This window comes from Columba livia, chromosome 12 (genome assembly GCF_036013475.1).
Source record: "Columba livia isolate bColLiv1 breed racing homer chromosome 12, bColLiv1.pat.W.v2, whole genome shotgun sequence".
Classification (NCBI taxonomy): domain Eukaryota; kingdom Metazoa; phylum Chordata; class Aves; order Columbiformes; family Columbidae; genus Columba; species Columba livia.
In genome coordinates this window covers 6,000,885-6,072,212 of record NC_088613.1, presented here as the reverse complement: position 1 = coordinate 6,072,212, position 71,328 = coordinate 6,000,885, and the positions used below count along the sequence as shown (strand labels likewise).

Genomic DNA, 71,328 nt, shown 5'->3' with positions numbered 1-71,328 from the left:
GGTGGGATTCCTTGTGGAATCCCCCAAGGGACAGAAAAATTCATCAAGGGTAGAAAAGTCACTCTTCATTCTGACCCATACATAGGAGACAGCAAGGACTTGCCTACAAATAGCCCTTGATGTTAATATGGATGGAATGAGGGGCTAGAGCCCAGGGCTGGCACAGTGTTGTCCTGGTCACTTACAGGGTGAAGAAATCCTACCAGTGCCCAACTGGAATATATTGCTGAACACTGAATTGACCTGGGAGGACTTGTCTGATCAGGACGAAGTAGTTAAGAGCTGGCTCCTGTGTATTTCAACTTGAGCTACCAGTGTATTTTAACTATGAAATAATTCCATCTCCTCTTGTTCTTCATAAGGGACATCTGGGCTTTGAGAAAGTGGTTTGGTTTGTGTGTGTGTTTGTTTTTGTTTTGTGTGGGTTTTTTTGGTGACTCGCTCTGTGACTATGTCTTACATTAGGTAGGTAAATGCTCAGGTCAAGAGCTGTCTTTTCCTGGATGAGTGCATCACTATTTAGTGCATAATAGCTCCAGTTTCTGATTGACACCTCTCTAGGCTTTACTGTACCATGAGTAAAAAGTAATGAGCTTGGCCAGAAATAAAAAAGACCCAGGAATTTTGATTTTTCTACCAGACTGAGCTGCATAGAGCCCCCCATCCCTTGAAGACTGGCGTGGGTGGGAGTATTTCCATAGCTAGTGGGGTGGCTGAGCAGCAACTGCATGGTGAGCCTTTGCAGAATGAGGGTTTAACTCCTCCATGACCTGACAGCTAACCCTGTGTTTGGCACTTGAACAAACTGACTGCTGCTATAACCAGTGCGATGCTTCAACCATGCTAAACCAAACATGGCACCACTTTCTCAGGCTCAGCTGATCCTACTGATGATGCTTTGCCCATGTGCCCCTGATATGCCAGCTGCTCATTCTGCTGGGGCTACCAGATTTTGTCAAAGGAACCTAAAATCAACATGTCTATCCCTGTGGATGGTTGGTGGCTATTGGTATTTGTAAGCTCCTAGTCTGAAAACCTTCCTTGACTTCTTACATTCCTTTCTCCTTTCCAATTGCAGTGATGCTTTATTCTCAGGAGGCTGCATTCATCCTTTTATTTGTCCTGTCCTGTTAAATGCTGCTTTGTCACTCTCTGACATTTACCCCTCTGTTAAGCTGTTTCTGTCTTGTCTCTGTGTTTCATGGCCAGATGGCAGGGATAAGTTCTGTCTCTGGAAGACACTTGGGGACACCAAAGAACAGGGTTCTTAATTTTTGACTGGTTAATACTTGATTTATCTTCTTCCTGTCACTGCTATTTTGTTGTATTTTTTTTTTCATGTCTGCTTTCTTCAAAAACAAATGTTGCGGGAGGGTCTGGTTCTGAGTTAGATCCCAGTGCTGTGACATTATGTGACTGTTGCAGATTCCTGAGCCCAGTGTTGGGTTCTTTACCTCCTGGAGTCTTTTGCAGTGCCCCATGCTCTAGGTTATTCTTACTTAGCTTGGTAGTCCTGCCTGTGCTAGGTTTGTGTTCCCTCAAATGTGGTGTGGGGAAAGTGGGAAGGAGTGAGATGCTGTGGGCAGTGATATGCAGAGCTCAGGGGGAAGGGGTAAGCTCACATGGGGTGTCTCTGTTCTTAATCTGAAGATTTTTACATATTGGCTTTCTGGAGCTGGGAGATGGTCTGGGGAGGGAGGGATCTGCAGGCAAAGCCCCGTGTCTTCCCAAGGAGGCCTGCTCGGCTGCTGTCTTAGGGGAGCTCTGGGAGTTTCAGAGCAGCTGTGTGGGTGGAGAAGAGGGATTTGTGGTTGAGCTTCTGGGAATTAAAAAAGGTTGAAATCTTGCCAGCCAAAAACGAGATACCTTTAAAACTAGGGTGAAATTCAGGCATCACTTAAGTCAGTGGCAGTTTTGTTCTGGACTTCAGTAGTATCAATATTTTATTCCAGCTGTGTGGGGAAAGAGCTGGAGTTGTGTCCACCACAGTGTTTGCTACGGAAGCTCTATGGCATGAAGACCTTTACAGAAAATAATTGCCAGAGCACTAAAACTTATATGTGCATGTTCAGGCCACAGAGGAAGAGCCTGTGGGGATGTTTGTGGGGTTAAACTGCCTATGGTCCTTTTTATAGTCAAAGGATTGAGAGTGCTCCAACATGGACCATTCTCTGACTTCAAATGTGGCTTTTTCTCTGGAAGGAAGAATCTGTTTCATCTCCCCAGGGCTGTGTGACCTGCCTGATCTGTTGGTGCAGCGAATGGTATAAATACTTGTCACCCATACAGGGAAATCAAATCATTAAAAGGACTTAACTAAAAAGGCGTTATTTCTATTAGAACAACAAGCACTTGCAGAAGTCTCTGTGAGGGGTTGATAGATGAGCACAGACCAAAAAAAGGTATATTGATTTAATTGTCTTTTTTATTCTGTAACGTATGATTTTTATTTGGGTACTTTGGTCAGGAGATGGTGCTGTAAATATGCCCAGTCTTTTAGACTTTAAACATCCCTAGTGCTATGTAATAGTGAACTCTGAAAGTGGATTGCCCTAGAGATCTGCTCTGCTGTGAGATCTGCCCTGTGTAGCTCTGAGAAGACAAATGAATTACATGGTTGAGGAGCTGAGTAGCAGTTTTGTACCTCAGATGTGGTCTCCTGGCAATCTACTATTACCTGATATTCCTTATCCATGAAGGTTTGTCCTGTCCTTTGCCTTTACTCCCCAAAATGTGTGCTATTTGGGCAAAACCCGAGCAACTGATATCAAGTGAAAAGTTATTGCACCATCTGAAACAGAGCTACAGCAAAGCTCCCTTTAGTAGTGTGAATTTCTGCTGACCTTAGCAGTAATATCTTATGTCTTGTGTGCTTGAAGTGGTTTGGATAAGTACCCAGTAGGGAAAGCTGCCTGTAGACATGTCTTCACAAAAGTTTTTGTCTCAAATCTGAGACTCAAATAAAGAATCTAATGGGATTGGGTGTGTCTTGTAATGATTCTTGGAGGATTGCTAGAGAGGCAACAAACCATTAATGGGATGCTTTTTAATTGTCTCCAATTTGTATAGTCCTCACTTAATAGATTTATTTGTGTGTTGGCTTAACAGTAAGATAAAAACATTATGCAATTGAAATACATGGCGAGAAAAATAAGCTCCAAAAGAAGCTGCAGCTAAATGATAATGCATATGTGATGGTACATAAAATACATAGACTAATAGACCACTGCCACACCATGCAATATTTCCGCCTTGTAATGCCAAGAAATAGATAATGGCTTGGAGTAAAGTGTTCTGTCTTGTTGTTATATTTTTTTTTTTTCAGGTTGCTAAAGCTGAGCATGACCAGGGTCTGACTCTTGCTGTCTCACCACACAGTGCTAATGGCATGGGCTAAATTAACATAGTGTTGTATATGGCAGCCCAGTGACTGGGAAACCTGTCCTGGCTTAGCTGTCTGACCAGTTTACAGTGCTAGAGTGCTGCTTGTGTATATGGGCTGTGGACTGAAAACCTGCTTCTTGCTGGCAAGGGACAACAAGCTGACAGTGGCCTGCCCTCTGACAGCAGTGCTGGAGCTCAGATTTTGGTGGCATGTTTAAAAGCATTGCTGCCTGGGCTTGTGCCTTTTGTAGAAGATATAGTTTTGCTTAGCAATTCTGGTGACACCTTTTTGCAAATAAAGAGTTAATGACTAGAGTGGAAAATATTTTAAATTCTTTTTGATGACTTCAAAAATGTTTTCGGTAGCAGTGGAGTTGTCAGAAAATATTTACATAAGTGCATCTGTGAACCTCGCAACAATATCTTAAGATCTGCAGTAGCTTTGTCACTTCCTTACAAATAGCTGTGAGCGATCTATTATGTAAAAAGGTTCAATTTAATTTACAGGAAGCCTTACATTTTTTCACCAAGTATTATGTTTATCCTTTAAAAAACAAACAAACAAACCACTTTGGCTTTTTTTTAATGCTTCTCTACAAAAATCTGAATGATTTGCAGGGAAGCATAATACCTTTTTATTAGGCTGGCTGACTTGGGGAGGGAGGAGAGAAGTGAGCAATCCTTGTGTAGGTGAGCTGTTCTCAAAGCCTCCCTTGGCACTCCTGGACCAACAACTGAGGTGATGCTGGCAGTTGGTTAACTCAAAGTTCCAACTTCTCCTGTTGATGAGTTCTGGGGTGATACCAGCACCAGTGAAGCCCAGAGAGGTGCAGGCTTCACCTCGCTGTGTAACCCTTTGGGGCTGGCAATGGCAGGTCCTGCTCAACACCTGGTACAGGCACTTCTGGCTACTCTACTGGAAACACCAACAACCTGGCAAATCCCTGCTGACTTCAGGGCAGCTTTTGGAGGTTTATATTATCCCCAAACTTTTGCATCTTTGTACAGTGACTTTTGAAAAAAAAAAAGTAACACACAGTATATTTTTTTCAAAGGCCTGTTGTTTGTGCCAGTTTAATGCTGTTTTCTAAAACTGCTGTTACTGCTTGAAGTCTGTGTGTTTGATTCTGAAACAAATGGCTGACGTTAATGTAAATTGAGTATTTACATTAGTTAAACTGACTTTTAATCTCTCCCCTGCTCTTTTAACTTGAAAGATAAAGCTGTCCCTTGGTTGAACTTGTCCGAAACAACGAAATTGTCTTAAACTTGCACCTTACATTGTTCTGAATGCAAGTTTTATATAGACTTAAACCTTTCGATATCTTTAATTGCATTATGTAAATTTGATCTCCCCAAGTTGAAAAGCTTCCCTGAACAACCAGAGGCTTGTTGGCATATGTCCTTAATCAGCTGAAAACAATCAGGGACACTTCCCGAGGTTGCTTTGTTCTTCTCCACTGTAATGTGTATTGTGTGTGGTCACGTTCTCTAAGTGTGTGAAGACTTACTCACACTGTGGGAATTTCTTTATCTGCATTGCTGATGTAACCAGCTATTCAGACATATTTCTCCCTTAAGTGTAAAGCTAGAGACAATTATAATAATGGGACCAATTATTTTTTCTTGTGTAGTGTCCCAGATCTGACTTCTCCTGAGAGAATACAATGTTTCTCTCTTTTATTTTTTCTTCCAAACACTAGATGATAAACTACCAAGGAGAAGATTGAGAGAGATGAGTGATCTTCCTCTCAAACTTAGTAATATTGAAAGAATTACATGCTGCTATCCAGATTACTGAAATAACATAGCAATGAAGGGAGACTTTGAGCTGGTGTAGCATTCCCTGAAGGAAGGGAATGTACTGGCAGAAATTTGTTAATTTTCATGTGTACTTCCACTCAGTGAAGGATTAACATCACTAGATGGAGGTGCTGATACTGGATAGAAGTTTGCATAGGAAGAGTGAGGTTTCCAGATATACTCTGTAGAATTACTTGAAATTTCTCAGAAAAATATTTACTAGTCTTGGAAGCAATTAACAAGAAAATGTTCTATTCTTGAGGAGAAAACAAACCTATATTAGTTTTTTTGTTTGCTTTTTAATTTTAAAAGGGGCCTGTCCCCAGCAACTCTGCCTCTTTCTTGAGGTAGTGTTTGAAAATATTTGTTTCAGGCTTTCTTGCTGAAAAGCCAGAAAGCTCAGAACTGACCAAGTTCAAATGTCAAACAAGAATATTTTCCTGTACAACTTCAGTAAACCAACATAGTTTTACTTTTCCCAATTTGCCAAATACAGTGTCCAGCACCATTATGTATTACTATATTTTTTTCTTCCTAAAAATGAGGAAATATATGTACTGTTTCAAGACAGGAAAGTCCATAGGAGTAAACAGAGCTCAGTGGTTTTAAAACTCAGTGATCACAACTGGGCCAGGAGAATGGCTTAATGGCACTGGTGAAAAGAGCAGTAGGCTTGTGTGCGCTTTCAAAATGCTCAGTGTAATCTCAGTTTCTGGTGTTTTATTTGGCTCTTACTCCACTCAGTCCCAAGAGCTGCAGTGGGAGGCACTTCCCAGTCTCTGCTCCCAAGGGATGAACAAGAATCAGATCTCTAAAGAGTTGAATCCAGCATTTTCTCAAACATGGTTAGCTTTTTGCTGATCACTCTGGTGACCTCCAGGTTAATTCAGTAACAGTCCTGTCTGCTGGGAGAACCCTGCTCCTATACTTCTGACCCTTTATGCCTAGTTCTCTTAAAACATGGCCAAACTCAAATCTCTGATCACATATTGAGAACAAATCAAATTTGATTGCTGTTTCATGAAGGTATGTAAAGCCCATTGGACAAGAGTAGAATTCAATCTGCAAGTATTTTCTTTAAAATTATTGGAAGAACTAGCTGCAATTCAGGCAACACTTGGATTGCGAGAGAGGCCGTTTTCCAGCCTAGTAGAGCCATCCAGTTTGGCGAGACTGTATCACTCTCCCCCGTCCCAAAGTGTCTGAACTTCATTATGAGTTTTCATTTTCTTTGTCCTGCACAAACTTCACGATTCCCCAGGGTGCAGCTGCCTGTCTCGCCTTCTTGCTGTGCAAATATCTTCTTCCACCTCAGTTTTTCTATTAGGCCCAGGGTTAACTCTTCTCAAGGCTGCAGTTTCACAGTGTGCATCTCCTCAGCTGCTCTACATTAGTGAATTTGCTCTCACATTATTTTTAAGTTTAGAAATTCTAATATCATTCTGTGTACCCCTAAAGAATTAGTATCTCTCCTCACTCTGTTTTAAGTCTTGGAATACTTTTTTTTCCTCTGATTTGTCAAGAGAACAAAATGTTTTCAAGACTTGTGAAATATTGATTTGGGTTCAGATACTAAAAGGATGAATCTAGGTAGCTTAAGTGTGTGATTTCACAACTTGTTTTACACTGTGAAATGAAGCAGGCATTCGAAGCTACTGGCTGGGATAGCCTAGGTTTGTTTAGGTATAGGGTTTTGTTTGTTTGGGTTTTTTTTAGGTACCAAACTTACACTGCCTTGATTTTTCAGGAAGTTTTGAACAACTAATTTCTTAATGTTGTGCTCCTGGATAACAATAGTTGCTGCTGTTCTGTTTCAAATGGCTGTAATAATTTGGAAGTTGTGACCACCTGTGAAGCATAATACTGCTGCTGCTTGTGTTTGCATGTAATTTTTTTAAAGTGCTTATTTAAAGAGAGATGTCAGTGCTTTCTGAATTTGAATGTGTAAACAATTTGCTTTTAGTAGGCCAGTACTTTTGGCTCATCTTTCTCTCTAGCAAAGCCTCCTTTTTTGGGCACTTTCATTTCTTGGTGCATCAAGTGGTTTGTAGTCCCAGTCCAGTTCTATGTGCATCACCAGCATTTGTGCTTGTACTCAGTACTCAAATGCTTCAGAACTCTTCTGCCTTATGTAACTTTTCAAATAGAAACACAGGAACAGAAGCCTTTGTGTTCCTTCACTGCGGCTGTCCTGTGACCCATCGTAGTCCATTATTCTTCACAAGTTAGACTTTCGTTTGGGCTCTTTTGGAGAGGGATTCTTTCCCCACTTGGCAAGAGTTACATAGTAATGCACGATTAAACTGGGGCTTATGGAACGTAAATTACCAACAAAACTTTCCAAATACCTGTGTCCTTGCTTCTCATGCCCTGCACAGCTCAGACCAGCCCTGTCCTGCTCTACTCTTCCTCCTGAAGTTGCTGTTGACTGCCCTTTGGGTCTTTCCATCTTCTTTCTCCTCGGCCTCTATACCTCCTGCAGCAACTTCCCTTCCTCTGCCTATCAAACACCTTCAGATTGCTGTTTTGCATAGTTTTTTAGTGTGTGATATTTCTAAGCCTTCTCTTCTCTTTCTGTGCCTCTTCACTTAGAGTCTCTTGCAGTGTCTTACAATCATGTCCAATGTTTAGAAACAACCTAATTTTTTTTCAAATTAATCCTTTGTTCTGGCCTACAAAATTGAATACAAAGGTAAAGCTAAAGTGTTCTAAACTGATCCTGTGCATCAAAGGAATTCACTATGAAGTAAATACGAAGATTTATTTGTGGCCGTGCAATGTCTTTTGGACATATCATTAAAAAATTACTCTTTTACAGGAATCTAAAATTAATGGGGACATTAACAGTAGATCAAGTATTTTGCTTTTTCATTAAATAAGTAGAAATAAACGTGGGTGTCAATTTGTAGCTTAGATGTTGCTGCTTAACTGAAAGTGATTCTGAGCAATGCTGTGTGAATTAGATCATGGGAGTGAGGCTTGAACATGGGTTCAATTCCCAGATCTGCCATTTCATTGAGTAACTTGTTCAAATCAGTGACTCTTCTGGTGTCCCACTTCCCCTTTGTAAAAAGGGGACAACAATACTGCTTTTATCTTAGATTATGAGGCCTCTGGGGCAGGAACTGCCTGTTACTTTGAGCATGTGTAGTATTTAGCACAATGGGGTCCTCCTCTTGGAGATAATAACAACAACATGTGTAACATTCGTATAATGCCATTTATCTTTCATCTTCCAATGCACTGGAGTTTCCAGATTGCCATAGCATTTTCTTCTTTAGATGTAAGATTTTTTTTTTCTGTCTTATAAGAATGCAGACCTGCTTTTTGTCTTTCTATTCTGTTGCCATCTGAGAGGAGGGAGGTGTGTGGGATAAACATGATGGTATAGTGCACATTTTTTTGAAGAGTTGCCTTGAGTAGGGTGTAAACATGACTTAACCAGTTTCAGAAAATCCATCCTAGTACGGGGAAGTATTTGTGATATATAGAGAGAAATGCTCCTGAGTTCCATGTCTTATAGTGCACCAAATGCTGAAGAATAAGGCAGAAAGAATATCTTGAGCATTGCTGTACTCTGAGGTAAACTACTTTTTTTTTGCGGTGTTAGGGACTGCCTTGGAAAATAAAGGGCTTTACAATAGGGGGAAATAAATGATTGTCAAAAATCAGTCAAATCCATGAGTCCAATGTCTACAGAATGATATGGCTGTGCAGAGGTGCAATGGGGGGGAATGCCCATTTATAATAAATGGTGTCAGAAGGGCTGTCAGGAGGAAAAATTTTTCAAAAGGTGTTAAGATGTTCTGGCTATCTGTTGTGCTCTCAAGAAGTGGAAGCCTTTTGTGACTTAACTGATTTAAACAAATGTTTGGTTTTATTAATATCTAAAAGTAAAACAAAAAAAAAAAAAAAGAAGAAAATTTGGGTTAGTTAGTATCTCAAAGCAGGAAGAAGCACTGAACTAGAGGATTAAAGCCTGGGAAATCCACACAAATCACAGACCAGCATGTCTAAAGGGTGTAGATGGGCAAAACTCTTTCAGCAAATCTGTTCCTTGCACTATTAGGACTTGTGCTTTGAAACTAAACTCAGTAGACTATGAAAACACCAGTGTTGTTGTTGCTTTTTTTTTTTTCCCTGCATCTCTGCAGAATAATGTAAGATCATAAACTTCTCCTTGAGGCTGAGAAGCTGCTCTGAGCATAAGCAAGTGAACTGTTTGTAAACTCCATGTTTTGAGCTGGTTTAGCAACTTATTCCAACTAGTATTAACATAAGACACAAGTTCTTCTGAATCAGAGAAGTTTATCAAGAGTCATGGGATGACTGCAAATAAGGAAAATGCCAGTTGTGTCAGAGATTCATTTTAAAGATCTCTCAAAAGGGATCAAATAGGAAATGTTAATTGCTGTGCTAGACCAGGTTGCTAAGCTGCCACTACCCAAATGCCTTGTTTCTAGCACTGTCCATTGCAAAATGCTTCCTAAGCAAATGTGAGAGCCTCCTGAAAGATGAAAGAATACTGTCCCTATTTGAGTATCTTCTATGTTTTAAGTTGTGACAGGACAGTGTTAACTTAGAAAGGTGAGACAATTGTTTTTTCAGAATACTTGGTTATATATAGGTAGGACTACTTAACATATACATGTTGATCCATCCTGGAAAAACAGAAGCCACCATTCTGTAGAATGAGAGAATATTGTTAAATATAGTCCATGGAGGAATATCAGATATATTGCACAAATGAGCAAATTTACTTTCTCTAACTTCTCTGTTCTCAGAAATTTCTTTGACTGCACTTATTAGCTGTTCTTAAGCCATCTTCTAGATCTGTACCCTGATTGCTCACAAACAAAGCCGCTGGACTCCAAACTTCCCAAGCAGTGTGTATAAATGAAGATGCTGTGCATGCATCCTCTTTGAAAATGTAGCTGGCAGCTGTATTATTTCAGCCTGTGATGAAAAATGTGCCACCGAGGTGCAACTGCCCTGTGAGATGTGCCACGGTACAATATTACTGGAGGTGGCTGCTGCAAATAAAGGGGATGATAAAGCACCATGGCAAGGCAGTGTGGTGTTTTCATGCAGAAAGATAGATTCCATCACAATCCCAGACCGCAGTCAGCAAGCATTAGACAGTGTGTTGCTATCGGGTAGAGTCATTAAAGCCAAGATGCAAGATTTAGCAGATGTTTAGCAAAAGGTTCCATTCTTCTTGCCACAGACACATGTGGAGCTGTCAAGAGCCCACTAAAGATTTTACAAGTTTTATAAGTCATAGTTTATTGAGCTTGGGAAAGAATTTAATATGGCATTGTGATCTTGGAAGCTGCTTTTTTTTTTTTTCCCTGAAATAATATATTTTAATTTGTGGTATTGTGATGGGTTTGTTTGTTTGTTTGTTTTTAAAAAGGTAAGTTCTGTTTTTGTGATAACTAGTAAAAGAGAAGCTGAGTAGATTTTGTAAACGTTGCTTCTCTTCTTCTCGGGTGTCCTCCTGTAATATTTTCTCAGGTTACACAATTGCTTTTTTTCCTCTGAGAGATAAACTACCAGCAAGCTGAATCAGCACTTTGAAGCAGCTTAGATCTAACTTAAATTTGCTCTGGAGAAAGTTCTTTACCAAGTCTTATAATGACTATGGAATGGTACAAATAAAGGAAACACAATTTATCAACCATTGCTGGCCATAGAAAGCGATATATTTGGATTAGCAGTTTATTTAAGTGAAGGACTTTTTAGGGCAAAAAACAGCGCTGCACTTCACAGGAGGCATTTGTAGAGAGGGATCCAGTTTGGGCAGGAAGATGCGGGCACAGAAGTCAGTGCTGTTCCTATCTCCTGAGCTCAGAGCCTACTAAGAAAAGTGAAAAATTAAGTGTGATAATTTTATAACAGCTTGTGAGATTCGGGCTGTAACTTATGCTACTATTTAAAGCCATCTTCAGTAACTCTGAAGTGTCTCACTTCACGTTATTAATTCTGTTGTTTTGGTTAAGCTGCATAAAGTTTGCTGCTGGACATGCTTGCTGGGAGGGAAGAGTGCTTTCCATCAGCCTCACTGAAGTGAGCTGGAACCACAGTGATTTGGGTGTGAAATAAAATCAAGGGACTGGAGAGGCATTATAAGGGATGAGAAAAAAGGCACAGTGTAGGCACACAAGGATAACAAGCACTTTGCTTTTTAAATGCCCTTCACAGAGACCTTCTCAGCGCTCTCCTAGCAAGTTGGGAAGTAGTGCAGTTTTGGCTTTGGAAGTTGAGAGACCAATGGAAAAGGTTTTCTTTTCAACAGGAGAACTGGGTATAGAGCTCAAAGCCCTGATGGCCACTCCTCTGCTCTGGTGACACCATCTTCCTTCTCTTGGAGCTTCTGATGAATTATAAACAGGAATGAGGCTTGTGCAGCACATGAAAATGCCTTTTCCTTGAAAGGTGTAGCTGAGAACAGCAGCTTGATCAGTACTCTACAGTTGTGACAGGGCTGCAGAGATGGAAAAGGAGGGGTTAAGATAACAGCTAGTATTGTCTCAGTGTGATACAGCTGCCACACTTGTGTGGAAAAGCATTAGCACTTCTGCTCTCCTTTGCATATGTCAGTTCTGAAGGCACTAGCACTGCAGAGGAAGGATGATGTTGATTGACATAATCCTAACAGAAACTACTGACAAAAATAGCTAGCTGCTGCACTGTATTTGGTAGTGGGTACAAAATTTGGAAAGGTCCAAAGTAAAAACTACGACCTGAAAAGCTGGATCTGCTCTGCTAATTTGAATTTAAGGAACAGGATCCCCCCAGTAAGTGGTTTACTCCAAATGTGGAGAAAATGTGAATTTTCCCAGCATAACCTGGAGCAGAACCAGCCCGAGAGTATGGGAAGATGGAGGTGTGCTGTTCAGGAGCAGGATGAGTGGCACCACAGCCATGTTTCATGAGGGACTGGAGGAGCAGTAAGCAATAAAAAATGCTGGGAGTCAGGCATGGCACTTTGGTGGTTGAATTCTCTTTAATTTAGAGTCTGCCTTTGTTACATTTCCGTTGTTTCCCCAGACAAGGTAAAATGAATGCAGATATTCTCAAGAGATCTACTGTCCATCCTGTGTATGTGAGTAGCTCTCATTAATGTTAATGAGAATTGCATGTGCTCAAAAAGTGAAGACTCCCTTGTGATGCCTTGAGAAGTAAGGACTAATAGCTATATGATCTGCAATTATTTGTGCAAATGGCATAATATGTGATGTCTTTGTTAGGTCTTTGTTGTTCAGAGAATTGTCCCAATAACATTTTTCTGTAGAAAAATGACCACACACAAAAAGTAACAGACTATTAATTTCTGCTTTGTTTTACTTAAACTCTGTATGCTCCTCTCCAGTTTTCTAAACAAAAAAGTGTTCCTGTAGTTCCTGTCCTCCAGCCACTCTCTAGAGGAGAGTGAAGGGTCTATGTCTTGAACTGCTGGCCTTCAGGTGTGGTGTACCTGACCACAGACTTTAAAGGACAAGATCATACTTTTTCTGACCTGAGAACTGCAAACAACCACTGAAGACAGTGGGAGCTGGCGAGATGCAGGATTATTATACCTCTTTGACTCAATGCCTAAAGGAAGGTGCTCCCTTTGTTGTAACCTACCATGCTACTGGGTAGAGGAGCCAGAGCAAGAGAGATGGATCTTTCTTCTCTGATTGTGTGTTGCTCAGCACAGTGGTGCTCCACATGTAGCCTATGGCACTATGGGCTTTGAGAAGGTATAGATGATAAGCGATTGTGGTTAACATCTGTGTATATCAGAAAAACAACCTTTGTGAAAATATCTTGTACCAATAGAGATATGTAGAACCTTCCATGGAAGAGCAATTTGGCTGTTGAATACATAGAATCTTAGAAATGTCTGAAGTGAAAGCTGGAACTGAAATTACTGTGCATATTTGCTTTGCTGGGCTTTGGACCAAAGGGCACTATCTGCATCTTCTGGAAGATGCTCTTGAAATGGGGGCATCTCTCTGAAGTTTGGTATAGACAGTAGCTAGGTTGGTTACTTCCAGGACACGTGAGAGAGGGAAGTCTGGCCCTTGAAGAAATATTAATAACATGGTAATGCGCTAGCGATCAGAATTAGCTCCTGGTATAAAACTCTGAGGAAAATAGGGCTGTTCTACATATTTGAACATTCAGGGAAGGCCTTCAGCTTTTTGAACTGAGGAAGCTCCATGGCTTGGCAGCTCTCAGAGCACTCGCCAGAGCACCTCTTGGGGTAGTATCAAAGAGTCCCCAACATTAATCAAGTGTTAGGCTTGCATCAGGTGAACTACTGAATGTTGCCTGCGCAACTGTCGGTGAGTCCTGTTGTGTGTATGAACAAGGCTTGTGTGCCAGATTTCTTTATCTGATATGAAGGATTGGTATGCACAGACTGTGTACGCATACAGTGCTTCTCAGTTTTCGCTCTACATGTGGTCTTGTGCCTTGCTGTGCAATGTCACGCAAACCCTGAGCTGCAGAGTTACTAATTTTTTCTTTTTAAATGCTTCTGGCTTGTAAACACTTTGCAAATATAAATCTTCCTGACAACACTGGGCTGAGAGGGTGACACAGACTCCATGGAGAAATTCGGGAATGGAGATGGTACTAACTCAGGGATGTCCAATTTAGACAATGCGTATGCCTGCAGAGTTGTACCAATTTATACCCTCAGCTCGATCAGAGCAGAGCCCTTGCTGATCTCATTTGCCTCTCAAAGCACTCAGCACTTCTGCAGATCACATGTCTCTGGGTACACATTCTAGTAGCCTCCAAATAATTTTTTTCTCCCCAAAGTTCTGTGGTCAGAACTCTATTCTACTGACATTTTACAGTCTGCACTGTCATTCTGCTAACATTTTTAGGCCACTAGTGTTGTAGACCTTCCAAGGCCCAGAAAAGCACATTGACACTTTTCATTTCCACCTTTCTCTGTTGCTTCAGCTTCTTCAAAATCAGACAAAGCCCTGTTGGAGGAAAGGAAACTGCCTTGGCTAAAACTGCTGCAGCACAGGGAGTTGCTCCAAGATTTTATGTTTATTAACAAAACCTCATGTTAAAGGCCATTCTCTGTGGGTCAAGTGGCTCTTTTGGCTAAAGAGAGGGTTTGCTCAGTGGTGTAAGACTAGACTGGAGATAGGTGTATGTCTAAACAATCTTGCATGAAAATTGTTATATAGTCAAAAAATACATTGGTTGGGTATTGTGAAGAGTGGTGCTCTGTGTTGGCTTCTGATTGTTGTAAGATGGGTGCTTATGCACCAGAATACTGCAAATTTCTCAAACTCTCAGTGGTGACTCTTACTTGCTCTGTATTTGGACAGAGTTGCATTAGTGAAGAAGTGATTTTTGAGTGTCTGCATGGCTAGCAACAACTTTGGAAAGCCCTTCATCACACAGCCAGGTTAAACAGCAATGTTAAAGTGTCACAGGTGAAATATTCCTATGAAAACCCAAGGTTTTTAAAATAATAAAACTGGCCCCCTTTTGGCTATGAAGATGATCTTTAACTCAGTGTGTCCTCTGTGCTCAGGGTGCTGTTGGGCATGTGCCAGTCAGTTGAAGCACAAGATTTATGTGACCAGAAGACACAACACGCTTTGCAAGGAAGAAACTTCTTGGTTGCAGTGCAGCTGTTTGAGGACAGGAAGCATGTGGAGAATGGAAGGGCTACTGAGCCTCATCCTTGAGGACAAAAGCAAAACGTTCATTAAGGATGGTAGGGTGGAAGTTTGTTTGGTAGTTGGGTTCCTGGCACCTGCACATTCAATCCTGATTCGTTTCAGAGATGGGATGGTCTGTAAACCTAATACCGGGAACAGCAAATCCTATGTTATACCCTTTACCGAAAGAGGCCGGGCGAATGAAGCTGTCATGCTTTGGCTTTTCTTTCTTCTCCCCCAGGAAGCAGATAGGTCTTTAGGAGATCTTTCCTTTCCGCAGTGGTTTCACCTGGCTCGTGTTGTTAGACTTACAGCTGATGCCCCTTGGCCGATCATGCATTGCTGATCACCATTCAAGGTAAGAGACAAAAGAGAGAGCTTAGCAGTCAAGAGGATACTGATGAGAGGGGAAATTGCTGATTTGAAAGGCTTCTTAAGCGCTCTTCTCTTTCTTGACAACAACGGAGTTTATCACTCTCCTTTTATCCCTCTATATAGAGTCAGACACTGTCCATTATGAAGAGCTCTTAAGAAACTCTGTTCTTTGTTAATCTCTCTCTCCTGGCTTGTGTGCCAAAGAGAGGGGACTGTGGCATCTGCATGGCCGGGTGCTGTATTTGTCAGAGGAGTGAGTGGTGGCCAGTACAGACCTTGTCCCTGGAAATGATGTCAACCGTGTGGGTTTTACATTTTAATAAAATGGAGATGAGAGTGAAGGAAGGAGAAGAAATAACAAAGGAAGTATACCACTGTGTTTTGAAATATGTTGACTGCCTACGATATTGGCTTTCTTTTATTACATAAACCAGCCTGAACTCTTCAGTTTTACAGCTGCATGGTTAGCTGGAAAAATCACAGAATTTCTTGGAAAGTAGCTCGATTGTTCTCTTCTTCCACTTCTGGCTGCATACTGGTGAAGCTTACTGCTGGCAGTTAACATTGCTTGCATGCCATTTGTCTGATACCAATGGCAAAGCTTAGACTTAAGGTAATGTAGCTGTTTTCATGCTTCTGCTCCCTTTCAAGAGCTGCTCACAGTCTTTCACTGCTTCCCACCTACCCAATTTTTATTTTATTTATTATTCCTAAAGGCCACAAGCCCAGTGTGAGGCCTTATCTGCAGTTCTTTTACCCCAAAGAGCTTGCAGTTGTATAGGCAGCTGGACAATGTACAGGAGAGGGATAAAGTTGCTTTTGTTTTACAGGTGGCGGTTTGAGGCACAGGGAAACCAGATCTTTAAGGAAATGAGAAGGAACACAGGGCCCAGTCCTTTAGAAATAGGGCTTTGTGGAAGACTTGCAGCTGAACATAATCCACATAGTCATCTTCTGGTTTCTTTCTGCAGGGGTGATGATGCTTGTTTCTAAGTTTCAGAGGTTGTCATTTCCATTTGACTGCTTTGTGATCAGTCTATTTTGATGCACAGCTGGTAAAATTAGGAGTTGTTTATAGACACCCATGGATTACCTAGAAACTTTTTGGCTATCATGGAATCAGATCCAAAAAGTTTTAAGTTAATTCTTGGTTTTCTTGGTTTTCAATACTTTTGCATTCACTGCCAACAGTGCCAGCAACTGTTATTCTGAAAGCCATGACTCAGCCAAGTCACAGTACTTCATTTTGAAGCTTTGGAAATGTTTCATTAAGTGTTTCTAAGTCAACCTAAACTGTTTTGTTTCTGGGCAGCTCAGCTATTAAGTGCTGCTTCTTGTGCGTTACTCCACAGGGTTGTGAGTTGGGAGACAACTGTCCTTGTTCTTCATGTGTGGTGGGGCCCTGGGTCAGACCGTGTCTCCCATGGGGCACCACAGATCGGCTGGTGCGTGTGATTGCAGTCTGGCCGTGGGCAAGAACAGGGTCTGGATTGGCCCATATTTCTTGAATTACAGTAGTGAGAGTGATGGGAAAAATGCACTTCAATGTACGGACAAGCGCCTGAGAAAAATATCTTGCATTTCCCAAACATCTTTCTTTTAGTACTCTCCTACAGAAACTGCATTTTTCATTTGAAAATATTCTCTGTGCTTCTGTGTAGTCCCTACAGGGTTATGGGGACTTGTCACTGGTAGAAGTAAAAATTCTTCCAATTTTGAAAAGAGAATATCAAATGTCATAATTGAAATCCTGGAATTGATATATTAAGTAACAAAATGTCTTAGGTCAATAAATGTGGGCTCAGAACTGTAACACTCAAACTGCTCCTTGCTGTGCACAGAAAGGATGCGAAATGGCATTTTTATCAGTCAGTGAAAGCTTAGCTTAATTGGCTCCAGTCAAGTTTCTGTATTGTTCTGTGTAATCTGAATTAAACATTGGTTTGACTACATATGTGGCTTTATCTTCCTTGAAGACATAGGGTGCTCAGTCAGACAGTAGCATCAGCTTTGAAGTTAAGTTATTCATAGCTCAAGGATTGATTCTGACATTAACAGTTTCCCTCCTCTCCTTGAAAATGCATCCCACCACCCCATTCTTTCAGTTCCTGCTTTACTATTAATTTTAAATATCTGCAATTTCATAGTAAAAAAAGCAAAGCTCCCCTTCCATTCTACAAATAAAAGACTGAAAAAAGCAAAATTAGGGAGATTAACAGGGAAAGTTATTTTGTACAGAATAACTTCTTGTTCATGTTTATAAGCCACCAGCTATCATATGCCTTAATGTAGATTTGTTTTGCTATTTCTGTCTGTGAACAGGTTCTGTCTCTTAACTACAGCGCTGGGGCAGAAATGCAGGCAGTAGATATACTGAAGGCTGAACCATACTGAAATATTTTGTTTTGACTTTGCAAACCCATTCTTTTAATGACACACATGCCTAACAGTCTCACTCATTCAAGTAGCCTTTGCATTTAGCTGGCAGGTACAGTTAAATTTCCTTCTCCCTCTCTCTCTCTCTCTTCTTTTTGTTTGAAGGGACATGTAGGGGAGGAAGCTTGACTTTATTCTGAACTTTCTTCTTGTTTCTTTAAGGAACTTTTTGTGTGAGAAAGACTTGATGTCAGTGCACAAAAAAATGACTTAAGATTTGCATTCTTTTGCCACAGGAATAAATGAACAAAGTTTGCAATTGAAAAGGCATTTTTACACCTTTTGTTGTTTAGGAACATAGAAATCCCATTATGCTTCATGCATAGCCCTAAGGAATGTGCAAACAAGTATTAGATCAATGGCATGTCTCTGCAGCTTCTTTTATCATGAGTATTTAAAGCTGAATATTCAAACATTCATTCATATTTCAAACGTCTGTCTCAAATAGTGCATTTGTGTTAGAGTATGTTTTATTGCCAATAGATAGGTTAAATGTAAAGCTTTTAAATGTTTTATAACTTGCAGATGCTCAGCTATGGTTTGTAACAGTGTTTTCAGGGCTTTTTTTGATGCAACAGAATGGAAAAATCAGTAATAAGCTTTAAAAGGTAACAAGGCCAAAAAAAAGTGTCCACCTGAAAGAAGGTATGTGAAAAAAGTTGGTCTGTAATTCAGAGAACCCAGCTCAGCTTTAACCAATAATAGTGGAGTCTGCATCATTTATGGACACTCTTAAACGATCTTTCTTCCCTGGGTATCCACATGAGGATCACGCTCCCACTTGGAGTAATTCCCACACACAATTTGCCAATGGCCTTATCAGTGCTATGGCTGGTGGTTGTCCAAGAGGGACAACCAAGGTCCGATACCATCTGGACTCATCATTCTCATTGCATCCTTTCCCATTCCTCTGTGGGGTGGATTTACAGGGGGCTTTATGGCCCAGCAGCGGGTGGTGTGTGGTTTGTGCTCTCATGTGTGTGTCCCCATTATTGCTGCGCCTGCCTTCAGCACCAGTGCCTGTGGACCTTGTATGAAACTGTCCTTCCTATTTCAGTATATTGCTTTCTTTTGACTCTGGGCTTAAAAAGTTCTTTGGAAAGGTTGCAGAAACCAGATGAGTTTCATCCAGTCTTGTTATGCAGAACACATAAGTGTCATGTTAGTGGAAGGTAGGGTAGAGCGATTGCTTCTGTGTCCAAATGAATCAAATTAAACCATTTGTATGTGTGTGCAAAGACCATCTCTGCATCTTGAACTCTACTTAGGCTGATAAAATCATAGTCATGAGAGCCCCTGGTGCAAATGTGTTGAACTGCTGTAAGATGAAGCTCATTTTGGTGATGCTTTCCTGGTGCTTGAGTGGATGGGGTCACCATATCAGCAGTGCATCTGTGAAAATGGTTCACTCAGAGGCAAACATCCCCATATTGAAGAGATGTTCAACATTATAATTAAAAATATATTACTTTTTGTGGTGAAAGCATTTTGCAATGACAGGGAAGCTTTTAGTTCTTATTAAACATTCCTGGGTTTGGTGAGATTTTTGCTGTCTCTCTGGTGTATAGACTATATCAGGCAAACACAGGAAGACTCCAGTCCTTTAAAGACTTTTTCATATGTTCATGCTGTGAATTCTGACTTTCAGATTTACGAAAAATTGTAGAGCCATGACTTTGAAAACAAACTAATTTTCAGGCAAACCCAATAAAAAGCAAAGATAATGCAGCTCTTTAAAAGAAGGAAGCTCTCATTTTTGTTGAGCACACTATATAAGGAATTATTATAATGAATACTTTACAGTTCATTTTGTGGAGTTCAGTGTATTAACAAGGCTTCTCTTCTGGCAGTAATCTCCTGGGAACTGGATTTTATTTATTTATTTATTTTTAGTCAGGACACTAATAACTGTTTTTGCACCTCCTTATGTTGTCCACATCTTGTTTGCAGCTAAAGTTTAGGAGCTGACTTCCATTTTTGTGGTTGAAAGTACTTCAGCATCTGGCCGCCTTTACTGAAGTATGCTGGCAAAGCAAAGTCTTGCTTGTGGATTGCCTACATGTGTATTTTCACTTTTAAACAAAAAGACAGTGTAGAGTCGTCCAGCAGAGATCTCAAATTTAACCTGTTCCTAATCTGTTTAAGATAGGCCCAAATAAGACTTCAAACCAAACCATTGCTTGTTTAGCCTTCTGCTTTTGTTGGCCGAGATGATTTAAGCTTCTGTGTTGTGTTAAGCCCATAAAACTGTGTATAAAGAAGTTGTGTGTGAAGCCTGATCCTTAGTGCCCTGTCCTCTTGTCTGACTGGTTGTTCTTCTCAGCAGTGGATGCAGCACAGGCTACTGTGTAGAAGTGGCCACCAAAGATGGGTGGAAGTGAAGCCTACTGAAATCTTGGTATTGAACAAAACACCCAGATTAATTAAAAAAGTCCACTGTTATTTGTTTGGAAGTGAAGAAATGTCAGTGTTGGTGCTATCTGTGTAATAGTGATGTGACTTCTGCACACGGCATTGCAGTAGTTTTTAGGTGATTGGGCGCTTTTTCCTAGGGGCCAACTTTTTGGTACGTTTGTGTCAAAGTATTGTAACTTTTTGGTAATCAACACTTAAGTGTCCTGACAGTTTTTATGTGTTTCCTGTTATTGCAATAGAAAAAACAGAAAAACGTGCAAATGCCTATGTGTGTGAACTGTTCAAGAAAGATTGGAACCTTTTAGGAATACAATGTGTTTTGTTGAGGGTGGAACCTCTGGTTCCATTTCAGTCCCTGCAGAAAAGTGTTCTCATTGTACTCCCTGTCCCTGAGTGTGGGATCTTCTTGGGTTTCTCCCAGTGCTTCCCTGTGCCAGTCGCATTCCATTATTTCTCCTGTGCTCATTACATCAGCACCAAGCCCTGCACTTGGTGCTTCTGTCCCTGTCTTCAGTCACCTTCAGTGACTTCGCCATAGCATGGTGGCTCTTCCAGCCACTGCCTCCCTGCTTCTCTGTCGCAAGCACTGTTCCTGAGTCCTCAGGCATTGCTCCCACGTCCCAACCCCAGCACCGGTCCCTCATCTGCGGTTTATCAGCTTCCAACTTCTCCCACTCAGTGTTTCTCCCCGCTTCGTTCTCTCCCAGATGTGATTCCCTCTGCCCATATTTTCTGCAGCCTGTTCTCGTTGTGCTGGTACCAGAAGCAGCGGGATCCTGGGAGTGGTGACATCCTGAGCCTCTGCTCTTCTGCCTGGTGCTGTGGGGAGCGGGCGGGGAGAAAATCCAGCTCGGCCCCTGTCGAGCCAGGCTGGAGACTGCTCTGTGCATATGGTGTTTTAAGAGAACTACGCTGAGTCTCTCTTCCCAAAGATTTACAACCTGGCCAAATGTGATTATTGCCTCCCTCCACCCCCCCATTCTTTTTTCTTTCTTTTAAATTAGCAAAAGGCACAGCAAAATCCCTAACACCAGCAAAATCCCTCTGCTGAAGTATAGGGGACTATTTTGTTGGGAAGCCATCTGTGCCTTGAGGTGGTAAGCGAGAATTTGTTAAAATGTGTACGAAACAATGTCTACTCCTTAAAAGTACATTAATGTCTCTTTCAGAAACTACCAAAAGAAAATGCAAAAATTTAGTCCAAGAGAGGCACCTGGCATGAAACTTTCAAAGTTTTGCGAAGCTGTACATAGCTGAAAACAGGGCTTGTAAAACATGTCATTGCTAGTTTTGTCTTTAATAACAGTTAATGCAAACAGAAACTGCTGCAACGTTTTTTGGAAAGATACTCAGCCTTCTGCTTCAGGTTTTAAGGGATTAGGAAGACACCCATGGTGGGAGGCAGATTATCTCACATCTGTCTAATTCAAGGCTTCTTGTGTCTTTCTCTGAAACATCTGGTACAGGCTGTTGTCAGAACAAGAACATAAACTAATTTGTATGTGCGTGTGTGGATTTTTTTAATAGCTCATTAGCATGGGCTGGTACTTTTTTTTGTGAATTTTTGGTGAATTGGTAATTTTTTTTAGGTGAACCAAAACCAATGTCTTGCTGCAGCACAGAACACTTGAAGTATGTTCCTAACTTTAAGAAGATCTGCCCAAATAACTGATTTTATTTTTCCCTTTGGTAGTTATTTGGAATCTGAAACAAGTAATATTTTTTTAAGATGACCTAAACCAAGAAAAATTTGTAGCAAGGACTTGCAAGCAACTTCATTTTGAAAGAAATAGAAGTTTTTGGATTTCTTTTTACTGAGACAAAAGGATTTCATTAGCTCTTAGACATATTTTAAAGTAAATTATAATAGAAAGAAAATCTAAGAAATGTAATATATTGATGTGTGATTAAGATCCTGAACTTTTTTGTTGTTGGAAAAGCTAATAGTAGGATAAAGTTGGTTATGCTAGCATCTCTGGTTTTGAATGTTCCCTGGCCATAAGCAGAGGCCATCAGAGATGCACCTGTGCTGGTGCACCTCACCCTTTGTTATGCTGAAGTGGAACTCACCATCTCACAAATAAAGGGTCTAATCAGGTAAGGCACAAGGCACAGCTTCAAGAGGCAGAGGTGGCTCAGTGCTCTGCAGGCCAGGGACCAGTTGTGTGGTTCAGTGCTTGAAACACTTGTAATTAGAAATACCATTAAAAGACAGGACTTACTGGAGCCAGTGATGGAGCTGCCCATTGAGATTTGGAGTCTGTTGCTCCCGAGCCTGGTGGAACCAAGGGGCAGCTCTGCAGAGCAGAGGAAAACCGGTGTCTCGGGTGAAGCGAGTTTTGTTGCTGATGATATTGGAAGTGGCTAAAGGTAGTACTGGATGCTTTTGAAAACCTAGTCCTTGATGCTGCTTATGTCGTAGTGCTGGGTCCTCTTGGTCTGGAGACTTTGAACACTGGTGCTCTTTTTCTCAAATGGGAACAAACCCAGCAACAAAACCCAAAGCCTCAAACCTTTGAATATCTTCAAACATCTTTACTGCTAGGCATCCCTGCTATGACTCAATGTACAGATCAAATGTAACAAATAGTAAAGTTAATTAGTCAGCTAGTTTTCTACTCTTCCTTTGTGCAGAGAAGTGATAAAGGCAAAGATGAAAGTACAATCTAAGGTCCACGAATTTGACAGAAAGAGGTAATTTTTAAAAACAAAGATCTACTCATAGTGGTTTTCTTTCTTCAAGCTATAGTCTGCTATCTGAAAGGCTGACCACTATTTGGATGAGGGGATCAAACTATTTAGCTAATGTAAGTGGATGAGTGGAATTTGAAAGCAATTGAGGGAAGGGATGGAACATCTAAAGACTACATTGTCATTAGTTTTATTTTGGCTAAAATAGTTGTACATGTTTAGTTTAAAATGGAGGGGGAAAAGTACTTTGAAATATAATTGCATTTAACAGCCTTGTAGCTTTGTACTTTGTGCTAGAAGTTGCATTTCCAGCTGTTTTTCATCTCCTGTAATTTAAATAAGTAAACCTTTTGTTCTTAAACTCAGTTCCTTCTAATTCTGTTGATGGACATCCATTTCTACTGCTTTATTTTATGTTAATATTTAACAATGGCATGCAGTTACCCCCCTGCTGGCCATGGCTCCACCTCCTTTGTTTCTGGAAGGCCTCTTTTTGCCTTGGTCTTTAGTTTTTAAAGAAGAATCCAAACTTCCTGTCCCTGCATCTACCAGGACCAAGGTTTCTGCATAAACTGAAGCAAAATCCCTCAGAAAGGGCGCTAGCCCCCAAGCAGGGAAGGTGGTGCTGGGCTGTCAGCCCCTTTTGTTCCTCGCTCAGATGGAAGTATGAACTGGATGATGCTTTGTGGGCCAGAGTAAAGCTGTGCCAAGGGAATGCAAATCCACTAGGTGTGCCCAGGTAATTTAAAATGCTCACGCTGGCAGCTTTTCTGCATGAGTAAAGCTGTTTAATTAATGCGTTTTCTCCACTTTCTTTTGCTTGACAAGTTGATTCGAATTGAAATGGTCTGTAACAAGCTTGTCATGGGTCTTGGGGACAAATAAACCCTCTCCTGGAGGTGGAAAATAAAGAGTCCATGCATTTTGTATTTCTCTCTGACCAGGATGATTAGTGACAGGTATGGCAGCCTGACTGACAGCAACTGGTCAGACTGGAACACTCTCTTGCAGCCCAGACCACAACTTGGCTTCACACTGGTGCTAGGAAGTCAGGTGCAGGACTCCAGGTGGGACAACTGACATCTGCTGTGGCCATTCTTCTTCCCCTACTTGTACACGAGAACCTGAGAGTAGTGTGGATGTAGTGGGCACCGTGTGTAGGCTCGGGCAGCACTCCTCCTGTCTCCCCCCTCCTACACCCCTCCACAGAAAGCTTATTTTTAATTTGCTCAGCCTTGTGGTTTGACAGAAGTGCAACGTGGTGGAAGAGACCTGAGTCCAGGATGAACAAAGGCATCACTGGGAATTTCAGCCACTGCCTTTGAAATAGGCCTAGACAAGAATGGAGTTGGGAAGCCCCACTGTTCAGCCTGCTTTATAGTGTTAATATACTGTCCAGAAAGAAGAGAAGCAAGAAATTGCTCAGATTTCATCTCTCAGATTTCATCTTGCATCTAGAGTGCCGCAACAAATCAAACTGAAATGGGCCCCTTCGTGGCTTCTGTGCTACCATGCTGAGCTGCCCTGGGCCCCTTCTCCCCCCACTTTGCTGAAGGCTGTAAAGCTGAGGAAGTGCTCAAAGCAGGCGGGTTGACACATGTGCTTCTGAATTGCACCAGTGTCCTGCTAAGGATGGGCTCTGATATGAAATGAATGAGTTTATAGCATTTCAAGTTGGAGGGTGAGGCAGGTAGTGAGCACCCGCTGATACAGAGTGAAGAGACATGCCTGCCCTGCCTGGTCACTCACCCTGGCTGTTCCCAGGACCCACCTTGCTTCCCTTGGACATGCCAGAACAGTTCTTGCTAAAGGATCAACATGAAAATGAGAAGTGTGCTTGGGGAAGAGAGAGTCCTGGCTGCCGTTGCCTCTAGCCCAGGCTTTGGGGTTGCCAGTGGCACCAATGGCCAGTGCTGCTAGCAAGAGAATATTGCTTACTCTTTAACATGTGTAAACTCTTCAACACCATTAACAAGTGACACTGTTTTTTAATGTGTTATAATATTAGTGTAGTTTGGAGTTGTATGGCTTGTCCTCAGGGATGCATTTGGAAGAGTGCTGAAAGTCAGGATGGTAATTGCAAGTATCATGTGTTGAGTTACACTTGAACAGCTGATAGGAGTTGCAAAAACATTTAACTTCAGGGAAAGCAAACCAACAAAAAACAAACAAAAAAAACCCCAACACACACAAACCAAACTCAGAACAAAAAAAATTAACCAACCAACAAAAATCAGTAAAATGCATGGAGCTCATCAATTTATAGTGGAACAATGGTAATCAAAGGAAATTGCAGCTTTTTCATGTTCATCTCAGGTCTACATAGCAGAAAAATTCTAGCACCTGCATTGCTTTAAAGGCTGCTTTCATTAATAATCTCCACTCTCTTGACACATTGAAGCAGCTGGAATGTGTTCTCATGTTGCAATAGACAGTGCGTGGTCTTCAGCAACTTCCTTATTATCTTTTGTAATTAACAAATCAAATTTTTGTCTTTAATTCGTTTTGCATCTGGGGATATTTCATGCTCAGAAGGCTGGGCAGTGTGTGCTACCAGATTGCCTTGCCAGCTGGAATTCCCCAGGGCACTGGGGGGAACGCTGAGGTGTTCCTCAGGTCTGCCACTAGTTTTTCTGATTGAGTATTTGGAGCTGCAGCATTACAGCACCCTTTCCAAAGAAATGCTGCACAGTGGAGAGAGAACACATGCTAGTGTGTTCACATCTGGCATTAACATATAAAATTTGAGGCATATAACGTTTCTTCCCGTACCACTAAATTAAAAACCTGTGGCATAAGGTAAACTGACAAGTGCAAAACTTCTTGGGTGGGAAATTTTAAATGGTTGCAAATGTCTCGTGAAAGCTGCTGCTGGAAGAATGTTACTGAGCATGACTGTCTGCAGGCACACTGCTTAACAGTGGCAGGAAGAGCTGTCCTGTTACCATAATTGGTAGCAATTTTTTTTTGAGGAAATGTTCTGTTCTGGTTACTAAGCCAACACTGGTGATCAGAGTGTGGGGCAGGGTCTGGGCTGCAGAACTGAGTTATGCCATCTAAAATGAACACATCTGGGGTCTCGTTGGAGGAGAGGACTGGCCAGGCACAGTTCACTGCTGCTGTACTGGGTAAAGCGGTGCATGCTGATAGCTATTGACTTGCAGACACATTATCTCTGTGTTGGGTAGCATGTTTCTAATTTGATTTTGCAGCTCATGGTATGTCTCAACTGGGGTAATGCACTAGACTCTTCCCTCTGGAGACCTTGTTTCTGATTTAACTTGATGTACTTATTCATGCTTGTACTAGAACAGGACCTGGTGTAAATAACATAGGCTCTTTCTGTGTAACTCTTAGGCAGGTCCATAGTAATGTTATTGGTCACCTGAGCTGCTGTGCTGTCTGTCCTTAGATCAGTTGGGACTGTGAGCTCTTATGTTTTTGGTTATACAGACTGTAGAGGAGCATGGAAAAAGTAGTGAAGAGCTTGACTTCCAAGGTGCTACCTGCTGACAACATCTCTTCCAAGCAATAGGAGCTGGGGCACACAACAGTAGGTGTAAACACTGCTTGCTCTAGATCCTGGGGGGGTTACCAATTCTTATTGCTAATTTAGAAAAGCAAATATGTATGCAGGGTGTTATGAACTATAGACAAACTTAAAGTAGAACTGCAAAACAAGATCATCTTGGTCTCTCCTACACTGATGCTTGGGTAGGTGGGAGTTTGGCCAGTGTGTGCCCAGGCTTGTGTTCCTGTTTAGACTGAAATTAGGTTGCAGCCTGTCTTGTGTTCAAAGAGAAATGCAACTTGTGTCATAATCACCAGTCTTGTTGCCTCTCGATGCTGGCCTCTATTGGCCCTTGTCCATGCTGTGTTACTATGCAAGTGTTACATCTCTATTAATATCTTTGTTGATTGCATTAGCAACTCTGCTGTTTATAGTACTTATGTTGCAAATATAGCCCTACATGAAGGCATTTAGAAAGATATGTTATGGCTGTAAAGACCCAAGTGATCAATAGCTTTTAGATTACTGTGTCACTAAACAGCAGGCTGAGACATGGAAAAGCACTGTTAATTTAGGGATGAGAGATTTTTAGAAAATAAATCAATAGTGATACAGGCTGATTGGTTTCCAGTTCAAATAATTCCAAGAAATGTGGAGCCCAGGGGAAACCATGCTGTTCATATTTGGAAATAAACAACTCATGCTTGCTTTCATTTATGTATTTGGGTCAGTACTCTTAAAAAATGGAAAGGGAGCCATTGGACAGGGTATTGGACTGGAAACAGAGAACCTGGGTTCTGCTTTACTCCCAGAGACCTTTTATCCCTATGTTCCCCAGGTTGCCTTTGGTGCTAACAGCCTTTGCTCCATCTCTGTGCACACAAAACCTCCAGCGAGTGGGGACTGGCTGGTGTGATTTCCAATTGAAGCCCTTTTGGGGCTAACAGAAATGTAAGCAATAACAAACATTCCTGAAAGTGATTTTGGCTTTCAAAACGCCTTCCTTTTTAATGCTCAAGTGGCCATGGACTAAATGATGATTAGTAGCTGTCAGGTGCAGCAGTGTGCTGGGTGGCTTTATAGACAAGTGAAGCTGCCAGGGAAGCAAAATGCTGCTGCCTCCCCAGGAGGCTCCTGTGAGGTCTTGCATGTGGAGGTGCGTTTGCACAGCGTGGGCTGGCTGTGCTGGTGTGTGAGTCCCTGGAGCAGACAGCTTCCCAGGGTACCACTCTTCCCTGCTGCCTGGCTCCATCCTGGTACACATCCCTGGGGCCTTGGGGTCAGCCAATGGTGACTGGAGGAGCATACCTGTCCCTTAAGATGGGGACTATATAAAGGGAGTTTTCTGGAGGCTTTCCAGCACCTCAGGGATTTTGCAGTCTTCACTGACTGGGGACATTCCAGTGTGAGCTTAAGGTGCTTTCAGTTTTTTTTTTGCTCTAGCCCATGATATGCCTCCTATGTTGCACTGAATCCTCCCAAAAGGTCTAGTGTGTGTGCTTCAAGGACAATTTGGTGACAGTGCACTGTTGCCTGCCACCTCTGGGTCACTGTGGTCAGTGAGTGAAGGTCACTGGTGTTCTGCTGGAATACTGGTTTTATACCTACTGGTCTACCAGAGCACTGCTTTTACCTTGAGGAAAGCTGCTACTGGGCATGTACAAGTTGTGCGGGACATTTTCTAGAACTGTAGCACAGCAGCCGAAGGCTGACTGTGCAGTAGTGGCTGAGGAAGGCCAGGGACGTGCTACCAGCTGGAAAAACTTATTTGAAGGAAGAAGTGAGAGATACTTGTATGTTATGCTCTCATGTGGTTCTGTTCCTTTTTGTCTGAACAGGAGAAGGAAGCTTGCTGCTCTAATCTGACTTCTTCATTTCTGCTTAGCAAAGGTGATTTCATGATGGTGACAGGGTGAGGGATAGTACTTTGGTCTTAGGTTTGTGACACCTGGAGTTAAGTCCCTTCCCCAGCCTGTATCTCTGTGTGACACCCAACCATGTCACCTGGTCTGGCTCTGCTCCATGTACCAAGTGGAGAAAGTAGATTTCCCCTGCCTCAAAAGAATGAAAGATAACTATTTTGAGGCACTGAGATAAAGGAAGCTGTATAAGCACCTAAGACAAATAGATCTGCTCCTGCTGAATTCAGTGGCAGAACTTTTAATAGGAGCAGGATTCGGGCCCCATCTGATAAAGAATTTCATCTGGATTGCACATGGGGACAGGCATTAAAGGACCCATCTAAGAATCTCCCCTCTGGAGTACATCTATAAAAGACCCTCTGTAGTTGTGTTCAAAGCTTACAGTAATGCCAGTCTCCTCAGGACAATTCACTTAGATCATTCAGAAACTCTTTCTTGTCTAAGCCCTCATGCTCTCCCCCAGTGGAAGAATGTGGTTGAGACTCCCATGCAGGGAAGACTGGAGATTTGTTTTTTATTTGAACCCAAAACATTAACAAATTGGACACACGTGCTTTGAGACTAGAGCCCGCTCTTATTTAAGCCAGTACAAAACTCTCCTTGATCCCAGCAGGAACAAGGTCTTGAATATTGCTTGTACCTTTTTAGGATATCTGCCTCTAAATGAAACAGACAGTGACAAACTCATTCTGAATTTATCCTCCTTGACTGATTTGCAGCCAGAGAGGTTTGCAGACCCACCTTCTTGGGACAGGGAAGTTCATAGTCTAGTTGCTGAAGGAAAGACCACGGGCAGGTATCACTGTACCTTCTTGTGCACATTGTTTACCATGTGAAAATCAATGCTGTGCCTTAGCATTTCTTACTATTTAAACATCTTCAACGCTTTTGTGAGACTATTGCTACAGCCAGCGTAATGCGTCTGCTCATATACGTGCGATTTTCTTCCTCCTCATGCTAAAGTACCGACAGGTGAGTATTATATGTGTAGGAAGCTATTAAACAGAAACATATGCCTTGAATATGTTAAAATTCCTTGTAAGTCACTTGATCAATGTGCAGTATTCGTGTGCCCTCTGTAACTTTGCCCTAAATTCATATTCATCAACAGAGGTTGCTCGGTACTTAATGGGACACTCAGGCATTGAGTGAAGGGAAGGGACAATACGCAAACAGGGTGAAGAATGAGGACAAATGTAGATGAACTTCCTCAAACAGGCACAAAATGCTCATTCCTGAATAAAAAATGTGAAAAGGTCAAGTGCCCCCAGAGGTTTCTATTGTGACAGGCACTTAACCCCTTCACTCCTGGTTATCTGCTTCAGCTGCTGGGCCACTGGTTGCACAAGTGCCATTAGCATCAGTGGAATGTGGGGCTGGGGAGCAATGCAGGATACGCCAGGGCGAGACCCACCTCCCTTCCAAGCAGCAGCCACTGGGTTAGCAGGAAATAATCCTTGTGGACACTGACCCTGTTAGTAGCTGTGTCTAGAGATAATTATTTCCTAACGTGTAACCTTTTCATGGTCAATTGATCCAGTATATTAGACAGAAATGTGATTTCCTTCTGTCTTCTCACACACACACACAAGTTCTTGTCCTTCCCGCTTTAAGAGCATAACATGGCATGTGCCCAGACAACCCTGTGCTCTCTGACAAATAATGTTTTAGTTTTGCTTAAATGAAAAAGAGGTTTGCTGCTCTTCCTTGCCATTGAGAAGAAGGGATGTGGAGTATAGGCCCACTCACACATTTTTTGACATTTACCTTTAAGAGTCTAATGATAATCAGGCAACTGTCAGTGTTTAGCAGTCTTCTGCTCCGCCAGATTTGTTGCTTGTTGACTGATTTTGGTTTACCTTTTCCTAGCTTGTGATGCTTTGGTGTATGCCCCTTGACACATCACCAAGGCATCTGAAGAAGCAGGATCAGCAGAATATTTCAGTACAGCTGCTCAGAAGGCATCAGCTTTGATATCACCAGGAACATCAAAATGAGTAGCCAGGGTTGGAGAGAGTTCCCTTGCATGACCCCATGAGCCCAGCCTGCTCCTGCCAGAAGTGCAGCCCACATGGGCAGATTTCGTGGTGGGGACTGGCATGAAGAGCTTGAGGGAGGACACTGATCCTCCCAAAACCCTCCTCTTCCATTCTCTGTGTTGCAGAGATTTGGGCAAACCACCCGGAGTCCTTGTGTTTGAGACAGTCCCTTTTGGGAATGACAGAAGTAAACTTGCTCATCTAGCCCCCTGAAGAGAGCCTGTGTGGACTGTGTTGAGCAAAACAATGACAGAAACCCAGCGAATGCTGCTGAGTGTGATTCGTGGCCAATATTTTCACAACCTGCTTCTTGTTTTGTAACAGTATCTAATTGGCTTAAGAAAATGCAAAACTAGGTCAATTTGCCGTTGGGCCTTGTAAAACTCTTTAGCTAAATCTCCAGACTTCAGCTGGAAGTTAATTTGAGCCAGACTTAGGAAAAATATATATTAATATACCCGTGGTCTCACGTGAGAAACTTGTAGGCAACGATTTGGGATTCAGAGCCGTACTCGTATTCCTAAGACTAAATTCAAAGCCATCGTTTAAAAGCAAGCTTGCACACGCGTATATCCTGATCTTTAATTAGGCAAAACTCCCACTGACATCAATAGGAGTTTGACTTGAATAAGAACTGCAGGATCAGGTCCATAATTTGGTACCTGGGATTTGATTAAGCAACTAAATTACTAGAACAGTTTCCCCATGAGTATAATTGCCTAATTAATTTTTAAAATAGCTAAGTTCAGCACTGAATATGGTGTACCTCTTGCCACATGAAATGTATGCTGTTTAATCCAAGTTGATGGAGCTATTTGCAAGAGCCTGTAGAGTTTATTTTAGAGTTAAGTAGTACTGTTTATTTAAAGTTCAAAAATAGCCACCATTGTGTTAAAATATAATGTTTCAGAAAATATGCTCTTGTAATAGACTTTACTCATAGTCTAGTTTGGTTATTAGCACTTCAAATGTAATTTAAAGAGTAGTGCTCTAGTGCATCCTAATTCTTGAGTTCTGGCTACTGTGATTCATTTTGCAGGTGGGAAAAAACCTCTGGAGGTTGGGGAAGAACTTATTGTCTGGCAGGATTTTTAAATTCAATGCTTTGAAAAGTTGTTTGTCCTATCAATGATCTTTTTGTTTTGTTTCTGATCCTCCAACATAATGCTTGTAGTAGATGATATATATGTATACACATGCGTGTGTGTGTTCAAATAAGTGTATATAATTAATTTTTCTGAAGTTTCAGTCTGACACTGTGGGCTGCAGCTGATATACTTGCTGCAGCAGGACTTGCTTTCACAGCTGAAAGACTTTTTGTTTGCATTTTGGTTTTGTCTGTGTTTTTTTTAAGCAGAGGTCTTGTTAAGCAAAAGGAATAGAGAGATCATACATGAGTATCCTAAGTGGAAATTGCAGAAAGAATTGCAGTGCCAAAAAGTAGAAGCTCTTCTCCCTGAATGTATATATTTATGCCTGTGTGTGTTTATGTGTGTGTCTGTGTATATAGACATAAATAATTAGGCTTGTAGTTGGCATAGTGCATAATGCCTTCTCATGCTGTTGACAGTTACTTAATAATGCACATTCTCCCATTCTCTCCAGCTGAATTCTTAAGGCATTACCATGGGAATTTTCCTTTTCTGGGGATTGTAACAGAGCTCCAGGACTAGCTGTTTTTGTGATGTGCTTCTTGACTGGTTGGAGTAGCCCTTATTCAGGAACTCCATCCAAGCATCTCCTGTAGAGAATGAAACCATCAGCTGTCCCCCAGGCAGTGCTCCACACCGCAGCAGCACATAACGAACGGTGAGTCCAGGGTGATGGGATCTTGGATTTTAACATGCTCAAAGCATGGCTAGGAGTTTGAGTTCTAGTATATCACCATATGAAGTGGGATCCAGTCAAATGTACTGTTCAAAGAGGTAGGCTTGAAGAGGTAGCAACCGTTCTGCTGGTTTTTAAGGCTCTAAGAACACACCATAGGTAAACAAGATGGGACTCAAACTGCAGCTGCAGTCTGAAATTGGCTGAGGTCTGCAGTCTTCCATCTTTCAAAATGAAAGCTTTTTTCTGTTCTGCCAATGTCAGAGCCTTGCACACAGAATAAGCAGTCCTGCACCCTTGAAAATTAGCGATTGGGTCCACCCAAAATGATGAGATGTTTTTAAAAATGGGAAGATTATCTTTTATGTTTAAACTGGCATCCTTTGGATGGCTGTCTTGCTGTCTTTGTTTGTCAGCTTTTATTTCACATTTAGCACGTGGTTTGAAGATTTCCTGTGGGGAGAATAGATAGGAACAGAAGAAATAGAAACTTTCAGCTTTTCTTTAAAAATAAAATTGGTGACTGTCTATCTTGCAGCGTTTTGATTTCTGCAGCTGAAAATCCCTGAAAAATTGTGATTTAATATCATTAGGGATGACTTGTCTAGAAGTGATAACTACTGGTTTGGGATCCTGGATTTTAGGTAAAATTTGGAGATGACTTGGGTTCCCCCCTCCACCGTTAACTAATACTGGATTTCAATAAAATTGAGAACTCCTCGGTTATGAAAACGCAACAGGTAAGAAGGGAGTGGAAAATCTATTTATGATGATTTAGGCTGTAATTTGTCTCCCGGAGCTTTGGGAAGCGTTGCACCTCTTCTCTCTGTGGCACTCTGACCTCCTCTAGCGGTGGCTGGGCCACAGGAGCCTCTGGCAGCTCCTGGCAGGGGGGAATCTCTGTCCCCCCCCGGGGTGACTCTGGCTCTGGATTCTGGTGGTCTGGAGTGGGATCTCTGCTGTCAGGGATCCACTGGTGTGAGAAGTTTCCAAATCCCTCCAATTCGGCTGTGTTTCCACCTTCTGCCTTGATTTTTCCTTTGGACAATGCCAGAAGCTCCTTGTCAGTGTGTATCACTCAGAGGAGCCAGGGAGACGTGATGGTTGAAATCTGACAGCTCCTATTAGCCATGGTTATTTTTAGTCTGAGTTTCTAAAATATGAAACCAGCAAAGAACAAATACCAAGAGGGTTGTTTTTTTGTTTGTGTTTTGTTTTTTTTTTTTCTTTCTTCTCCCTCTCTCTTTTTGCAAATGCAAACATAGGGAAAAGAGCCAAGTTTCAGTTTCTGCTCAGATTCACAGTGTTCCTTCTGTAACTGCAGATGCTTCAAAAATCAAGAGCAATGCCACAAAGGGGAGATCTCTGTGTATCTCGTTCTCCTTATTGTCCTGGCTCACTTGACCCTGTTGGGGATGTGCCCTTTCATTGTGTGCTGCTGTTGGGCCTGTGAGGTTGAACAAAGGGAAATGAGCTCTGTATAAACCCATGGTTTGATCAGGGACCAGCTGAATTAGCTGGACCAGCCCTTGACTCCATGTGGCTGTGTAAGGATGCAGCTGTAATGTGCCAGGGCACTCCCTTTGTCTTTAGGTGGAATGACTGCTTGCCTTGAGACTGAATTTCGTGGGGATGCTTTCCTCTGACTGACTGAGGGATGGGCACAGCCTTGCTGGTCTTGAGGGGAGAGAAAAAATGAACTAAAACTTTTAAGAGCTATGGAATCGCATCCCACTACAACAGGAGATGGTTCCTCCTGTGGTCCCTTTCACTAGGCAGAAAGCAAAAAAGGTGCAGTCCAGCGGTTCTCACCACAGGCTTTAGCATGTCATGTTATCCTCCCAGTTTTACATTTGTGGAGGTGGAGACGGATTTAATCAAAATCACACAGAGCAGAAATGGCAGGACTGGGTCTGGGGGTGCTCTGCTTCCCAGTGCACTGGACAGTTATTATACTTTCAACATGAATAATGAAGAGCCAGCTCCAAGAGGGTGGTACACAGTATCTTTTTCTCTTAAACCTCTAATGCCCTTCCAATTGCTGCCCTGGAGTGGTCTGTTTGTCAAAGATCTCCTTTCTGGCTGGCGGTCCTTTCTCCTGCCTCTTTGTAAAAATTCAATGCTTTCCCTAGTCAGTGAAGGCATCATTTTTTTAACAGCATAAATGACTCCTGAGGCTTAAACAACTGTGTGTATTTTTTTTTTTTTTGGTTGAATGTTTTTGGCTAAGCCTAGGTGAAATCTTTGATTTATTATGTTTTAAAAAGTAGGAGTAGCTGCTGGATTTTGCTACTGTGTTTTCTTTTACCTCAAATGATTTTTACGCTGCAGAAATGCTGGAAATAGCAAGAGTGCAACAGATTTGAGCTGTGGGGAAAACAGTTTAGTAGAAAATAGGGGCCTCATTCTGCTTTTGTTTCTTTAGTATTGCAACTGCAAGCAATGCAAGAAAATAAGTGAAGACCATGAAAGACCTGTGGTGTGTTTAAGGCCTGCTCTAAAAATGAACAGTCAGGATTTGGTGAACATGCTGGAGGTACTTGGATAAAGTCCTGTGCCACCAGCTGAACTCAGCCCAGCCAGCCCATCAGACCCAGGTGGGGGAGGTTAGTTAGGTTGGGGTTATAATTTTTGTAATGCAATTTTGTTTTGTTTTGTTTTTTACAAAACAAACCCAAAACAGAGAGGAGGTTTGGAGCCAGAATACAGATAGATGTATTTTTTAAAAAAATTCATGGTGTTGTTTGGGTGTGTGAGTTTTGGTCATACTGTCAAATTACTTCATGTATTAAAACTACACTCTTCCTAAGCTCAAATGGTAGGGGTAGTTTTGGTAGCTTTTGGGTAGAGCTGAGGGCTGATACCTTTGACACTGTGCACACACCATCAAGCAGGCCAAAATGGTCTGGGTTATCTGGTTCCTAAACTACCCCATCCTTCTTTAATGGGTGTGTGGGGATTTTGGCTTTGCTGCATCAGTCTCTTTGAGAACAGCAAAAGCTTCCTCTGCTTTGTATTCATATCAATTTCAGCAGGTTCAGATCTCTCTTATTTTCTTGGGAGAGTGGAGGGATTGTTTAAACTGAAGACTTACAGAGCATGGCAGTACTGGGAAGTTTTCTAGGCCACAGACAAAAACTAAATATCGTTATATTATAGTCTGTTTGTCTGGAATATTTGAGGGACTTCTTTTTTGTCTTAAAGCAGTGTAAGACCCTGGAGAGAAATACAAATCTCATCTTTCTGCCTGTGAAATAAACAGGAATAAATACATATTAGTGCTGCATTCTAGTATTTTTTCACCATCCTTTACCCCATTATTAAATGATTTTCAGTTTGATTAATCTTTGGAGTGCAAAGTTGTGTTCTGTTGAGGTCACCCTGTTCGATCACCCCCTCAAAGCAGGCAATAGGATTTTCCTGAAACAAATGAATCTGTTTGAATGAGGGTGCTTTTCTAAATAATTTGCTTTGTCTTAATTGAAAAACTGTAGTGATGGATCTGCATCACTGTCACCTGTGGTGAATGACTTACTTCCAGCCTAGTCAGATTGTGTTTAACTTCAGTTTCTGTTAGGACTTTGCTAGACTGTGAAACTCTTATCACAGTTTGGTTCCCACGTAGGTGTGTATGAACCTACACTTTGATAAGTTAATTAGACAGAGGTCTCTCACTAAAATTCAGCTTTGCATCCTTTATTCAGCTATGTGACTTTGCTCTCAGCTGCTCTGAATTTAAAGGGTTGTTTTTTGTTACTATCCCTCTGCCAGTTCCTTCTTTGCACTGTCGTTTGTCCTTAAATATCTTTGTGGGTGGGACTCTCTGCATGTTGCAGATTATTGAGGACCTGGGAGGGCCTCTGGATACTGCCTTAATAAACATGTTAAATAATAAAGCCCAGAAGAGATGATCTGGGTGTAATAGTGAAGAAATTGAGAGCATATCCTGTTAGTCTCTCCCCTTGCTTTGCCAGCTGGGGGCATGGGAGATGCTTTAAAGACCCACTGTGGCAAAATCATCATAATATTTCCTTTATAAATATATTGATGGTTAGAATCTGTGGTCCTGCAATGGTGTGGTGGTGGTGTTTTGTCTTGGGTTTTTTTGTTTTGGTTTTGGTGTGGTTGGTTGTGGGGTTTTGTGTTTTGTTTCCTGCTCCCCCCCGCCCCCCCCCAATGGAAAATGCTGCTGCTTCTTCCTTCTTGAAAGCTGTGAGAAATCCCCAAAGCTTGCTGGACAGAAAAAGCTCAGGGAGCTCTCAAAGGATGTTGCTGCTTTTCCTTCTAACCTCTTACAGTCCCTACCTTTCCTCTGTTCTTTTTTCTTTCTTTGCCAGTAAGGCGCTGTGTGCAGTCTTCTGTGAACCTTTGTGGGCCAGATTTCTCCCAGGTGCCTTTTTTCCTCCTCAGTAGCTGCAGAAGAGGCAGTGGATCTGAGAGGGAGATGTGTTTTATGATTTGTGACACTTTATAAAGTGCATTTCACAGCAGGATTGACAGAGCTGGAGACTCAAGTCCACCCAAGCCCAGGGATGCAGAGGCAGGTAGGGGATGGATCTGTCCCTGGTGACTGTTCCTGTGTCCTGGAGTCACCCGTGGACTGAGTGGGGACATGTCTGCTCACTCAGTCCTTGCTTCCCTGTGCAAACTGCAGCAAGATGGGGGGTTTAGTGCCAGGTGATCCCAGGACCTGTCTCTGCTGAGAGCTGTTGTGAGTGCCAGCGCTCCTCTCACACCACTGGTATCTCTCCAGAAGCCATGGGAGGGCTTATGCATGTGACCAGGCTCCATTATCCAGCTGTTGATCTAAAGCCAGGCTTATTTTGACAATCCCACCTCTTACTTCTTGGGTTGCCTCCTGATGTGTCAGCACCATTTCCCGGTGTGAGGGAGCTGGGCTTTATTCTGCATTCCCTTGGCACTCGTGTGCTCTGTTAGACACTTCAAACAGGACTCTTTCCTATGGTTCTCCCATGCTGGTCCCTGCCTCTGCCCCTTTCCTGCCTGTAGCCTCAGGGCTGCAACTCTCCAGCCATCTATTTATATGGCCCTCATCTGTCTTAGTCTCTTTGGCACTTATATGGCTCCCATTGGCACAGGACCTGAATGCCTCCCAATCTTTAATATATTTATCTTCACACATGCAGACACACACGCATACCTGTGAGGTCAGGAAGTACAATTGCTCCTATTGTACAGATGGAGAGCATTAAATGGCAATTGGCTGAACTGGGAGCAGGTGGTGGTGGTGACAGAGGAAGGCTGCTTACACATGGCACAGAAAATGACATCACGAGAAATGGTTCATCAGCCACAGTGCAGCGATGGGAATGCAGGACTCATACGTGAGTGTTGTAGCCAGTGGACTATGAGGTCCCAGTCATGTCCTGTCCCTGTTCTGGCCTCTTCCATCTTGAATCTTGTTTCAAAATATTTTTATCCCAGTGATACAATTTCAGAGGTAAAAGATTCTGTCAAATTGCCCAACCAGGACAGAGATGGAGGTTGAAGTCCTCATAGTCTGACAGTGGAAGCAAAGGGTCTTTTAATGGCAGGATTCTTCTCTCGTGCTCACTGGGTTTGCTGTTCTTGGAGGAGCTTTGACGCCCTCTTTTCCATGGCTCTGAGGTGGGGATGAGCCCAGCAGTATAAAACACAGCCATCAGCTCAGGGTTTGCTTTGTTGTGCTGGAGCTCTCTGAACAGACTCTCTGCTGGGGCAGGAATTTTTGGCAGCTCATGCACAGCGACACTATTTCTTGGCAGTAGCTTTCCTTTAGCATTTCCCAAAGATGGCAATGCTGCCAAACATATCTCCAAATGCTTTGCAAACTCAAACAATTAGCAGTGCCTTCAGTATAGTGACAACGTTTGTTGCATTTAAGGAGCTAAATCAAAATCTGTTGGGGTCAGTGGTGTAATCCCGCTCTTCTGAAATCAATGGTGTCTTCTCCTGTGCCTAAAGTTGAGTGAGTTCAATGTATCTGACAGAGCATGAGCTGAAGCCACATGCCCAGAGCCACCGTATGTGAACTGTGAGGAGAGAAGTCAGGTGGCTGTTTCCTGGGCCCATGCCTGGCCAATAGACCATGGTGCTTAATTAGCGTGGCAGCTGTTCTCCGTTAGCAATGCTTTCCTTAGGCGTCTGCAGTAATGTTCTTGATAGCAGCTAAGGAGAAAAAGGAGGAGGAAATTGCATCTATATTTAATTAATACTGCATTCATATTTTATTGCAGAGAGCCCTTAGGTACAGGAAGATTCTTGGTGAGGACAATTGTTTTTGAGTGCTAGCGCCATTGTATGGTGCTGAGGAGGTGAACTTTGGTTTTAAAAACAAACCCAAATTCCTTCCTGGGTAACCTGGGAAAGCCCAAAAACCCTCTGCCACTCACCTCCCAGCCTCAGCCTGAAGAGCAAGTGGCAAATTTGCCGATAATTCATATTTGACTAGTTTTAATATTTTCTGATACTGTGAGAGAGTGGGTGGGTTGCAGACAAACATCGCGCTGATTATTTTTTCCTTTTGATAAGCTGCCAGGCTTGGAGAGGTTTCCTTTTCCATTCTCTGAGCTTCCTCCCTTCTTCCAGCTGCCTGCTGTCTTCCATCTCTGCTGGCTCTGAATGCCAGCAAGGAGATGCAACGTGTCATTAAAATGGCCATCACGTTCCCGGCCTGCACGCTTGGGTTGCTGTGGCTGATGGTGGGTCCGAGGCAGCCCGTGAGGAGAGCAGGGCTGGTGCTGGCACCCGGTAGAGCTGAGAACGTGTGAGCGACAGCTCTTTGCTGGAGTGGCCTTGGTCCATTTGAGGCCACCTCAAGGCATCGCTTGCTGGGTGCCTGGGTGCGATGCTGCACTGAGTAAAACTGAGGAAGCCAGTGTTTTTTTGAGGTTACCCCATGCGTGGCTGAGCAGGGGGTGCAGTAGCACAGCCAGCATGTGTCCTCCTCACTGGGGACCCCGATTCTGCGGGTCGCTGCTGCTGTCCCCGGCTGCTGCAAGGCAAAGGCGGAGCGTGCTCAGTGACCTGCTGTCAGCGCTCACCCCGTCCTCATTAGGAGCAGACTTGGGCCAGGAAGGAGACATTTTATAGTTCAGTCAAGAGAAACATAAAAAATAGCCTTTCAAAGGCCTTGTGTCGTAATAGCCCAAGCCTCTTAAAAAATTATGTCCACACCCTTCATGCGCCATTAAGTGTCATTATTTCATTCAGTTAGCAGGCGGTGTAGTTCTGCTTGTACTTTGCAAAACACATTACACCTCGTTCTCCGAAATGTTGTTATAGGCTGTGGTTTTCATTATAATAAAACATGCAAACAATTATTACCCAAACAAAATGAAATACAATTTAATTTTAAAATCCTCCTCCTCCTTTCACCAGTTCCCCAGCTTTTCCTTGGTAGTGTCCAAAATTCAGAAAGAAAGGAAAGCTGAAGTCAGTGTTTATGGAACAGAGCATTTCTGCCTTCCTACAGCTACAAAAGCAACATTTGTTGCCTCAGATAACTCTTAAGCACACTGCTGTCAAAACAATTAGTGTTATTTTTCTATTATCCTCCTATTTGAGAGTAAATAGCTGTTTCATGAATATGTTAATTACCTGGTAGGTGCAGAAGATAAGTGGATGGTATATCTCCACAAATGATGATAAAGCTTCTATTGTATACAAAAATTCCCAACAATTATTTTTTACAGTACTCTGGGTCAGGCAATTGCAGTTAAACTGTTCACAACTGGACCCGTTCTGCTTTGATAACTCGAAGATTTAACAAAAGTAACACCGTTGTGCAAATGAAGATTTATTCATTTTTTTCTTTTTAAAGAAAAAGCAGGCAGATGAGCAGTCAGAACTGAGTCCCTACAGCAGCTGAACATTTAAATCCTGCTGTACTTCTGTATTAAGTTTTCAAGGCTAACAGAGAGGTTCTGAAAAAAAGAATATTCAGTTGTGTAAGTACCGCAGGGTGGTATGTCTGTGTACTAGTAAATATATGTTTGTTTTTAATGTAAAGTAACATTAGGTTATTCCATTTAAATTGGGCTGTCTGGGGCAGAAATAATTTGTGAATTTATCTGTCAGTAGGAACTGCAGGTTACTAGATAGATATGTTTGTTTATTTTTTAAATCATCCAAATATTGATTTTAGTGAGCCTGTGTTTATTTTAAACTCTGGAGAAGCAGAAAAGTGCTGGTTTTCCTTTTGGAAATGTGTACATTTAGGAAAAAAAAAAATCAATATTCTGCAAAGTTGAATGCACCATTGTGCCAGATAATTAAAATGTAAATTTAAGTATCTATGCCTGCTTTGTGATTTTTTTTTTTAATACTTTTAAGTTAGTTGTCTTTTAAAACATGTGGTCAGCTGTTGTATTCACATATGGTCAAATGATCAAAGTCTGAACTCCTCTCTAATTGTCCCCTGCTGCTTGTCTGCTCTGTCCATGATCAAGGCCTCAGCAGGTGATAAGAAAGGCATGAGAACAGGCTGGAAGGAGAATGAACTACTGAGGGGCCCAAGCTGAAAGAAATAAAGACTTCCAGTACATCACCCTGACAGTAAAGAACGAAGAAAAAGTGAAGTCTGGTTAGTTCTTATTTTTTCTTTCTTTCTTTCTCGCCTCTTCCCCCCGCCTTGCTCACCAATCTGCATATATTTTTTTTTTAAAGGCAAAATGCAAATGTAGTCTCTGTGTATTCTCAGCTCATATAAAAGGCAGAACCAAACAGGCTACTGCAGACGTGTTTATTTACTTGCTAGGAGGAGGAAGCTGCTAAGTCACACAGTTTATAGTATTTCACATGTTTGTGGAAATCATTGCAATTCTTTTCACTTGTGCTTGTCATTGTTTGCCTGGAGTTCACTTTGCCAGATGGTTCTTTATTGTCACTGGTGTCCACACCTCGCTCTTGCATCACTTCAAGACCAAATGGTGTGAAGAGCTTTAATACTTAAAGGATTTAGTAAAAGTAAATCCACACTTTGTGGAAGGTTCATTCTCAGCTATTCAAGCAGGTCTAGCACTGATTCAGGGAGGGAGTAGCTGACCCAAGGAATGAAGAAAGGTTGAAATAAATGGATTGGTTTTGCCATTCCTGTTTGTCCCCTGCTCTCTTGCAGTCAAAATGCCAATAGAAAATTAAGGATCAATATTAGATTTAAAATGAGAAGTTAGCAGTTAAAGAAAGGAAGACTTATTGTCAGATCCCCGTCCCCCTCCCCCCCAGTCAGTGTAGAAAACAGTTGGCTGCATTTCTTAAGCTAAATTTCTTAGCCTTGCAGAAATGTATTTGTATGCATCATGTTTCTGGAACCATGTGAGGATTAATTTTTTACATGAATTTGCATGCAAATAGAGCACTCCCTTTTGGCTTCCGTAGAGTTGATTCTTGATGTTTGCAAACACTGTCACTCAGATACAAGAAGTGCGATTGCCCCATTTTACAGATGAGGAGGCAGTGGCTGGCTGAGAAAGAAGTAAGTAACATGCAGACTGTCATTTGAATATGTAGGGTTGTGTGGCAATTTCTATTTAATCATTAAAAGCAGGTTTGAGTGCCTATTTCTTTAATTTTGCAGGTTGCTGAAGACTGTTTGTCCAGATGACTATAGCAATATGGGTGGACAGAGAGTGTGTGTCTCTGCATGGATTTAGCAGAAGCCAGGTGTGAGAGGATTTAGAGGTTATTATGGAAAAAGCCTTGTGATCAGACTATTACATGGCTGCTGTAAAATAGGCAAACAAGTTAATGGGCTATATCTGCAGAGGAAAGAGCACACATTCCAACTCTGCTGCAGCCCCTATAAGGACGTGGAGCTGTATTTACTGTCATAAGTTTTTTCTGGGGATGGTATGGCCAACTCCAAAGGGCTGTATGGATTTCAGGTAGGACATCTCTTGGAGCGAGTTCGTGGGAGGAGGGGAAACATCTCATAACTTCAATACACAAGGAGGGTGGTGGGGACGGAGGAATATGATCATGTCTCTGCATAGGGCAAAGGGTGAGAGAGACTTGAAATAAAGGGTTTGGAGCATTTTGACCGTGAAGATTTGTGGAAGGGAGGGCTGCAGTCCTGCCGGGAGCTCTGCTGGAGAGTGTCTGCCTCAGCAATGACCCACAGAAGTGAAGTGCCCCATGGAAATCTCAGCACTTCCCTTCCCTCCCTCCTGTGTTCCCTTCTGGGGTGTGAGCTGGTTCCACTTGGTCATGCTCAAGTGACTTCCTGAGCCGGGGTCGGTGGAAGTACAGCGCTGAGGAGGTGAAGTGCCTACCACAAGCTACCTTTAATGCGAGAATTGGTGGAGCTGTTTGCTTCTGAATGCAGTAAACAGAGACGCTACCAAGTGAGGGCAGTGAAGCAGGGTGTATAAATAAGCTTAAGAGACAGTCAGAGGTTTTATGAGGGGTTGGGTGGGGAGGTGGAAGGATGTGGTGACAGAAGAGAGAGGAGGGGATAAACAGAGTAGGCAGGGTGATCTTCTTCTACTGCTAATTCTTCACAGGAAAGCTGTGGCATAGCAAATGCAGGAATGTATGTTCCTCATACTTGGTTTACACATTCAGGCTCTGCTTTTTATAAAATGGGTGATGTTGGGCTCCCAGCCTAAGTTCCTCTTGCTTATTCACCCCATGCCCAATGTAAATGGAACCTGAAAGGATGATACTGCATTTCTTGCTGTTAATATTTGCTTTACAGCCCATAGTGACTGGAACAAAAGCTGTGGAGGGATCCCAGACCTGGCTGCTGTAGCTTCTCCCACTCCACCTTGATGATTGCTGAGAAATTGCAGCTTCTGATCTGTGGTGAAAATGCTGAAATCTTTTGTTGTCATGGGAAATTTTTGCGTTTGCTTCTCTACAGCATTCCTAGCATGTCCATCCAGCTCCCTGTTAAATGCCCCTGCCCAATGAAGGGTGCGTGATACTGTTGGTCTGTGAGCTCTTTGGAGCACTCTGAGATGATGCAGAGTTTTGTCAGCTGCAACAGTTAGTTCCTGCCTGGTCAGTGTGGGTTTTTCTCTCAAGGTTTTTTGCTCCAGCCACCTCTGTCTTGTGCCCTTTCAGCATAATTTTGGGTGGACAAAAGGTGGGGTGGGCACACAGTTCCACTGCCATTGTGCCAGTATCTAAGACAATCTGTACAGTAGGTGTGAGTTAACAGTGCTGAGTATCAGGAATTTGCCCTGGCCTGCTTAGGGTGTCTCACACATCCCATGTGCTACTAGATCCATCCCTCTGTGGGGTGCTGCTGGCTTGAGGGATGATGTATAACCCTCTGTCAGAATTTGCCATGCCCTAATGACCTTCCTGTAAATATTTATTGTCCAGAACATCTAGAAGTAAGAAAGATCTACTGTGGTGGGGGGACACACAATGGGAACAGAGGCAGTCATGTTTAACCAGCTTGCTAATTTTATCTTCTGCCATTTGATCCTCTCTTTCTTTGGGAATAAAATTGGCAGTGCCCAAAGAAAGCTGTTGCGAGTCACCTTTGTCTCTGAGACTTTCTAGGCTGATGTGATCTGGCTACCTTCAACACAGCTGAGGGGCTTAATTTTATAGACAAAGCACAGCCTTGGTCATAAACACCAATGGGAAGGTAGAAGTGAATTCTGCTTTTCTAGTGGTATTTTTTGTAGAACACACTGATTTGTTACATATAAAACAATAGCACACAACAATACATTGAACATACCAAAATTGTGGTGGGATGGTTGAGAAGCAACGGATGGAAGTACCTTGTATGTAACACTGTGTTAGTGTTGCAGACTTAAATGGTTTGGTGAGAAGTTACTGGTAACAGTAACGGTGAATAAGCTCACATATGCTTATATTTATGTTGGTTAATGTTTATTTACTGGCAGAAGCTGATCTTTCCACCAGGCTGTGGAAAGTTCCTGAGCAAAGAGCTCTCCACAGCTGCTGCTGATGGTAGTGTTGCACTGTTTTCTTGGAAAATGTGTTTGCATGCTATTTTCTAGAACAAACAAGTTAGAGCGGTCAGCAAATAAAATAGATTCCTCCCACTTCTCTCCTTCCCCCATGTGCTCATAACAAGTGGCTGAGGTAAAAAGATAAGTGGTTGGGTTTCACTCTTGCAAATGGTCAAGAAAATTACAGAGCCAACAAAATAAATTTCTAACTTTAATAGTCCACAAGCCCAAGGAGTTTTGCAGAGCACTCCCCGGGGTCAAAGTCGGCTTTTAATCTCTGAAGTTCTGTACAGAGGAGGCGTGTTGAAAACAAAGAGTTTTTGGAGGAGTCATGTGCTTCAAGAGGTTTGGGATCAACAGGAGGTGTGTGGTTTGTTTTCTTGCAGCAGATTCGAATGGGAGCTGTGAGCAGTGGGTTTGGTGGGAGGAGGCAAGGTGCCAAGATCTCCTTCACACCTCCTGCTGCGTTGTGCCCCGCTGCGATGTGGTGGGCTGGGATGCTGCCATCCCGCTGCCATCCCACCGCCATCTCCCAGCCCTGTGGATCCCAGTCCCAGCACCCCATTGGAAGGCAGTTGCTCCTGAGGCTGATTTTGTTTGTTTTACTGCTTTATGGGTAACTGAAGGGGATAGGTCCCAGCATCACTTTCTCAGCTTCCTTGCGTAGGAAGCAGAGTTTGGTTTATTACTTTGCCAGCCTCCCAAGGACTGTGGTGAGACCTCTTTGCAATAATGGATTATTGAGGGAGCACCCTGGGGCTAAGCAGGGCAGGCTCTGTGTGCTGTTGGACTTGTTTCTTGTGGGATCCAATCCTGTCAGATGCTCCTCCTGGCTGGACTTGGGTGGGAGACAGTGTGAACCCACCCTGTCCATGCCTGGGGCCTCAAATTGACCAAAAAGAAAGGGGTCAACAGAGCGGTCAGTGCTTTGGTGTGGATCGGGAAGGAGGAGGCTTCAGTATGGTCTCCCCAGGTGGGTTTTGGCTAGAAGGTGCTTTCTCTGCTCTGTAGGTCAAGTGGTCGGGCAATGAAGAGAATAGCCCTAATGTGCATGAATGCTGCCTGTCAAAATGATTCTTTCTTTTCTTTAAATCTACTTAAAAATAATTGACCATGTGCCACCCTGATATGTATTTAGCAATTAAACTATAAGGTTAATATGTTACATGCATGAAGGCCAGGAAATTTGGAGGCAGCGTTGCCATAGCAACCGTAACTCTGCCCTCTTGGGCACAGGCATTCCTGTGGGGTCGGTCAGGGCACAGTTGTGGGGGTGGGAAATGCCGCCAGCATGGTAGCAAAGGGGTGGGAAAAGTCATAAAAATGTAAAAATAAACCTAACTCTTTCATCTCGTTCTGTGGCGTCAGTGGCAGAGCAGTAAAAGGTGAAGCTCCCCTCCATTATATGAGTTAGAGGGAGTGTTGTCGTGGTCGCTGTCAGGACACGCCAGGGACCCTGCGCCTTCGGGAGGGCAGAGTTGATTTTGCTGGTTTTAGCCTCCACAGAGGCTGCTCTCAGCTGCTCTCAGCTCTCTGAGGACACTGTGGTGGGAAAGGGTATCTTCAAAATCATACTAGTATCCTTCTTTGGCTCCTACACCTGAAATCCTAGTCCATAAAGGAGATGGCTGCTCTGAAGAATTGTGCTTCTGAAAATTCTGCTCAGTCCTGGTCCACCAAGGAAAGCATACATTCAAATGTACTCAAAATAATACCATTCCATTGAGAGCAAGAATTTGGCTCCCAAAGGGTTCTCTTGGTCTCCCACAAACTTCAAAGCTATCTAATTTTGGTCTGAGAATTATGGAATGTTCGCTTTTGTGCACATGCGTGCTTGCGAGTGCTTGTATTGGTGCAAAGTGGCTGCTCGTTTCTTCTTTCAGGAGCTGGTGCTGAAGCCCTGCCCTCACCTCTGTGCATGTTTAGTGACAAAAAGTGACGGTGCCATCACCCTTTGAGATGGTGGGTCCCCCTTCCTCATGTCTGTGGTGTCACTGCCTGTGACTCTACCACTTCCAGGCTTTGTTAGTTTAGATGATTTTTAGACTAATAGAGAAATCCCAGTTGTGAATGATGTAGTTTCTCTTGCCTACAAAATACAAAAGGAATTTGGTGAAGAAATTGGAAATGTCGGCTTGGCTTTCTCTGCATTAATGAACTGAGCATTTAAATCTCAGTAGTTTTGCAGAGATGATTCTCGTTGCAGTATCCAGGCCTCACTCCTCAATAATCTCGGAATCCATTGTTTTGCCTTTGTGAAGTGGTTTGGTTTTCTGTTGCTATCATCAGAATAGATCTGTGCTTAGATATTACTGCAAAAAAACCAGGTAATTTTTTAAAATGAAAAAATGTCAGCTGGTTGCTGGCAGATACCTCTCATCTGGAAAAGACTCTTGGCTCATGTGCTGGTTATCCCTGCTGAGATAAAGCGAGCAACTGGAGCAAATGAAGCACTTGTGAAGTGTGTTACAGCTTCTCCCTGTAGTATGCAAACGAACTGCAAATCATCTCTGTTCCTGCAGGAAGTCCTTTATGAAAAGCAATGGGATAGAGAAGGAAACGGAGGGCCTGGGTGCTGGCGAGATTATTTTCCGTGGAGGGCAATGTGAATTTGCTGTATGGTTGGGGTATGATAATAGAAGTCTGCTTTCCATGAAATGCTGAGGCTCTCAGAAGCAGGAGATGAAAGGCATAGAATGATAAACTGGTACATCTCAGGGCATTTTATTTTATATTAAAACTTCAGTTTTTGTAGCAAATGCATACCAAATGTGAGCGAGAAAGCCTATTGTGTTACCCGACTTAAAAATTAAAGCATGTACAGAGCTCATGCCATTGTTTTTATTGTACTGTGACGTCATTTTAATATCACTTTGGTTTATTTGAATAAATTACATGTATTTAGCAATCGTGTCATAGGAATTTGACATGAGAAAGTCAGCAAAGGTACATGATGGCAATACCATGAAAGGCAATGTTTATGGACAAGATGTTTTCTATATACCATTGTTCAATGTCAAAACATATTTCTTCAATTTAATTTTTTTAAGGATGCATAATAACTTAATGTAACATTGGAACTTGGAACAGAGATAACTTAAGCAGATTGATCTAACTACACACAGTACTTTGTTGTTCGACACACAAGAAGCTGCCATAGCAACAACAAGATCACAAACTGTTACGATACCTCTGAGAAACTAGTTGTCTTTTAAAAGAATCGCAAGTGTGTGGATTTGCCTGTCAACTTTATTCAACAGTAGCCATGACTTTTGGGGAGAAATGATATCTCCAAATGTGTGCTTCTCTCCCTGTGAGTTCTTTGTGGTTTATTTCAATGTTGCAGTTTTTGGTTTTTGTTGTGGGTTGTTTTTTCTTTGCTGTAATTTTTTCATTATTATATATTTTTTTTCTGAGCTAAAGGAATAGTATGTATTTTAAAATGTTCATTATTATTTTTATATGCTATGGTAATGTCTAATGACCCTTATAAACTTTAACAGGTTCCTGCCTCCAGTTAAAAAGAAAGAGAAACAAGTCTGTCCTAAAGAGTTTAGGATTGAAAAAGATGGAAATGGAGCTGGTGGTGCAGAGGAGCAAAATTATTTGTCCCAGCCACACAGCGGGCTGGTGGCAGAGCTGGCAGAGAGCCTGCTGAGAGCAGGGATGGCTGTCCTGTCATATGCAGAGCTGGAGCTGCTGACTGGTCTTTAGGGAGACAGTGCTGTGGGCTTGTTTCAGATGTCCAGCATGTCACATCCTGATGCAGCTAAGTGTATTACATTGTTAGATCAGATAGAAGCAAGGTACAATAATGGAGAAAGGGTTGGTCGCAGGTTCTTCCCCCTCCTGTTGTTTTGTCATCAAATAATATCTCCCAAATGGAGGTGAACTCATCTTCCTGACAGCCATGAGCGAAGTGTTGTCCTGGCTTCACAGGTGGATGAACTGCTCCACTGAGGAGTCAACAGGCTCCTGTGAGACCCAAGATGAATCAATGGAGAGGTGGGAACGAGTCTCATAAGTGGTTGGGAAAATAGTGACGTAAGTCCCCACAAGCAAAGTTTTCCATGATAGGTGACAAATTAAAGCACAGAGTATTTTGCAGCCATATCCTGGTCCTGCAGACAAACCTGTTATCAAAAAGCAACTGTATCCATGGTAGTTCGCTTGTATACAGTGCTTGGCCCATTAGACACTCAAATGGTTTAATTTTGTGACTCCAGATTTATCCTCTTCTGTTTGTTTTGAAAAGATCATGGTAATGTGTCCCATGTCATGTTATATTTCAGTTGGGGACTACCATGCATCTGTGAAAATAAGAACAAATCAAGAGAGTTTCCCAGTTTTTATTAATAACACATGCAGAGAGTCTACAGACATTCATAGATCATGCTAAATGGGTGAATTTTTCTAGAATTTGTTACTTGCTTTGTGAGACTAGTGAGTCTTAGTCATGGTCCAGGATGTACTGGGAATGCATTTGAAACAAAATGGTCCTGTCCTCAGACCGCTTTCAAAGTAAGCGCAAGACAAGAGGTAACAGAAACAGTCAGATGGGTGTGTGTAAGGAGTTGATGAGAACGTTGGTCTACGGCCCTCTCTCAGGAAAACAGCTATTTAAGTGATGACGAACTGTTTGTTTGCATGATGGTTTGGAAGACTTTGAAGGCTGGTTTGAAGGCAAACAATGAAGTCACTTTGTAGATGGCTCTTCCTAGCAGGAGGGGCAGCAGGGAAAAAGCACAAAAGGAATCTTGTTTGGCAGTGTAAGATATAGCCATGGACATGTAAGGGAGCAGGAGCCAATGCTGTAGGTTCATCACACCATGTGTAAAACAAACCTTTAACAACTGTTCTTCTTATTCATCAAACTTGCTGGGAAGAGGAATCTATGGGTCTCTCCCAAAGGTGACTGCATTTTGAAACAGTCAGATATATGGCATTGCTGATTTCAGGTGGGTTTTCCTGGTCTTGCTTCCCGGTAAATCCCTGTCTTACATGAATGGCAAGCTCCATTCCTTCTGCAGAAAAAGGGCTGTGATACACATTATGGGAAGTGGCTGTACCCTGCTGGGGACGTGTCAACCAGAGACTTGTGTTGGGGTCTCTACCACCAACAAGCAGCACTTGTCAGAAGTAGGAATGAATTGTGGAAAGAAACATGCAGAAAAACGGCTATTTTCTGCTTCTTGGAGCTCAAGTGGTATCTGTGACTTGAGAATTCTGACATCCACTTGTTCTGCATCTTTACATGGAGTTAGTACACCTTTGCCAGCCGTAATTGCTCAAAATTTATTAGTTAAATCTCAGAAAGTTCATGAAGGTGGTTTTCTTGTCTTGTTTGTTTTTTAAATTGTTGGATGTGCTGTAATGTTTATGACCTTTTAGGTCCATCTCTGTTGCCTATTTCAAGGTTTTGTCTGCAACAGAGAATTAGAAACTTATTTTTATGGTGCATGTTCTTTTTTTATACAGAACCTATATTTGGCTGAGTCACATGTCTGCAGGTTCTGAAGTTTCCTGAAAAGCATCAGCTTTTGCCAGACTTGAGATGAAACCATGAGAGTGTGAAGTGCTGCTGGTACAATGGGCCCATTTTATACAGCATCCTTTTTGGACTGCTTGGGTATAAAATGTGGCTGAATTTTATATATATATATATATATATATATATGTTTGTTTGTTTGTTTTCCCTTTATGTTTGGGCTGGGTGGAAGGTGGATTTTAATATGGTGTTTGGGAACACTTTTCTCAGAGTTTTTACATCCAATCTGCCCATATTATTGATAGGTTTTTGGGCAGAAATCTTCAGGATACACTTAATATTGATGGTGGAAAATGAGCTGTTCATGAACTAATAACAAACTATAATAATTACTTTGCTTTCCACATGAAATGCTGACCTGAAGCTCCGACTGCCACAAAATTCCCAAGCAAAGCCACATAGATTTTCAGCTGCATTGTTGGATCTATTTAGATCCCCTCTCAGTTTCTAAAAGTGGGAATAAAGTCTGTAAATAGACCGTTCCTCCCACACGTTGCCTGATGTGAGCTACTGTCTGCTTGGGTATCTATATACAGCATAACTGTAGGTGTGACTTTCTGTGGTTTGAACAATTTCCATAAGTTAAAGTTGCTAAAGGTGACCACAATGATAATGTGATATGAAACACTGTAAGGAAATGCTGAGCTAGCAGTCAATTTTTTAGAAAGATCTACAAAGAAAATAGAGAACATCTGAAAATTTACAGGGAAGAAACCCTACATTTTGAGGACTAGAAGCCATGAGAAGAAAACCAGTTTGTAAACTCTTACTCATGTTGGTAAGTGTTGTAGAAATGTATGTTTAATCAGGATCAAAAAGTTCGTGGTAATGTGAAAACTCTCGATGGACAAATTTTTGGAGTGATTTGGAATAAAGTCTGGGACCTTTTCTAACTTTCTTGGTTTTCCTTCAGCTCTACAAAAACTGTACCTTTACCTTTCTATATTGGATAATATTTTAGGGCAGTCAAAAAAAAACCTCACAACAGTTTAGGTTGTTTTGGTGGTTTTTAAATGTACTTTTGATTTTTGAGGCTTTTAGAAGGACTTATGGACAAGGAAGTGTAATTAATTTGGTTTGTACAAAGAGGAACAACATGGTAGATGTATTTTATTGGACTGCAGAAGGTAGTGGCTGGGGCAGGGGCTTGGATCAGATCTGAAGAAACTCAGATGGACTCAAATGTACTTAATTATTTTTCTCTGTGCAGCACTAGTAACTGAATTAGTAGGTATTAACAGCAGCAAGACTTTGTCAAAATGTCTTCACACATCTCAGGAGCTGAGAGCCATCTTCCCTTCCCATTCCATCCTGTCCACTGTAAGTCTAAACCTCTGTTTAACTCTTCTTCCTCACGGACTACCCCAGTGTCACTTCTGTAAAACAACTGGAAAACCTCAGGTCCAGCCCTGTCTCACAGCATTTCCAAAGCTTTGCTCATCCTCTGATCTTAAAGAACAATACCAATACAAGTCACCACCCCATTTCTATGAGGTGGAGGAAATGCAAGTGAAATGTATTGAGCTGACTTCTCAAGAAGCATGTAAGGCATGCTGGGTATGTGATTCTCCTTTCTTGATCCTGACTTTAGCACTGGATTGTCTTTGCTTTCCTGTAATCCCTATGAAAAATTCTAGTAGGTTTTCTTTTGACAACCGCTGCTGCTTGTTCTCTGAGAAAGCCATTTAAATATTCCTTTAATTGTGTTATTAGGCTCTGCCACCTAGGTGGAATTGGTAAAAAAGGCATAACTGGGTGTTCTGCTGGGAGAAAGGAGGTGCCAGTAAGGGAGTGAAAGGAGGATGTTCATGAAGAAAGCCATGTCATCCTGCAGCCTCTGTCATCCCTGGCATGCTTTGGCTGAGGTAAAGCAAGTTGCAAGAACCACATGGGAGAGGACAGTTGCTCACACAAGCACTAATGTGCCAGGGGTTTTCACCCCTCCCTCTCTATTTAGCATCTGCTAGCAGGAGAAACAGTTGAGAAGATGGAGATCCTGATCTCCTGTGAGCCAGTACAAAGGAGCCATAGGGGTGGGGATGCTCTGGTATCAGTTATGGCTGGAGTCAACCTTGGAGGAAAGCAAACAGTGGGAATAAAGGTCACAGAGGAAAGCGAGGAAATCATCTTAAAGAAAACCTCTGCTGCACGGGATTGCCATGTGTAGTGCTGCTAAGCATCTTGAAAAGCAAACCAATAGCACGAGGGTGGGAATTCCCACTGCATCCCCCTCCACTAGCCCCCTCACCTCTGTCTCGAGATCAAAAAGGCAGCAGCAGCAGTGCAGACTTCTGTCTGCGTGAGAACAGAGCCTGCAGAAGGGAGCTGCCGCATGGGAAAGCTGCTCTGTGAAGATGCTTGAAAAATAAACAATGAAGTATCAGCACAGTGTGAGGCGGCTACCTGGCACTCCCAGTGAAAAGGAGGAAAGGAGAAACCATTTGTGTTTGGGAGAGACGAGAACCTGCCTTCCCCTCTCTTTTGAATGGCAGTCTTCATTTTCCATGTACTTACCAGAGCAGGGTAGTGTTTGCAGGGAAGGCAGTTTGGTAGAGGTAGATGCTGCAGGCAATATAGTGCTTGGGGGAATAGATTTTGTCAGATTTTGCTTTCTGCTTATTGAAGGCTAAACCCCCCTAGCACAAACCATCTTGCAGTTTTCACTGGGGAGCAGGACGTTAATGGTACATGCCAGCAGTTCTTTCCTTGTCTTGAACAAATGATGGAAAAGCTTGAGAGAACTTGAGGATTTTCTGTCCCAAAATTCTTGGCATTAGACAGATCTCTTGTTGCACCTGACAAAATCTTTCCTTGCGGTATGGTTTTAATATAACAAATTCATAGTAAAAGAGAAGATCGAAGTGGTGGTGAGCCATTCCTGAAAGATACACTTATGTCAGGTGCCTGTAAGGATGTGAATGGAGCTGTTTTTCCTTTTTCTCCATCTGGGTTTCCCAAGGAAGCTGTTTTGCTGCATGTTTGGTGTTCCTGACCCACCACATGGGAAGCCTGGAGTAATCCCACACTGCACTGAGCATGTTTGAGAAGTTTTGTATGACAAGATCACTAAGTGTCCTGCCCTTTGCTCTGCCCCCTCTCGTGTTTGTCACATCTAATAATGGGCAGAAATGTGGTGTGTGCCACTGAACACAGGGAATTTGTTTGTGTTCTGTGTTTGCCACAGCCTTTTAATTTGGGGAGAGAGCGTGGGAGCAGGGAATGGCTAAAAACACTTATCTTTGGTACCTTTCTACTATAGGCCACATACAGCTCTTAGGGAATGATGTGAACTTCAGCTGAAGCTTTGGGCTTTAGAGTGGCAGTCATGTCTCAAGGGGCAGTATTAAGTGCTACAAAATGTGGTATCTGTTTCTGTGGATGGTGAAAGATGTATCAGAAACACTGCTATCTGTGCTGTTATCTGCAGTAAGGATACTGGGCGCTGTAATTCCCAATGAGGATGTTGTCACGTTTTATACTGTAAGAGAACTGCCACAGAAAGATCAGGCAGGCTGTCTTCAGCTCTTAGCATACATGAGGTGCTCACATACTTTTTACAATTTGTGTTGCTGCCAGGTACAGGACTGTAGTGCTGCAATCAATGTGGACTTTTGTCTCTAATCTAAATGTAAATTTGGAGCCTTTTCCTTGCGGAGAGCCCATCTAGCCAGGCAATAATAATAATACTAAGGTGTAAAAGTGCAGGAGAATCCTGACTTGTAAGTTCCTAATGATTTTTCCATGGTCACATATTTCCCTGCTTATTGAACATGTGTATCTGAGAGCCAGTCCAAGGGCTTGCCTAGTCGGTGGTACATCTGCTCTCAGTTCCTAGATGTAGCAGGTTTACTTGTTCCCACAGCTGCCTCCTATCTTTTCTACCTTCTTTTTATTTCAACTTTGCATGTTCAAAACATAAGTGAATAATACAGCTCAGCAAGTCTTCTGGGAACATGAATATTTGAGGGTTCTTTCCTCAAAATATGTGAAACAAAAACAAAAATGAAAGAGGCTTTTAAACCAGTTCTGAAATCACAGAAGGAAGTTGCTAAAGATACTGGTGGGTGGAAAAGATATGGTGGGAGACAATTTGTGGCCAGCTTTGATATTAGCCATTTTGGAGGGTGAGATCCAGATGAAGTTGAAAGCTTCAATTGTCTTTATTGCCTAGTCCAAAGGAAATTTGGGCTAGTTTAGCTGGTATGTTGGCAGGAAAGGAAGGCACACATAAGAAATTATTTCCTATGTGAGGCTTTTTTCTCCTCCTTAGTCAGTATAAATGGGGACAAGGTCCACTTTTGGATACATATGAGTATTCAGCAGTCAGCAGGGAAGCTTCCACGAGGCGAATAAAGACCCTGACAAATCAGAAAGGCATCTGCCTTGTTCTGTAGACTGTGTAAGAAGCAGGGGATCTTAAATGAGACATGGAAATTAGGTGGATTGCGCCAGTAGGATAACATTTTTGAGAAGCATCTGGCTGAGGAGTGTACAATGTCTAGCATGGGTGCTTTCTGGGACAATTCCCCTTCCAAAGCTCAGTTCCATTTGCTTTATGTCTGGCCCCTTCCAGGAGCATATTGCGGAGATTTCTGCAATGATGGCAATCAGACAAGAGTGGGATTCTGGAGCATGAGTGCTTTGTCAGTGTGATATTGCACCCAAGTGAGGGAGCCCTGCTGACAAGATAATTTCACTGCTTCTGGGACCTGGCTAGTGTTTCCAGAGGAAGTCTTGTGAATGTAGTGGCTCTGAGCACAGGAGGAATGTCCTCTGAGATGGCTGAAGGCAGGAGGTGTGCCAGGATTAGTGCTGCTCTTAGGTAAAACCTGATAGTTGCCCATTATCCAGAATATTTTAATACTGTCTTCAGGGTATTTCCTCTGAGAAACAGATTTTTGGATGACTGTTCTTATCTTTATTTATGCTTTCGTATGCTTTCTCAAGATATTTTTCACTTCCAGCTGTGCCTTGCATAGTTGTTGTGTACTAACTTTCTTATTTCTGCTGCACTTTGTGTGACAATGACTTTTGATGTCAAGCAATTTAATTGCAAAAATGTAGAAACAGAAAAACACCAGACAAAACCACCAAAACATACGACAAACCCAATTTTGCTGTGCCTATGAATACATGATAATGCCGCAAGGACAGCTTTTGCCAAATGAGTGGGAAAATTGGTATGGAAAGCAATGTCATTTTGTGGTCCAAGCCTAGGTATTATGACTAGCTTCCCTTTCAGCTTTATACCTTTGATCAACAGAGCTGTCGGGCTTCTGCAGCAGGCCAGCCTTACTTGTGGATTTTTTTTTTTTCTTTACAAATTGGATCTATATTTTGGAATTCAAGGCCTTCCAGTAAAGGGGGGTGGAAGGAAAAGCTTAAAAGCCATTAAATGCTTCACAAACTTAAGCAAATTAACCTTGGCACAAGGGCATAAAGAACCGGTACCCTCTGCTAGAGCCTGGGAGGAGGTTTCATTCTGAGCTGACACTACTCTGCATCATGGACCACATCCCCAAAGTCAGCTGCATCCTTGTGAAGTCAGAGGAGTTCTGCTGGCACCCACCGGCTGCAAGTCTGGCACACTGAGTGTTCTTAGGAGAGTGATGAAGACAATTTCCATTGATGGCAGAAAAGCTGCATCAGTGCACTCAGAGAAAGAAAAAACCCTCTGCTTTTAGCCCAAAATGCATTTTGCTCAGGTATTTAGAAGACTGCAGGAGCAGCTTTCTGTTGGAGGCTTAGAGCTCTGGGACTCAAAGAGGAATATATGCTGTAGCATCTACAGAGCTGAGCGCTGTGTAATGCAAGTTGGTTTGGAGGGAGGGAGAAAGCTGGTGCCAAAACTGCTGTCTGCTTTGAGTTGCATGTTGGCCAGTTCTCATAGCAATATCTAATGATACTCTTTTTTCTTGGTTTTGATATTATCAGCAAAAAGTGTCAGGCATTTTGTGGTAAAATAACTTTGTGGTAAGATAGTGTTGGTTTGACAAAATCTGTGGGCATTTTCTTTTTAACTCCTCTTTCTACCGAATGTTTCTGTATCCTGTGGATGAACATGGATTATGCTCTGTAAAATTAGCTGAATGTTCAGTAGAACACGAGTGGGGTGAGGAAAGGAAGACTTTGAAGTAGTGTGTTTTAAGCTCATCAAAACTTTGAAGTTGGATGAACTCCATTTTAAAAAATAGAATAAATACAAAACTTTTTATTCAAATTTGGGATGAAACTGTGTATCAACATTTTAATATTTCCTTTGGCAGCTGGGAAATCTTGTTGACCAAAGAAAATGGCCTAAGTAATATAGCACTGTTACTTTGGTAGAAAGGGAAAGAAAATCAGTATTAGATCAAAATAATTGATATTGCAACCAATATTGCTGCAAAAAAAACCTGATAAACTGGTGCATCATCAAAAGAAACTCAGAGAAAGACCTCTTAGTTACAATCAGCTGTCTGGATGGGTCTCTTACCAGGAACTTAGGGAAGTAAACCAAATATGTGAGGGCAGCTGTTAGGCAGCTGATTCTAATGGTACTGGTTTGATTGCACTGGTAATTGGGGTGCAAGAATGGGGAGACCTTTCCCAGGGAGTTGCGTATGAGACCTTGGTGCACCATCACAGCTTTTCTTCTTATACACTTCACCCTTTTGAGAAGCAGCTATATTTTTTGAGAGGAAATATGGATTTCTGGTTTGCATTTTGTAACTTGTCTTCTCTTCCAAAGGAAAACTTGGTGCTCTGAACTTGCTAACTTCAGCAGGCATCCAACACGTGCTTTGGAGAAGGTGATTATTCTCTGTCACTGGGGCAGGTATCTTTTCCTGTGAAGATTTCTGCTGCCTTCAAGGAGTGATGTCCTAAACGGGTTTGTATTTTTAGCAGCTGTGATTTATGTTCTGTGGGCTGTGTCTTTAAACCATGCCTCAAAGAGGGATAGGTTATTTTACAGAGAAATCCATAAAGTAATATATGCTTCTGGTGTGACTTGCTTTAAAGCTGTGCATTAATTCCTGAGAACCGAGGTCAGCCTGCCTATGCTGAGATCTGCACAATGACATTTCCATGCTGGGGCTCATTTCATGCTGGTGTGAGAAGCAGGAAGTAATATTTACTGTATGAAGAGACATAGTGCTACTACTACTAATAATAACAACTAAAAATACTGGTGCAGTGCATTTTAAAAATTATTCTTTTTTTCCTTAAGTCTCAAAATACTTAATAGGATTTTCTCCAATTTACAGAAAAAGTAGTGGGAATGCTAATGAGAATTCAGTTTTTGTAGGAATCTGTATCAGGCTCTGGTACAGACAGAAACTGTTGGTTGCAACTGGGTGGAAAAATGCTATGTTGCTTTGGAGGTTTTTGTTTTGAGCTGGTAACATACTTGCTCTGCTAGTCTGGAGACACCTTTGCAGGGTGGTGAACCATCCGGGTTCTTTAAGTACTCTGCTCTTTAAGTAGTAATGCGGATCAAAATGAGAATGCAGCCTACCTTTGACTCCAGTTAGCAAATGGTGCTGATATAGCGAAATGCCTCAGCCTGCACTGGGCTTTCAGTGCAAGCTGAAATCATCATCAAATTTAAAAAAGCGATATTGCCGTGGCTTTAACCCAAACACCTCAGGTTTGTGAACCCAGTAAGAAGTCGTCCTATTCCCAACTCATACTCTATTCAATTTCCTGGAATTTCATATACTTCCTATCTAAGGTCTCATCATAAAAAAGCAGGAGCCAGAAATATTAAGAGGAACTGAAGGTGATGATAGGTTCCAGGCATAGGAAAATGTCTTCTTTGCTTAGTGTTAGGCTTTAAACAAACTTATCATAATCCATGTACTTTATCATGGACAAACATCAGGAGGTAGAAAATGTGACTTTATGCATTTCACATATGGAGGGAGAATTCTCCTTGGAAAGCCATAGTTTCTCCTCCATGGCAGAGGAAGTAGAAATTAGTCAGGACAGCAAGAGCAAATACACTTAATCCCAATACCTTTAAGACCATAAATAGTCTTATGCATAATAGTTCAACTGAGAAAGAGGTATGACTGTTGTTGATGTTGGTTACACCATTGTAGTATTTCCTCCACTCCCCAGTGCTCCACACAATAAGTTGTAATTTACAGCTCTCCATAGTCTGAACAGAATATAAATCTATGGTGAAGACTTATACATAAATTATAGACATTAAAACTTAGTGCTGCATACTTTTCAATGATGTAACACTGCTGGTTAAGATTCAACAAATAGAATGTGGTTCATTGTAGATTTAAGAAAATATTGGTGTATCTCTGTGTTAGACATATGTGGAGGAATATAAGAAGGCTGTAATGTTTTTCATGTGTAACTATGGAGGCATGCTTTGATATCAGAGAATTGCTTTATAAATGAAATTGTAAGAAGCATTTAAATGTCAAGTATCCTTCGTCTTGTTCATTCAAACACAGAATATTTATGAGGATACTGTTAATAAAGCATCTTCGACTCTGACAGAGACTGGACTTAGGCAGACTGTTTAAAAGCAGAAAGGACTAAAAAGTGAGAAAAGGATGTTTTCAATGAATTACTTTGAATATCTCTTGCATGTCCTTTTAAAGGTTTTGTGAATTGCTACAGCAATTTGCTAGGTATTAAAGGGAACAAATGAACAGGGCCCTCTTTTTTGCAAGACAAAGAAACAAATGTTTTAAGATTTTCAGATTGCTTCAAAAATAGCTTGATGAAGATGGACATTATAACAAATGAAATATTTAACTAGAGTGACCCTCACTGAAGTGATGTCAAGGGTAATAAGTAATACAATTGTCACATTGTATGTAATCACTCCTTTGTAAACTACTGAGGCACAATTATTTTAAGTAAATTGAAATGTCTAGTAGGGACAATGCTGTTTTTCTTTAGCTAAAAATAATATATCAAATCCTTATTTAATCTTGTAAATATTGCAGACTTTAAACATCAAGGCTGGAGAATTTCACTCTTTCAGTTTTATTCTTTATAGCTAAAATCTTTGCTCTAAAGCTTTTGTACGATACAAGTATTTACCAGTTTCAGTTCAAATGACAAAGAATAGTTATCCACTTAAGTTGATTTTCCTACTGAAAAGATTAAAGAGGTTTCATTTGAATGGTACTCTCAAGACTTGCTGAAGTGTTTGTGATGGAGTAGCTGCAAAATTGCTATAAGAAATGTGATTGAAGAAAAAGATTCCAAATTACTCAGGCATCCAGGAAGCAGTGTTGGGTCCCGAGTTTTTCTTGGGGATGCAGATGGCAAATAATGCACCCCTTGTCCTGGTACCACAGCATGGTCTTGTGCACAGCCTGTGGGTTTGCTTTGCCATCTCCAGTGATATGGCAGGAAGAAGGTCAGGCAAATGCCACACAAGCATTCAGCACATCAGAGCTTGCTGTGAGAGTCACTGAGATAATGTTTGTGTTACACTCTCCCCCTACATTTCTTCTTCATAGGCTGCACTGTGTGTAGGCTCTTTGGATGGGATTTGCAGGAGCGGAGCATGAACACCTCTTCTCTGAGAACTCTGGCCTTTCCTTTTATGTGTGGCCAAATCCTTCATCTTTAGCCCCTTTACTTGATGTTCCCCAGGATTATTGTGCCTTTGGAAAGCTTTCTTCTTTTTATTAAACATGCACAAAAATATTGGAGGAAGTGCCATGTGGTGTCAGAGCTATCAGTGTTGCTAGCTCATGGCCAGGGACACAACACAGAACTATTTTGGATGCATCAAGGAAGATGCCTAATTTCTTTCTTTTTCTTTTTAGATGGTCAGAGTGGAGTCCTCTTGTATTCTCTCAGCATGATTTTTTAAAATAATGTCCTTAATTATTAACTAGTCTGAAGCTTTGTTTTCTTGTGAAGCTGTTGCTACCCTTTTGAATCAAATTATTTGGAAGTAACACATTTAGCCCATGTTCTGGAGGGAAACTGGTACCATTGTTTTCAAGATATCAGAGGAAGTGGCTAGCAGTCACTCTGGTCACCAAGCCCTGTAAATCAGGCACTGACTGATCTTTGGGGATTGCTCTAGTGCCCAGTGTCAATGACTGCAAAACTGCCTGAAAACTCTTACCGTAAATTCCTGAATCTATCCACAGCGAGCTGGAAAGCAACGTTGTCTCACAGATGGATTTACCATGGACTAACTCAGCATACTGCCCTGCTCCCTTTGGCAGCAGGAATCAGAACTTCAACCTTTGACTGGAAAAGAAAGAAACAGCACTGTTTGAGCTTGAAATAACAGTAATACAAAAATCTTAGCAGCAGCCTTCATAGCATTAGATGAAGACTATTTTCTTAGAGGCCCTATCACTGGTAGAGAGGTGCAGTAACAGTCTACAGAGGAAGTTCTGTTACCAAAGTGAAGTGCCTTGATGTCATTCTGAGGACTCCATCTGAAGGAAGGACAGTAGCTGCTACTATTGCAAAACAGAAGAGATTTCCCTTTAAGAATCATGAGGAATATGTGGACCAGCAGCTATCCCTGAACCTTTGCCCCCGGCTTGTTCAAATTTCAACAGGACCTTTTGTGATTCCTGTTTTCAAGTTAGCAGGAAGCTTGTGCTGAAAACATGGCACATCAGCTGGAAACTCTTCCCTGATGAGTACTGAGCTGGCGGCTTCTGAGCTTCCAGTATCAGAAGCGAAGCTGATGCTGAGTGACCAAACTTTGGAGTGTGTCCTCTTTAGCTGTTCACCATCACTGTCTCTGAGGGCCCACACAGAGGAGTCTGTAGGTGACACTGGCTACAAAGGCCCAGTTCTTGACCTTGATGAGCTTAACATGCTCAGATCCTCTGGTATCTTAGCATGACCTGGAGTTGTGGGGCCCTTCTAAGCCCTGCCAGCCTGAGCCTTGCAATATCCTAACTAATCAGATCAATCTGAAAACCTGAAGCTTGTTCTTTCTCCTCCCAGGTAAAGAATACTCTTTTTTCCTGAGGTATATTATCTCTGAATACTTGTTTGACTGTGAGCTGAATAACTAAAAAACATTCATATTCTCATCAGACAGAGATGACTTATTAAGATGAAAATTGTTAGATAGCAGTATAATTTGATTGAAGGGCAGTATATGCCGTTAGGTTCTGAGTTTTTCCAAAGAAGTTGAAAACATGTCAGATCTCAATCTGGATCCTTACTTGTCCAGGTGGAAGTCACAGTCCTATGTTACCAAAGCTTTTGCAAGCTTTTCTTACAAGCATATTAAACCCCAGTGTTGCCATATTTCATATGGCAATAATTATGTCCTTTGCCTCTGTTCTGGGTAATGTTTAGCTTTATTATAATTATTATTACTTGCTACTGTTCTGTTGGGAGCACTAGTTTGCATTTAATTATGGATCATTTGCAAATAACCTTTATGGCCCTGATTCAGCAAACATTTCTAGCAGGTGTGTAATTTTAAAGAATGAGCCAATTTATGTCCGTGTAGCTCAGATTCTCACTTGTATTTTGTGCCTAGCATCCACTGATTTCATAAACCCGAGATCTGAAAAATGCCTGCATGCATGTCAGAGCTGTGCATGTTGTTTTAACTCCATGACCTACTTAGTAGGTGTGACGTTGAGGCCCAAGATTGCCCAGCATGTCATGTGTTAAATCAGCACCTTAAATGAGACTGAAGCTGCACCTGGCAATCTATTAGCATTATATAGGACTCCAGGATTTTGAGACTTCTTAGAAAGAGAAGCTAGGCTTTTTGTCAGCTTAGCAGAAAGTACGACCCCCTATCTTGCATGCTTTCCTTGACTTAATATAAATTTTAGTAAGAAGCATCTACACCAAAAGTTAAACTTGGCTAAATTGCCATGGAGCAGGATATGCCAGACACATACAGAATATTGAATAATTTAATTGGCTGTTTGGAAATGCATAATAAAATATAGGGTGTGTGAGTTATTAGTTAGCTGCCTATGTAATTACTGCTGTTTAATATTTAATTGTGTTGATCTTTCTGTCTTGTCTTTGTTCCGCACAGAAAATAGATCCCTCTTATTGTCTCTTCACAGGCACTGGGCTACTGGGTAGTGGGTTTTGTGGCTAATCTTTCTGATTGTTCAAATGTCACCATAAAATATTTAGCATGTTGATAACTCTGAAGCTATCACAACAGATTGGATGGTAACAATTAAAATTATGCTAACATCACTAAAACAGATATAACGTAGTGATGCTTGTTAAGCACTTAATGATCTCTTTCTCCAAGGAATTCCATTTCAATTTCTTTATGCTGCCTGATTGCTTTACTGCGTCCTGCAGGTTTTTGTGCACTACTGCTCTGTGTAATACATATTCAAACCCTTCTCTGCAGCTCTCATCATGCCAATCAAGGATGCAAATGGAGGTCTGTATGACTGTGATCAGAATTTCTTGCTTGTTTGCAAGCCTGTAAATAATGGAGTGAATAAAGATCTGATGTGTAACAGTATAAAAGTAATCAGACCTTGTATCTGGCTTCTAGTAAACATTAGTATGGCCCCAATCCAACTGCTACTGTAATCAATGAGAGGCCTTTATTGCCTTTAATAGAAGTTGAATTAGGCCTTGTCTGTGGTTTGAAAATTCAGCTGCAGATCTTGGGGCTGATCCTTGGCTGGCTTAACCTGGTTTTGTGCTCCTGGCAATCAAAGGGCCGTTCTGACTTACCCTGCTGAGGATGCAGCAAGTAGCACCCTTTCCTGAGTTCCTGCTCTGGTCCCACATACACTTGGGTAGTGCTTTTATCCAGGGGAAGCTCTGGGGTTTGCTTCATTCAGCTATTCACTTAGGAGTTTAGATTTCTCCATGAACAGTGTTTAAAATGTATAATTATCTTTGGAAAAAAATATTTCACTTGAAAGGGATTCTAATAATAATTATTTTGAACTTCCGTAGTTTGACATTTTTATTGGTTATAAAGGAACAATGTCTTCTACTTTATTTTGGCTGCAAGGGAAAAATGAGCCTAATTAGGAAAAATAAAAATAAACTAAGTTGGTAGAAAAAGAGGTTCTTACAAATTTGCAGACCTTTTCCTGCAAATGCCTATATCAAAAACTATGAAGGTTTTATAAAGTGTCCCTGCTTCGGGGTTTTGTTGGGTGAATGGGCAGAGAAGCTAGTAACTCTATGTGGACGGAAGGATTTCTGAATGTAATTTTGTAGATCATCTATATTATGAACCACTTAGAGCTGTGATACCCTTCCTGTTTCTTAAGTACTTCAGTGAGTATAAAAAACCCTGTAAAATTATTTAAGCTGAGACTTATTCTGGCTTTTCTGCTTTGCAAGCATATAGAAAACACATCCTTGGGAAGTCTTCTGTCCAGCTGAGCTCTCCAAGGACAGGCTTGAAAGCATATTAGATTGATGTTCTGGAGCAGCTCCAAGAATGCTTGGCCAGTGTGTGATGGCAACTGTACCTACCCTGGAAATAAGGCAAATGTATGCCTACTTTTGAGCTGTATTATTTTTTAATAGGCTTACTCCACAACAGTGAAAATCATCATAGTGTTCTTTCCTTCAACATGGTGAAGCTGATTTATACCAGCTGAATATCTTGAGTCTCCACCTCTTTACGTATCCATAGGCACCACTGGTTGGTGTGTGGTGTTTGGTGGTGTCATGTTTGGTTTTGTGTATGTTTTTTTCTTTTCCCACTTAACTGTTATTTCCAACAAAGGCAGCGGAGCAAGTTGAAGGCAGGTATTTCAGTGAGAAATCTGTCCTGCATGTAGGGAAGCACTTGGCTGTGGTGGGAAGCAGGGTACAATGACCCTGTCATCTCTTGGCAGATGTGGAAATGGCAGTGGTGTGGCTTGGCTTTCAGCAAGATGCTCTTATGCTCAGCCTGGGAGTCACCTGGGGCAAGTGCTTGGCCAGGTGAATGTCTGCCCACAGAAAAACATCTGTTCTGGTGTCCTCTGGATCCCATATACCTCCTGTGCATCCCACTAGCTTTTCCCTGCTCCCAGCTGACCTGTTGGCCTCTATGTGAGACACAGCAATTGGAGAAGTTAGGGTGGACTTCTGGGTCCTGCTGTGCTCATGGCAGTTCTGGTACAGCCTTGTTTAGAAGTGAACTCCTTCCAGGAGATCTAAAAATACTTTAAAATTCATTTGAGAATTCCTGCTTCAATCTGGCCATTGAGTGTTGCTATAAATAAATTCTCTGCTGCTCCAGTTTTCAAAAGGAAGGCTTGTTTGCATGGCACTACTAGGCTATTTCTGGTTTTCAGACCTAAACCATGAAACAACAGGATCTGCTGAGCTTTACAGGAGACTTTTATTTCTGGTTTGTTCTGTAAAATCTTGTCTTTGGAGATAAGTTCCATGAGGTAGCTGATGATAACCCCCTTACAAAAATGCTGTTTGCCACTTACCTGTTTTCTAACTTCTGACGTGTTTTATTTATAGTAAATTAAAGCAAAAAGGTAAAATGTTTTTTATTTTCCTACTTTCCTGTGTTCTGTATTCATAGGCTTTAATATCTGCCCTCCATCCTCTTCCCATATTCATTAAATATCAAAAAAGCAGCAATAAGCACAGATGCTATGGCTCATCTTTCTGCCATTGTATGCTTGTCTTGAGCATTTGACTGTGAAAAATTTGGTAACCATTGTTTGTAAGTGAAAATTGTCTCTGATTTTTATTTTTCTTCTGTGATGACTTTGGAATTACACTCTTTCTCTTATTTTTTTAATGATTCTGGTTCATGGCATTATTGGAAGAGCCTAAGAAATGAAGACAAACTCAACCAAAACACAGAGGAGAAGTGAAGATACCCAGAGAACAGTCATGAGGGAGTAAGGTTAGAGCCAGAGGGGTCTGCAGAGCAAGCCAGGTGGTAGAGGTATGTTCCTTCAACTAAACATCTGTGTATTCTCACCCACTCATGTTCTGTTACTAGTCTTGTAAACAGAAAGATTTCTTCAGTGATGCTGTTTACTTTTGTTCTTCAGTATTTGAGCTTTTGAGGTGTTTGACAGTGATTTAACTTTTCACATAGAAATTCCATACAGGTGGAGACTTTTCTGTGCTAGGGAAAATTTGAATAGAATTTACATTGTAATGCTGATTTTAAAATCCTGAAGTGTAGAAGCCTCCAGAACTACCTGTTCACTAATACATGTGAAACAGCTCTTCCACATGTTTACCTCCTCATTTTCCACATAGTTTTTTTTACCAGCCAGATATTTTGTTAGCTCACATCTATTTCCTGGAGAAAAGTTAGTTCTCTTTCCCATCAGTTCCCAGTGTCTGTCGCTCTTTCATCTCCCTGTGGATCTCTGCTTAGTACCTCTCTCTGACCCAGTCTGTTTGGTCTTACTCTGTCACTGTTAAAAGTTCAGGCCACAAAGACTTTGCCCTTGTCGTCTTCATGTGCAATTAGCAGGCTGCTAGACCGTAGACATAAATCCTGCTGCTGCTAAGGGTGCTGGGAGCCTGGCTGTTGAGTTCAGTGGGGTTAGCATTTGGGCACATTAGAGCCTTCCAGTGCAGCATAGCTTACAAGTAATTTAGAATATTAGATTGAATCATATTGATAATTATTACTAACAAACGTGTCCTGATTAAGCCCTTGGAGCCTTTAAGAAGCGATTTTTACACAACTGTTCCTGGTGTGTTGAGATTAAACATCTTGTCAAGCAGGGCATGTGTACACTTCCAGGCATGAGCTGACCTCTCCAATAGCTGTAATTAGAAAGAATTTTCAGATTTATGTGATGAGTTTTATTTCATAGTGTGCACATACACACAATCCACTCAGAGAAGAAAAAGCCTGTTCTCAAACACAACTACATCTCCAGCTGTCTTCAGAATACTCTGCTGTGTCTGTAAGAGCCGTAAAATTACTGCAAGCTTATAAATTAACTTTTTTTCAGTTATTAAATGTGTTTTGCTCACTCCAGCCTGTTGCTGTGGAGATAGGTGCAATATAGGAACCTTGGCAGTATGACAGGCAATTAAAATACCAAGACGTTTAGCCATGTATGAGTATTTTCACACAGTGAGACCTCTAAGCTTAGCCTGCTACTGACATTGTTAGTTATTGAATCAATTGCATGAGATGAGGTTGACAGGTGTAATTATATATTTCTATGGTGATTATGTATGGCCTGTCATGGAGACCAACGTGCCTGTAACTTTGCACTCATTTAGTAGTCATTTATTGAGTGAGGTATTGAAGTTGGCGTGCCAGTTACAAGAGAAGGAAATGTAAAACAAAACAGAAGTCCATTTTGAAATATAATTGATTCATTAATACACTGACCATTACTTGCTTTTAGTACACTGAAGTATGTCTTTCCATGTTTCCTACAGACCTCTCGGTTCTTTAAGCATGTTCTTGCACCCTGACTTTAACAAAAGAATAAAACTCATGTAATGAGTTAATGGGAACCTGGGTCAGTTCTATAGCTGCCATATACTGGCAGAGGTTATGGAGCTGGCTGGAACCAGCTGAAGATGGGGTTGTTTTAAAATATCTGGTTTACTTGTTAAAACAGCTTTTGTTATGCTTTAAAATCTTTTAAAATAAGCCTCTATCTATATAGACTTCTGTAAAATCTTTTTTTTTTCTTTTCTTTTTTTGAGAGCTGTGACTTGTGGGGGGCTTTCTTCTGTTTTTCTCTTCTTTCTATTTGCTAGTGCTCCTCCCGTCACCCCTTTGGTCAACCACACATCTTGGAAGTTGGTGATGGAATAATGAATTTGGGTTAGTACCATCTTTTGCCGCATTTTAAAGACCAGACTGTCAGCATTTTTTACAATAGCAGTAGGTGTAAGAATAGCTGCCACTTCAAGATGGGAGGTTCATTTTCTTAATTATCATTGCTGGTTCCTGGTGTGAATTTAGCCAAATGATGAACATTCAGAAAGCCATCCCTTGGAATCAATAGCTAAACTAGGTTCAAGCCCCAAAAACGGATGCAAAACTAAACTTGGAAAGTTTCATCCCAAAGTTTAGAAGACTTTTTTTCCCCAGTCTTGTCTGCCTAGCACACATTGGCAATAACTCTTCCAGTAGGAAGTATTTGGGTTAATATCTTACTTTCTAATCATGCGCTTGGAAGGACACTTCCCGAGTGTACAGTAAAATGCATGATGTTCCAAAAAAATATCCTGAATAAAGTGATGTCTGGTGAACTGTGGTGTGTTTTTTTCTATAGCCAAGCTTGAATTTGGAGACTTTTTTTTTTTTTTTTTTTCACTCTTACGACTGAAATTGTGTTTGAGTAACATATAAAAATCACAGAATATTTGATGTTGGAAGAAATATCTGGAGATCATCTAGTCCAACCCCCTACTCAAAGGAGGGTGAAGTGGTGCAAGTTGCTCAGGACCATGTCCAGTTGGGTTTTGAATATCTCCAAGAATGAGGAGAGCACATAACCTAGCTAGTTATCCCATTCAAGCATTTGATTACTCTAATGAAAAAGTCACTTAGGTTTAAATGAAATTTTCTGTATTTTGGTTTTTGCCCATTGAGCCTCTTACTGGACACTGCTGAGAAGAGTCTGGTGCTTTCATCTTTACTCCTTCCATTCATTTATATACAAGTGTAAGATCCACCCTTGAGCCTTCTCCAGGTTGAAAAATCCCAGCTCTCTCAGCTTCTTGTATGTCAGATGTTCCCTTAAGCATCTTCTGGGGTGCCTAGAGCTGGACCCAGGACTCCAAATGTGGCCTGGAAAGTGTGGACCAGAGGGGAAGGATCACCTGCTGAAAAGCTCTTCATGCAGCCCAGGAGGCCACGGGCTGCTTTGTCATGAGGGTGCATTGTGGCTCATGTGCAGCCTGGAGTCCGCTAACATACTACATGCTGTTCTTGGGAGCTTTTCAGCAGTAGAACAGTTTGTTATATCAGTCCTTACCTTTCCAACAGGCTTTCTCTTCTGGTTTGGACCTTAGGAAAAGACACTTCTGGAAAATCTCAATTGGCTTCATAAATTCCATGTCAAACCTCTGACAGGAATTCCCGTCAATTTCAGTGTGGCTATGTGTTAGCTTTCCACTAGTCTTCATTCGCCCTTTTACATTTTGGGACCTCAGGTAAACACCACCCACAACTTTGTCTGATGAAGTGATTTTGTATTGGTCTTGATTCTATCGTAGTCCTGCATAAATGACCTTGATCTGTCTTGAAGCTGATCTGCACGTTAGATGAGCTTTACTGCATTTTTTTCTGTTATTTTTGAGTGATAGATATTTATTCTAATGAAATCAAAGGTGGGAACACTTCTACTGAGAGTATATAGAGAAAAAAATACCCATTTTCTGTGTCACTGAGAGATCTCCCTTAAGGTATTGCAGCTTTGTACAGAACTTAATTATTTTGAGGAGTCTTTCCTTAGAGTGTTCATGAGGTGGCCTGATTGCAGCAATTGAGTTTTATGAACGCTTTGGAATTAGAAATCAGCTGTGATGGTGGTGCTGGGACAGAGTGCAGCTCCAGTGGCTTAATTTCCCGCCCATGTACACTTGCAAATCCTAGAATCTTTTTGTCTCCCCTGTTTCACTGTGCAGCATTCATGCATCAGCCCATCTCAAGCACATGGTACGAGATTGCTATGCTGCTCTTTTAGTTTCAGATCTTGCCCTCCTGCTAGAAGGTCTTCTAAACAATGGGAGGAAATGGGAGGAGTTTGTGTGTTTTGCAAATTGCAGGTGGTTGGTGTGTTCTCATTGCTTTATCCTCCTGGCCACCCTGGTAGCTCCGTGGGTTTTTTTTGAAGGCTTATTGCCCCTGAAGCTGATGTTTCCCTGCCCAGTGTTGTCTCAACACTGCAGTCTCCAGGTGTTCTATCATCCTTCTCTTGAATTAGCTGATGGTACAAATGGCCCAGCAAATATGTATTTTGGATCAGCATAAAGACAACCAGACGGTTGGCTTCTTGAGCAGTAGTTGCAGGAGGAAAGCTACAATGCCTGGAAGTGGCTGTAACTAAGTTTCCTTCGCGTGGTGACTCATTCTGGTTTCTTTCCTAGCAAAAGTACTTTGCAAATCTGGAGAAAGAGATTCCACCATACTCAGTCTGTTTTTTTGCTTCTGCCCACAGGATTTGCTTGCAAGAATGACTACAGTTTACCTGTCTGACACCAAGCTACTAGATGGGTCTTTCATGCATTGTTTTAAAAGATTAATGTTCAGCAGAAAAGAATTGCAAACTTGTGACAGTTCTCTTTAAAAATCAAGGACCATATTCATTGTTTCATCTTAGGGGTAAGTATGACACAAATCAGTGTAAGAAAGGAAGAGAATTCAGTAAACTGGTTTACTAAAGGCAGTGTGTTGAGAAGATGTAGTGCAACAGCTGCTGTTTGGAATTTCCAAATCATTGAGCTAGCTGTGGTGAGATGAATTTAGGGCCGAATCATGCTCAGCAATAAGGGACTGAATCCTCATCTTTAGGTTACGTCAGGGGGAAGGGAGCAGTAAGGACCTGTCTGAGGTAGGGAGCGGGCCCCAAGGAGAAAAGGAAAGGGAAATGGAGTTGTGAATCCAGGAAGGCTCAGAGGTGGGTATTTTCAGTTCAGGCTTCACCAATAGGGCAAGTAGGATGTTGTTTTCTGTATCAATGTGGTGCTTATTTATTTCCTCCCAAATTATGCTTACACAAAACATTTGGGGGCTAAACCATATGATGAAGAAAGCCTTCATAAAAGTTACTAGACTAAACTGTGAGCCAAACAACTGAAAGATGTTTGTGGACCAAGCTTTCATTTCCTTTCTGGAGTACCTGTGCAACACATGGGGGCTGAGGAGAGGACCAGGTTAAAGATACTGTGAAAGAGTAGATGGTCGTGAGGAAGCTCCTGAGGGGTTTCTGTGGAGCCCTTTTGAGGCAGGCTGTCCCTGCAAAGTGCATGCAAGCCGTTGGTGTCATCTCTTGAACAGAGGTGAGAGCAGCTCAATTGGGACCTCAGGGGCTGAAGAATACCAATGCCTGAAGGCAGATCTGAAAATATATAAGAGAGAAGAACTAAAATTGGTAAGGAAAATAAAGAAAGGATGTGTCTATTAGACCTTCCTGAATCTAAGCATTGCTTGTCCTGCTCATCTCATTTACTCCAGAAATGTGTCTCCCTGGTGTTATGGCAAACTTTTTCCCATTAGCAGCTTGGGTACCTCTCCCCAGATGGACTGCACACCTACCAAAGAAGGGGCAATGTATTTTCCTAATCTGCAGCTTTTATGGTCCCCTGGACAGCTTTAAAGCAAATCAAGCTCTACCTGGAGGAGAGGAAATACAGTGCAAGTTTTCACAGGCCACTCAGGACCGCACATCCACTTATTGTCATTGTGATATGGCCAGTTTGGAAGCAGCAGTGAAATGTAATTGGGATAAGATATAAGCAAAGGGAAGAATCTGCTTTTTCCATGTACAATACTTTTTTTTTTTTTAAATGGTATTTATTTCTGACTTTAAAGCAATTCCTTGTATTTTGTTCCAGTCTTGACCATATGGCTCCAACAGCTCTGATAACTACTGTTTCTGATGTTTTAATATGACGTAGCCATAAACTGAATCTTTTTTTTTTCTTTAATGTACCCTTTTTAATTGGTCTAAAGGCTAAACTTTTGAATGCCATTACTCATTTGCCTGCTGAACTTGATGGTAGAAATCAAGTTTGCTTATTTAATATTTGCTTTGATTTGGTGATTAGTCATTGTTCTTAATTATTTTTTACCATTTCCACATGAGTGATCAGGAAATGAATTGCTATCTCACACTTTCAGCAAGTTAAAAAGAGCCAACTATGGTATTTCCTTATTGACTTTTTACTTGCCCCTGTGCAGAATGTTTTAAGATGTTGTTCCTCTTGAATCTCCCACTTCACAGCTTGAGTAATACCACAGCTTTTAAAAATGTTTCCCTTCTGACTTGCCAAGGTGATGAAGACAAGTAAAGTCATCCAGCATAAAAGGTATACATGAACAAAACATGAATTGAAGGTGCGGGTCAAGTTACAAACCAAACAAGAACAATATTAGAACCAGTTTTGGAGGCTGAGGAGACCAGTCTTGTGGTACACATCTGCAATGAGAAATAATACCATCCTGGGATCCTGTGTGATGTTTATGTACTGATAGCAAATCCTCTTAAAAAATAAAAATAAATAGTTTATTCTGCCTCTTTTTCCGCTGGTGTTTTTCTTTCATCTTTTCATTCCTTTTCAAATCAGTAATGATTGTAAATCGCTCCTTGCCACAGAAAGTGGTGGTTTTGAAAAGCAGTGATTTGATTCTTGTAATCTTATTTATTAGTCTCATTCAATAAGTGCTCAACCTATGTGCTAAATGCCTTTAAAAATATCCTAATAAACAGACCTTGATCATTCTTTGATTGAATTGCAGGTAACCCACTGACGATACAAATATCATTAAGTTAATCAGCCTTCCTACAGAGGCACTTCCAGCACAGACACCAAGCTTCATCGTCTATTTGTCTTCTTGCAGACTTTGGAGAAGATGAGCTGGATGGTTGCCTTCTTGTACTCCTGCAAACTTGGGCTTTCTGGGCTTTAACAAATCAATTGGCTACACTGCAATTATTTAACTGATATCATGAGAGTGTTGTGAGAGTTCATTTGTGCAAATAGTAAGATTTGCCAGATGGACCAGAAACTGTTAAGGCTGATTTAATTTGTGGTGCTGAGTGAAGAAAACTGGTATTCAAAATTTTTCTCTTCATGTACTTTTTGGCATGTTTTCAGACCTGAACCCTGGTTTCTTTGAAGTAATGGACATT

The 71,328-nt window shown here is 41.7% G+C and overlaps 1 long non-coding RNA gene across 2 annotated transcripts; it reads left to right on the top strand.

Moving 5' to 3' along the window:
- Window positions 1–30,695: 30,695 nt before the first annotated feature.
- LOC110357495 (uncharacterized) lies at window positions 30,696–70,717 on the top strand. 2 transcript variants are annotated; one of them, XR_010475630.1, is made up of 7 exons: window positions 30,696–32,068; window positions 40,537–40,670; window positions 41,501–41,561; window positions 41,664–41,970; window positions 56,298–56,438; window positions 59,356–64,424; window positions 68,635–70,717. It is a non-coding gene; the product is annotated as an uncharacterized LOC110357495 (long non-coding RNA). The 2 variants fall into 2 exon arrangements; XR_010475631.1 differs by lacking the exons at window positions 41,501–41,561; window positions 41,664–41,970 and having other exon boundaries at window positions 30,703–32,068; window positions 64,303–64,424.
- The last annotated feature ends 611 nt before the right edge of the window (window positions 70,718–71,328 follow it).